Source organism: Miscanthus floridulus, chromosome 8, assembly GCF_019320115.1.
Source record: "Miscanthus floridulus cultivar M001 chromosome 8, ASM1932011v1, whole genome shotgun sequence".
Lineage (NCBI taxonomy): Eukaryota > Viridiplantae > Streptophyta > Magnoliopsida > Poales > Poaceae > Miscanthus > Miscanthus floridulus.
Window position 1 is genome coordinate 153,566,994 of NC_089587.1, and position 70,592 is coordinate 153,637,585.

At 48.7% G+C, this 70,592-nt stretch overlaps 4 protein-coding genes across 6 annotated transcripts; 3 read left to right on the top strand and 1 right to left on the bottom strand.

The window, feature by feature from the left end:
• Nucleotides 1-21,404: 21,404 nt before the first annotated feature.
• Nucleotides 21,405-24,296, top strand: LOC136473762 (NEDD8-conjugating enzyme Ubc12-like). Of its 3 annotated transcripts, XM_066471404.1 has the most exons (7): nucleotides 21,405-21,634; nucleotides 21,826-21,859; nucleotides 22,168-22,281; nucleotides 22,528-22,636; nucleotides 23,328-23,406; nucleotides 23,500-23,616; nucleotides 23,918-24,296. In XM_066471404.1, exons 2-7 carry the CDS (start codon nucleotides 21,829-21,831, stop codon nucleotides 24,053-24,055), a joined length of 588 nt encoding a protein of 195 aa, XP_066327501.1. In that variant the 5' UTR covers nucleotides 21,405-21,634; nucleotides 21,826-21,828; the 3' UTR covers nucleotides 24,056-24,296. The 3 variants fall into 3 exon arrangements, with proteins under 3 accessions (XP_066327501.1, XP_066327502.1, XP_066327500.1); XM_066471405.1 differs by lacking the exon at nucleotides 21,826-21,859 and having other exon boundaries at nucleotides 21,406-21,634; XM_066471403.1 differs by lacking the exon at nucleotides 21,405-21,634 and having other exon boundaries at nucleotides 21,772-21,859.
• A 1,976-nt stretch (nucleotides 24,297-26,272) lies between these two features.
• Nucleotides 26,273-27,680, top strand: LOC136473763 (heterodimeric geranylgeranyl pyrophosphate synthase small subunit, chloroplastic-like). Its single transcript, XM_066471406.1, has one exon. It carries the CDS (start codon nucleotides 26,350-26,352, stop codon nucleotides 27,373-27,375), a length of 1,026 nt encoding a protein of 341 aa, XP_066327503.1. The 5' UTR covers nucleotides 26,273-26,349; the 3' UTR covers nucleotides 27,376-27,680.
• Nucleotides 27,681-28,231: 551 nt separating this feature from the next.
• Nucleotides 28,232-32,388, bottom strand: LOC136473764 (mechanosensitive ion channel protein 6-like). Its single transcript, XM_066471407.1, has 5 exons — nucleotides 30,129-32,388; nucleotides 29,666-29,789; nucleotides 29,276-29,569; nucleotides 28,992-29,194; nucleotides 28,232-28,742 (listed from the first exon to the last, which is right to left on the bottom strand). The coding sequence occupies exons 1-5, from the start codon at nucleotides 32,165-32,167 to the stop codon at nucleotides 28,460-28,462; spliced, it is 2,943 nt and encodes a 980-aa protein (XP_066327504.1). The 5' UTR covers nucleotides 32,168-32,388; the 3' UTR covers nucleotides 28,232-28,459.
• A 9,063-nt stretch (nucleotides 32,389-41,451) lies between these two features.
• Nucleotides 41,452-46,026, top strand: LOC136473765 (uncharacterized). Its single transcript, XM_066471408.1, has 3 exons — nucleotides 41,452-42,146; nucleotides 42,726-42,911; nucleotides 45,115-46,026. The coding sequence occupies exons 1-3, from the start codon at nucleotides 41,604-41,606 to the stop codon at nucleotides 45,421-45,423; spliced, it is 1,038 nt and encodes a 345-aa protein (XP_066327505.1). The 5' UTR covers nucleotides 41,452-41,603; the 3' UTR covers nucleotides 45,424-46,026.
• Nucleotides 46,027-70,592: the final 24,566 nt, after the last annotated feature.

Below are 70,592 nucleotides of genomic sequence, written 5' to 3' on the forward strand. Positions count from 1 at the left end.
AATGGCATTATATATGGTGTTGAGAGCCATTGTATTGCATTGCTTGTTGGTCTTATCTTGGTTGGTGGGGTCATCGGGATCAATGATAGCATAGTCATTCTCGATCATCTCCCATACTTGATCATTGATTGAACCAAGATACATCCTCATCTTTCTCTTTTAATAATCATAGCATGTGCCATCAAAGAATGGTGGTTTGCCCCCCACATGGTTGAACATAACTTGAGCCATAATTTGACACCGAGGTTGTTAAGCCTTCAATCAAACGGTGACCATGGCTCTGATACCACTTGAAAGGTCCTAATATGGCTAGAGGGGGGTGAATAGCCTATTTAAAAATCTACAAATCAACTAGAGCAATTTGATTAGTATGATAAATAGCAAAATGCAAACTTACTCTAGCTCTACAAGGGTTGCAAGCCACCTATCCAACAATTCTAGTTGCAATGATTACTAGGCACACAGCTTGCAATGTTACTACTCACTAAGAGCTCTCAATCTTGCTACTCTAAAGAGCTCTACTAGATGAACTTAAAATAACAAAGCAAGCTCTCAATTCTAATTACACTAAAGAGCTTGTCATAACTAGTTTGCAAGAATATAAATGAGTGAGTAGGGTGATTATACTGCCGTGTAGAGGAGTGAACCAATTACAAGATGAATACTAAATCAATCACTGGGAGAATACCAAAGGGCAAGAGACAATCAAATTTTCTCCCGAGGTTCACGTGCTTGCCGACACTCTAGTCCCCATTGTGTCGACCAACACTTGGTGGTTTGGTGGCTAAGAGGTGTTGCACAAACCTCGTCCACGCAATTGGACACCGTAAGAACCTACCCATAAGAGAGGTAACTCAATGACATGAGCAATCCACTAGAGTTACCTTTCGGCTCTCCACTGGGGAAGGCACAAGACCCCTCACAATCACCACGATCAGAGCCGGAGACAATCACCAACCTTCGCTCAACGATTCTCGCTGCTCCAAACCGTCTAGGTGGCGGCAACCACCGAGAGTAACAAGTGAATCCCATAGGAAAACATGAATGCCAAGTGCCACTAGATGCAATCACTCAAGCAATGTGTTGGTGTTTTGTACGAACACTGGCAAGTAAATTTATTGTAATGCGTGTTAGGCTCGGATGGTGCACTAAAGGACATAAGATTTATACTGATTCAGGCCGAATGTCCCTACGTCCAGTTGGTTGCTGCTCGTGTTATTAGCACCATGAACGGTTTGTAGTAGGGGGTACAAACGATCAAGAGAGGGACTGGTCCCAAGTCTCTGATGGAAGGGTTGAAAGGAGGTCAAGAGCTTGGTAGCAGCTTGACTGTGTGTGTGTCTTGTATTGTTCGGTCAAAAGTCCGTCCCTTTGATGGAGGAAGTGCATCCCCTTTTATAGAGGAAGGGGCTGGCTTTTACAAGGGTGAGGGCTTCAAGACGCGTACTCTACTTAGTCTTGTGGCTCATGTCTACCTGGCCTGGTTCTTTATTCTGATAAGTACAAAGGAAGATAAGCGCCTACAATACTATCGATGTCTCTGTAGAATGTCAGGTTGATTACAGAATGCTGCCCTGCGTAGGGTATGGGCTATAGTATAGTGGTTTTGACTTATTAGCCTCTCCTAGCCTTACTCAGCACGCCTTCTAGTTCCTATGAGTCTTCATCAGAGGGATGAGGGGTCGGGGTCCAGAGTAATGTCGTGGTCAAGGTCTTCTGACTTGGTGGACCTGAGGGGTCGGGAAGCGGGTGCCGCTTCCTTGGGTCCATGGCGTGGTGACAGAATATCCGTCGTTTGTGGATATAGCAAATCCTTTTCTGAAGCATAGCGGTTGTCGTATATCTTCGTCGGGTTCCGTGTCCTAGGGCTGAAGGCGGCGCCTACAACTCTACAGGGCGAGGGGTTCGCACCTGTAATACCTTTCAGGCTCTATGGCGCCCGGAAGGGTCTAAAGCACCTGTCCCGCCGTTCCCTGGCAGCACTTTTCCTGCCAGGGCACAGGGTATGATCCTTGGAGCCATGGTTGACCCGAACGTCTTGTCTTGCCCTGTACCTATCATCTTGAGGGAATGGGGAGAAGTTGTCAGGTAAGATGAAACCAGTATTAGATATCAAGTAGGGCGAGGCTCGTTCCTTGTCGTCGGGCGAAACGGAGACCAATCCCTATCTCTTAGGTGAGACCAACCCTTCCCCTCCAGGGTCGGGTGAGGTGGAATCTATCCCTCAGCCCTTGGGCGAGACCGAACCCACCAAAAAGGTGTCGGGTGAGACAGAGACTAGTCCTGAGCCCTCGGGCGAGGCAGAGCTATCCTCAAAGGCATGGGGCGAGGCAGAGTCTATCCCTCGGCCCTCGGGCGAGACCAAGCCCGCTCCAAAGGCGTCGGGCGAGACGGAGACTAACCCTGAGCCCTCGGGCGAGGCAGAGCTATCTCAAAAGGCGTCGGGCGAGGCGGAACCAAACTCTTGTCATTCGAATAAGGGACAAAATGATGCCCTTATGTGTCCGAAAGTTTTTAACATTCGGTGGTTATTGGTTCCACCTTCTAGGGTACCCCGGTATTAGGTCCCTGATAGTAGCCCCCGAGCCTCTAGGTGATTCGAGTAGAACCGCCTAGAGGGTGTTTTTTGATTTTGTCAAAGTTACTTTGCTAGAGGGTGCACGCGAGCGCACCCGATGGGTGTAGCCCCCGAGCCCTCGGGTGTTTCGAGTAGAGTCGCCCGGGGGGTTGTATCGGATCCTTTACGGGTAAGGCTGAAGGACTTAGTTTTTTGTCAACTGGATATTTTTTGAGGGGGTCGTGGTATCCCATTCGTGGGGATTTCATTCAGGGCTGACCTAGCCGGGGCTCAACCATGGATCAAGACCTCAGTAATGCTTGCACCCTTGTTTTTGGATTGTTTGTGGACCCATCCCTAGTTGGGCTAGTCGCCGAGCTTTTGGGCCTTAGGTGGGCCAAAGAGAGAAAAAATCTCCATGACCTGCGTTTCCCAGATGGGTAGAGAGTCCGGATTCGCCTGGGGAAGGCGAACCGTCCACCGCGATTTTTTGGTGGGAGAGGATAGGGACTATGAGCGCGTGTCCCACACCGTGATGCAGCGGGGCATGTGGTAGGCCCAGAGATCGAGGCGGACGGTTGCCCTTCTTGCGTCTGTCGCCCCTATAAAACCACAGGGTTCGTCCCCATGGTTCCGTATTTCGCTCCCTTGCCTCTGCGTCTCAAAACACCCACCGCCAATCACCCCAGCCTCCTATGCCCACGCTGCCACCGTTAGCCAGCTTGCATCCGTGTTGCAACCACCGTCAAGCTTGCGCCTGCCCTATAGCCGCCGTCGAGCTCGTGCCCACCTTTCTCCCCAATTGCTTTGATGGAGTTGTGGGGCAGATCTAGCATCACCCCACGGCATTTGGAGGGCCTCGTCCACTGTGGCCTTCTCCACCCGCTGTTCGCTATCCAAGAGTGGTTGCTACCTAGCAACGAGGGTGAGCCTGTGCCACCCGAAGGGTATGTCGTTTCTTTCACCATCTTCCATGAGCGGGGATTTGCGGTACCCGTGCATAGATTCCTTCGGGGGCTGCTGGATTATTGTGAGGTGGAGCTGCAGCATGTAACTCCCAACGAGGTTCAACATATGGCGGCATTTGTTGCCCTGTGTGAGGGTTTCCTAGGGATCAATCCCTATTTTGATCTGTGGCGGTATTTCTTTAACATTAGTTTGTCGAAGAGGAAGATTGGGGGGAAAGATGTGAACGAGCCAATGGGATGTGCCAGCATTCATCTGCGCCATACCTGGTCGAGGGGTTATCCATACATGTGTCTGATGACATCCAACAAGGGATGGCACTCGTAGTGGTTTTATGTTAGGGATGATGTGAGTGCCACCCTACTGAGGTACATTGGACGCCTTATTGAAGAGGCTCCGGAGTCATGGAGCTAGGGCGTCTAGTCCAAAGACAAGAAACACCTCTCTGACCTTCTTTCCATCCTTCAAGCCTCGAAGGATCGGGGCATAAAGGGGACAGGAATTATCGGCGCCTATCATGCGAGGAGGGTGGCGCCGCTGATGGTGCGCGTGCTTCCCCTGCATCGGATGATGCCTAGAATGCCGTTCGAGGGGACGGTGCTTGTTGATGAGGCACTCCCTTTTTCAGAAGTGGTGCAGCACATTAAGGAGGCGATAGAGCCGACGAAGGATTCCAAAGGCAGCGTCCTCAACATTGTGTATTCGGTGCCCGGACATCCCCCAATGCGGCCATAACCTGGGTTCCTCGAATTCGTAAGCCCTCTTCTCCCATGTTCTTTTCTTTTTCCTGAATCTCCATTTTTTAATACTTGCTTTTGTGATGTTGGGACCAGCCGAGGGGGCTAGTCTTCAAAGATAGTCCAGTTCCGCTACCGAAGGACAAGGCCATGGTGGCGGCAAATCGACTCGCGGCCGAGTGGGACAAGAAAGCAAGGGAGTAGATGAAGAAGGCGAAACGACTAAAGCAGGAGGCACGGGATCAGGGAGAGGACATGAGCAGTGAGGATGACAATGACGACGATGATGATGATGACAAGGTAGCCATCGGCGTGGATTGGGACATCCTAGAGGACGAGGACACGCTGACAAGTGGCCACCCGTCCATGCAGGGACCCTTCCCGTTCCACGCGGAGGGAAGTGAATCAGTGAGGTCAGTGGAGGCCAGCGAGTCCGCCGCTTCGCACGGCATGCCGGCCGAGGACCGATGGATGGAGGAAAGTGGGCCTACCGCTGCCGACCCCAAGGTGATGGTGGAGGGGAGTGGCTCTGGTGCCATGCCCCACGAGACGGGGGAGGGAGTGGCTCTGGTGCCACACCCCATGAGATGATGGAGGGGAGCGGCTCTGGTGCCGCGCCCCATGAGGTGAGCCCCCTTGCCCCAGAGCAGGGGGTAGGCTCAAAACGGTCCCGCCCAGATGAGTCGGGGCAGGGATCTAGGGATTCATCCCCAAAATGCTTCCATCGGCCGAGGACGTCAACATGAGCTGCTAATTCCCCTGTTTTCATCCTTTTTCTATTTCTATTTTGATCTAATGGCTATTACCTTTGTGTAGGTTCTTGCGGATGGGTCACCCCCTAGGGCTGGCGCCCAAGAAGAGTCTCGCCATTCAAGTGGGACAGATGGCGTCGAGTGGTGTCACCCCTGTTTTGGGCAAGAGTGGTGCCGACATTGGATCTGCGTTGGCCAACCCGACGGCGTCTGTGGTGGCACCCATGCCCACGGAGGTTACCGAGCAGGCAGCTTCCTCCATGGTGGACGTGGTACAGCCGGCCGAGGGCCACATACCACCGGTAGAGGTGGTTGTGACCGTGCCAAGCCAGGATCAGCCGGGCATGACCGTGGTGGCACTCGAGGGCGTAGTGCAATCCGCGCCATCGGGGGCCCAGGTGGATCCGCCCGTGGCACTCAAAGCGGCCCAGATGGAGGAGGGTCCAGTCGGAGGGTCCTCGAGCGTGGCGGTGGTGCCGCATAGGGTCAGGAGGGAGCCGCCCCTGGCCCCTTTGTCAGGAGGAAGCCGCTCCCCGATGCGGGGGGAGCCGCCGCTTCAGTGGATGGCTGCTTAGGACCCGACGTCGGCTCTTTTCTTGCTCGATGATCATTCCGAGAGCATGGAGCGGGAGGGTCTTGACATCAGAATTTCGACCATGCTGGAGGCCCTGGACCAAGCTAGAGGAGCCCTACGTGAAATCGTTGTTCCTACTACCCAGGTATTCGCTTGATTTTATTCTTTCTTCGCATGTTTTTGTGTTTTTGCATTTCTGATACCAGTCTTCTTCCTCTTCAGGTTCTTCTTGCTCGTAGCCAGAATAAATCCCAATTCCTCCATGAGCAGAAGGTAGAGGGGGATCGCCTCTCCGATGAGGCCCGACTGTGAGCAGACATGGCCGCACAGCTTGCTGCCGCCCAGGAGCGGGAGGCCTAGGCACGTCAGGACACGGAGGAGGCCCACGGGATGTTCGAGGATTTGTCGGTGAGGTCCAAGCTAGATGGGGAGGAGATCGCCAGGCTCCAAAAGGAGCAAGACAAGCTACTGCAGAGGAATGTCGCGGCTAATGAGAAGGCCGGCGAGGTCCTGAAGGAGTTGGAGATGGAGCGGGACCTCCGGCTAAAGGCCAAGAGTAGGGCCATGGCCCTTCAGTAGAAGGTGGACGAGGACGTCGAGGTGGTCTGCTCTCTCTAGGTGGATCTTGGTGACGTGGTGAGCCAAAGGTTGAGCGCCGAGAACGTCTCTGCCAAGCTGGAAAAAGAGGTTGCCCATGCACGAAGGACCCTTTAGGTTGAGAGCTATGAGCACATTCTTTAGCAAGCTATGGTCGGGGTGGTCCTTGATTCCCTGAAGGTGGTGGAGCTGGTGGAGACCAGCCCGCTCGTGGCTCGTGCCGCAGGTATCATGGCTCGGGTGGGCCAGCTTGAGGAGAGTGCTTTTCACGCCGGGATCACCCAGGCCTTCACCATCGCCCATGCCCATTACGAGAAGGAAATCAACCTGAAGGTGATGAGCGAAGGTTTCCCATCCACCTATGAGGATGATGAGCTGGAGGCAATGGAGAAGATGGTTGCTCCCCTTGTGAAAAACCTGGCGGATAATCTGAAAGAGATGGTTCTCCCTTCGTGGGAGTAGTTAGTCGAATAATTTTGAGAACAACTTATATGTAATTTCTGGACAAGTGTCGGTATTTTTGAGTCTGGACGCGGTTTCGTAATTTTGCTTCGTAATTTTGTTTTGTTTGATTTTTTGCGATCTTACCAATCTGTTCCCCTGAATCTTGCCGCTGATCTTGATGTGAGGAGATTGTTTTGAAAGAAAGAAAGGAGGTAGTTGTACCTTAACCAGCCCCTGAGTAAGGTCTGACCCCCTGCATTTGCTGGGGTCAGGGGTTACTAGAGACCAGAACCATGGTTTTGGTGACAGGGTTGACGAAGTCCTTGGATGGCATTGCAATATTCCCCACCCTATCTTCCAATAGAAATCCCCAACCAGGGACTCTATGGGCTCGGCAAGGTAGGGCCTTCAAACCTGTGTCCCTCTATTGATTGGCTCAAGCCCCTAGGCCTTGTTAGGGTCTAATAGGGGTCGGCCATAATTTGCGTGTTACACCGTCCTCGATTTTCGCAATCGGAGGGGCTAAGTAAACGACACTTGCCTCGATAGCTCGAGTATCATGCTCAATGAGCTCACTAACGGGTATATTCGTGTGGAATCTGGGTCCATCATTTGCTGATGGGGTCGGCAGAGCCCTCTGGTAGCACTCCACAACTTCTTAACCCGCCTCCCGGCAGATGCCTGAGCCGTTCGATAGGCTCAGGCGGCCCAATGGCCTCTGCTCGATGGAAATTCTATGGGTTTGGCTTGGGGTTAGAATCGAATGAGAAAAGGTTGAGACGTCCCTGTCCGCTTCTGAGCGGGGTCGGGCAGGGCCACTGGGGCTTGTCTCAGTTATTTCTCCCTGGCTCTTTTTGGCACGAGGCGGCCTCGAGCCCTTCACGGGTCGGCCTTCGAACCTCGGCCTGTGGCCGCCTATATCGAATGAGGCGACGACCATTTCGTGATGCGACATGAAGTGTTGGGATGTTTTGCATATGTATAATATAATCGAAATGAAGGCGGGGTCGGTAACGTTACCTTGGCGGTATGAGTGATGAAAAGCTCCTACCAGATGTGTCCGTGTGGGGTTCGGGCCCTGATGTTCACGATGAGGTTGGAGTAACCTGCATAAGAATCACTATTCTTTGTTTTTCATGACGGTCTGAGCCGTTTAATTAACTTGGGCAACCTGACAGCTTCTCCTTTGGGGGAGATTCTATAGGTGGACCCCTCAAACCCTTCTTGAGAAGGTAGACGTCGAAGCTGGAGATGCGAGGGGCGTTGAGCATGATTTTTCTAGTGAACAGAAACACCATAGCTACCGAGGCATAGGGTCTGCTAGTTCATCTAGTTTTACTCAAAGTTTTATGCCTGTATTTCATGCCCTTAGTTTCAAGCGTACGAGGGGGTCGGGTGAGGAGGATGTCTAGACTGGTAGACATCCTCAGCAGCCCCCGAGTGATGTTCGTGTCCCCACTGTTTGACGAGGTCGAAAGCTCGAGAATGAATTTTAACGCGTAAAGTAAGAAGGCAGAGATGCTTATCTTTCTTTGGACATTCATTCATCGTCTCTTCTGGGCCGAATGGCTAGCCTAGGAGATCCGTTGGGGCTCCGCTTCATAGAGGTCCTATCGTCGGATCGTCTCGTGGTCCTGCATGGGGAGGCGAAGGGTTGTCTACCTATGTGGGCACCTTAATTGCCGCATCTAGAGCGGGTTAGTGGCGGGCCATACCCAGGCAATGTCTAGTTTAACCAGAGGGGACGCCTCGTTGACCGGGGTGTGTCCCGTTAGTTCCGGCGCATCCCCTCAAGTATCTATCGGCATTAATTTCGTATTTAAGGAGGGGAAGAGAGAGGGTTTTTTGTCCAACCTTTCGCCTTTCCTTAGCTACAACGCCTCCTCTTTAAATAGGGAGGGGGACAGGAGTTCTCATCCCACCTCCTCTTCTACCTCTGAGCCGCTATCTCTCCTTCTTCTTCCTTTCCACCGAATGCGTCCGTGCGTCGCGGCGGTTCGTGAATGAGGAAGAGTAATGCCAGAGAGAGAGAAAACTCACAAATTCACTCGTGAATCTGGAGCATGATGTCAAGCCGGAGGTTATCCAGCATAGATGAGATGGTGCATGCCGCCCTTGCTGAGGAGTCGCTGCTGCCGAAGGAGAAGAGGCACCGGTGGGCGCCGTACATCGTCGACTGCGCCGTCGTTCGCTGTGCACCTCCTTTGGCGGGAGGCATTTCCTGCCCTTACGCCATTATTAGGGTTGTGGCTGGTGACGATGGCATAGTCCTCGGATGCCCTGGTGGAGGCGTTGCAGATGACGGCGCCTTCGAGGATCCCATGAAGCGGCGGGATATCACCGATGGAGAGCGTGGCGCTGTGACCGTAGTAGACGAGCTGGCCCGTGTACACGCCTCGGGCGTCGCCGATGGAGAGCGTGGCGCGACGACTGCAGTAGACGAGCTAGCCCATGTACACGCCCCAGGCATCGCCGATGGAGAGCGTGGCGCGGCGACCGTAGTAGACGAGCTAGCCCATGTACACGCCCCGGACGTCGCCGATGGAGAGCGTGGCACGGCGACCGCAGTAGACGAGCTGGCCCGTGTACATGCCCCGGACGTCACCGATGGAGAGCATGGCGCGGTGACTGTAGTAGATGAGCTAGCCTGTGTACACGCCCCGGGCGTCGCTGATGGAGAGCATGGCACGGCGACCGTAGCAGTACTTGTAGTAAAGCTAAGCAGAGACTGTAATTGAATAACTTTGTGGGGAAGCCCCCGAGTAAACAGTCCTCTGAATTTACAAGTATATTATTCCTTTTTATAATGAAATCACATTATAAGTGACAAATTTGTGCAAAAAATGAACAAATTTACATCTTTTGCTTATGGCAAGCAATTTTTTATCTTTCTCCTTTTTGTAGAAATAATTTTAGTGCTTTCCGACCCTTCTCACAGTCTAAGTCATAAGAAATTAGGAACGTGGGCGAACTAATTCTGATTGAGCTAGTGAGCAAAGAGGTTGCAGACACTGGGGCGTGGGTGTCCCGTAGTTCTACCAGTTGTATTCAGAATTGGTTCCCAAAATCCTAGCCCTTAGGACTCGTTTATGAGACAAATGGAAAACTTAGAGAATGTTTGTAAATACAACACAGGTGGTTTTTGCAAGTGTAATACTTGTATTACATATGTCACATGTTATGATCACATGCCAGCCCCCGAGTGAGGTCTGACCCCTCGTGATTTGCAGGGGTCGGAAGTCACTAAGGATCGGGGTTTTGTTATGACAAAAACTGATAAGGAAGAGTGTATGCTTATTTTAAGGATAAAAACGACATAGTTGCTCAATGTTCCAGGCATTGGTGAAGACCTCGCCGTTGATGGTTTTCAACCGGTAGGCGCCTAGGCGAAGTACTTCCGCGACGACGTAGGGCCCTTCCTAGGGCGGGGAGAGTTTGTGGTGGTCCTTGTTGCTCTGCACAAGATGGAGGACGAGGTCTCCGACGTTGAAGGCTCGACCCCGCACCCATCAGCTATGGTACCATCGCAACGCTTGCTGGTACTTAGCCGAACGGAGGAGGGCAACGTCGCGGGCTTCTTCTAGTTGGTCCATGGCATCTTGGTGGGAAGCCTCGGCCCCCTGTTCGTCGTATGCTCTAATTCTTGGTGCTCCATAGTCAAGGTCCGTTGGAAGAATGGCCTCGGAACCATAGACCATGAAGAAGGGTGTGTAGCCGGTGGCCCGGCTAGGAGTTGTCCTTAGGCTCTAGAGCACGGCCGGGAGCTCAGCGAGCCAGTGCGTGCCGAACTTGTTCAACCGGTTGAAAATTCTAGGTTTGAGGCCTTGAAGGAGCATGCCGTTTGCGCGCTCGACCTACCCGTTTGTCCAGGGGTGTGCGACGGCTGCCCAATCGATTCGGATGTGTTGTTCATCATAGAATCGAATGAATTTCCTGCCGGTGAAATGCATGTCGTTGTCTATGATGATGGAGTTCGGTACTCCAAAGCGATGGGTGATGTCGAGGAAGAACAGCACCGCTTGCTCGGATTTGATCGTGGATATTGGTCGAGCTTCAATCCATTTTGTAAACTTGTCTATGGTGACAAGCAGGTGGGTGAAGCCCCTAGACGCTTTTTTGAGTGGCCCAACTAGGTCGAGCCCCCAGACCGTGAAGGGCCACGTGATGGGGATCATCTAGAGAGCCTAGGCCGGGAGGTGTGTTTGCCGAGCATAGTACTGGCACCCTTCGCAGGTGCGTACAATTTGCTCGGCATCGGCTACTACGGTGGGCCAGTAGAAACCTTGTCGGAATGCATTCCCAACCAAGGTTCTTGGTGTGGCATGATGACCATAGACTCCACCGTGGATGTCGCCCAGCAGGAGTTTTCCCTGTTCACCAGGGATACAGAGTTGTAGAATCCCGATGTGACTCCATTTATAGAGTTTGCCCTCTACAAGAATGAAGGACTTGGCACATCGTGTGAGCCATCGGGCTTCCATCTTGTCTGTCGGTAGTATGTCATGGAGGAGGTAGTCGAGGTAAAGCGTTCTCCAGTCATCAGGAGGGTCGAACTCCATTGCTAGGTCCTCTTCAAGCTCCATGACCTCGAGGTCGGGCGGAGCAGTTGGCGGATCGGCCCCTGGGGTTGGACTAGATGGGCCATCATCGGCTCGTTCCGACCCTGCGTAGCGTACCGAGGGTTTGTGTTGATCACTGGTAAAGACGCCTGTCGAGACTAGCTCTCGGCCGGATGATGCTTTTGCAAGCGTGTTGGCTGCTTCGTTGAGACGCCTTGGGATGTGATTGAGTTTGAGACCATCGAATTTGTCCTCCAGCCGTTGGACCTCTTGACAGTATGCCTCCATCTTGGCGTCGTGGCAGCATGACTCTTTCATGACCTGGTTGACGACCAGCTAAGAGTCGCCCCTGACGTCGAGGCATCGGATGCCTAGCTCGATGGTGATTCATAGGTCGTTGACAAGCGCTTCATATTCTACAGTATTGTTTGATGAGGGGAAATGGAGCCGAACCATGTACCTCATGTGGACCCCGAGGGGAGATACAAAAACTAGTCCTGCTCTAGCGCCCTTCTTCATCAGTGATCCGTCGAAGTACATTGTCCAGTACTCTTGATCGACGGCTGCTGGTGGCATCTGGACCTCGGTCCACTCCGCGATGAAGTCAGCCAGTACCTGAGATTTGATCGCTGTTCGGGGGGCATAAGAAATGCCCTAATCCATTAGCTTGAGTGCCCACTTTGTGGTTCTTCCCATAGCGTCATGGCTACGGATGACCTCACCGAGGGGGAACGATGTCACTACTGTCACAGGGTGTGACTTGAAGTAGTGGCGTAGCTTCCTTTTGGTGATGAGGACGGTGTAGAGGAGTTTCTGGATTTGGGAGTAGTGGGTTTTAGAGTCGGATAACACCTCGCTGATGAAATATATAGGGTGCTACACCTTGAAGGCATGCCCCTCTTCTTCTCGCTCTACTACTAAGGTGGAGCTAACCACTTGGGTGGTGGCCAATATATACAGTAGGAGGGATTCTCCGTTGCATGGAGGCACTAGGACTAGAGGTTTAGTTAAAAATCATTTAACCGTGTCAAGTGCTTCCTGAGCCTCGGCTGTCCACTCAAAGCGGTCAGATTTCTTCAGGAGTCGATAAAGGGGGAGTCCTCGTTCGCCGAGGTGCAAAATGAATCGGCTGAGGGCGGCAAGGCACCCTATGATCCGCTGAACCCCCTTTATGTTTTGGATCGGGCCCATCCTTGTGATGGCTGATATTTTCTCTGGGTTGGCTTCGATACCACGCTTGGAGACGATGAAGCCGAGCAGCATGCCCCTCAGGACCCCAAAAACATATTTTTTGGGATTGAGTTTGATGCCGTTTGCCCGGAGTTTCACAAAGGTTTGTTCAAGGTCGACAACAAGGTGGTCAGCACGCTTGGATTTGACTACGATGTCATCGACAAAGGCCTCAATGGTTCACCCGATGAGGTCTCCGAAGCAATTGAGCATACAGCACTGGTATGTTGCCCTAGCATTCTTCAGACCGAACATCATTGAAATGTAGCAAAACGATCCGAAGGGGGTGATAAAAGATGTCGCGAGCTGGTCGGACTCTTTCATCGCGATTTGGTGGTAACCGGAGTATGCGTCAAGGAAGCAGAGGGTTTCACACCCTAAGGTGGAGTCGACTATCTAGTCAATTTGTGGTAAAAGAAACGGATCCTTTGGACACGCTTTGTTGAGGCCTGTGTAATCGACACACATTCTCCATTTCCCGCTCTTTTTTCGCACAAGAACAGGATTTGCTAACCACTCTAAGTGGTATACTTCCTTAATGAATCCTGCGGCCAATAGTTTGGCTATCTCCTCACTGATGGCCCTGTGTTTCTCCTCGTCGAAGCGGCGTAGGCGTTGCTTCACTGGCTTGGAGCCCGGGTGAATTTTTAAGGTATGCCCGGTGACCTCCCTCGGGATGCCTGGCATATCCGAGGGTTTTCACGCAAAGATGTCTTTGTTCTCGTGGAGGAAGTCGACGAGCGTGCTTTCCTATTCGGAGGAGAGAGCGGTCCTGATACGGACTTTTTTCCCACAGAGTTGCTGGGGTCTAAGAGGACCTCCCTGGAGCCTTCTGCTAATTCGAACAACCCGGATGACCTCTTCGTGTCGGGCGCCTCTTCGACGACCTTCTCCCTGAGGGTCGCGAGCTCTTCGGAGGCAATGACTACGGATGCGTGTCCGCAGCATTCAACCTCGCACTCGTAAGCATGCTGGAAGGAGGTGCTGATGGTGATGACCCCGTGGGGGCCTGGCATCTTCAGCTTAAGGTACATATAATTGGGGATGGCCATGAACTTCACGTAGCACGGTCATCCCAGAATGGCATGGAAAGTCCCCAGGAACCCTACTACATCGAAGGTGAGGGTCTTAGTCTGGTAATTAGACCGATCCCCAAAAGTGACAGGCAGATCGATCTGCCCCAGTGGCACAGCTTGCCTACTAGGCACGACACCATGGAAAGGCGCTCGGATGGGATGAAGGTTCGTTCAGCCGACGCCCATCTCATCGAGCGTCTTGGCATACATGATGTTGAGGCCGCTGCCTCCGTTCATCAGTACTTTCATGAGCCGCTTTGGGCCAATGATCGGATCGACGACAAGCGGGTACCTTCCCGGGTGTGGGATGACATCTGGATGGTTGGTCTGGTTGAAGGTTATGGCAGATTCCGACCACCGAAGGAAGGCAGGCGTGACTGGTCCGGCTGTGTAGACCTCGTGGCGCGCGACCTTCTAGCGGCGCTTGGAGTCGTAGGCCGTTGATCCTCCAAAGATCATGAGGGTGTCGGTCGGAATTGGGAAGGCGTCGTCCTTCTCCTCGACGTCGTCTATAGCGGGAACAGGTTCCTTCCCCTGCTCCCCTCTGTTAAGGCCCCCGGCCAAGTATTTGCGCATGAGGCCGCAATCCTTGTATAGATGCTTGGTCAGGAAGGCGTGGTTTGGGCATGGCCCCTCGAGTATTTTCTCGAAGTGGTTCGGAGTGCCCTCCGTGGGCTTCTAGCCACCTTTGCGGTCGGCCGCGGCCATGAGCGAGTTGTCGCGCCGTTGCTTCTTATTTTTCCTTTTGGTAGGACGGTTGGAGGCGACTTCACCGGCATCCTCATCCCGCCTCATCTTTCCATCAGAGCGATCAAAGATGGCTCCGACCACCTCTTCTCTAGAGGCATGACTGGTGGTGATGTCCAGGAGTTCCTTGGTAGTCCACGGGCCCCTACGTCCTAGCTTGTGGACCAGGGATTCGCAGGTTGTCCTAGACAGAAAAGCTCCTATCATGTCGGCGTCGGCGACGTTAGAGAGCTCATTGCACTGCTGAGAGAAGCGCTGGATGTACCCGCGAAGGGTTTCATTGGCCTTCTGGCGGCAGTTCTTAAGGTCCCATGGGTTTCCAGGGCGTTTGTACATGCCCTGGAAGTTGCCCACGAAGATCTCCGTCAGATCCACCCAACTCTAAATGGCATTGGACGGTAGGTGCTCCAGCCATGCTCGCGCCGAATCAGCCAAGAACAGCGGGAGATTGTGAATAATGAAATCATCATCACTCGCACCACCGGTCTAACATGCAAGCCGATAGTCTTCGAGCCAAAGCCCAGGATTTGTTTCGCCAGAATATTTAGGGATGTTGGTAGGCGGTCGATACCTTAGGAGGAACATGGCGTTGAGGATGTGCCGACCGAAGGCCTGAGGACCTGGCAGGCCAGGGCTTGGGCTTCGGTCCTCGTTGCTGTCGTAGCGTCCACCATGTCGAGGATGGTAGCCATGGCATGCTGCTTCTCCATCATTGCCATGGGTGTGTTTCCGAGCGTCGATGATGTTGCGTATGTCGTGGCCATGGCCGAGGCATTGATGTACTGGGATAGCGGAGGGCTACCTGCTGGCTGGCGGTGTTTGGTGAACGGACACATCCCTAGTGGGACGCACTGAGGGCGTGCACTGGTTGGTGTCGAGTTCCCGTCGTTGAGACAATGAACTTTCCGCCTGCTGCGCTGCCGCACGCTCAAGCAACGTGCGAATCTCCCTGTGGGCCCAGCGATCTTCAGACGTCGTGGCCTTTGGGAGGCCATGAAGCAAGGCCATTGTGGCGGCGATGTTCTAGCTTGCTCGAGTGAAGTGAGGGAAAGTCCCGTCATCGGTGAGGATCCTTCGATGCACATCACGGGCCGAGGCACGTGCGTGCCCACCGTCTCTGCGACGCTTGATCTCCTCCTCGATGTTTTGGTACTCCCGAACAAGCTGTTGTCCGGCGTAATCGATCTCTAGCTTTCGTGCTCTTAGTTGCTCCATCCTTACATGGTATGGAGCCACCGTCTCCGCCTTGATCCTGGCGTTGGGGTTGCCTGTTGGGGTTGTCTCCTCTCCGGAGACGCTTTGGACATGCCCCTCGGGGGTTTGCGTCATGAAGCATTCCTAGGAAGGGTGATGGCTCCCCTTGCTAGATTCAGAGCTGGAGGATGACTCTGGTTCCTCCACGAGGAGCTCATAGAGTGTCTCTGGATCATGTTCGATTACCCCCACGAACTCGCTGTCCGTAGGCGGCTGAACCATGCATAGTGCTAGAAGGTGGCCAGCGGTCGCCGCGGCGTTGCGGAGACCGAACGGAAATGCTGTTGGGGCGCTCCATATAGGACCTTCCAAACACAGAGTGACGTCGTGCGAGGCCTCCCTTGATGACTGGGGTCTAAAGGAGTTGCCCGGCGGGCCCTCAAGCCTAAGATGGCTAAGGTCGATGGTAGGGAGAGATGGGGCGGCTGTGTGTGTCAGCGCCAGCTCTCCTCCTAGTGTGATGATGAAATCTAGGTCGCCGAAACACACGGGTGCGCTCGGGGCCCAGCTGATTGCGTGGGTGGCCATCCAAGGCCTGATTTGGAATGCGCAAGTACCCCTACCTAGCGCGCCAACTATCGGTGTTTCATATGAACACCAGTAAGTAAATTTATTGTAATGCATGTTAGGCTTGAATGATGCACTAAAGGACACAAGATTTATACTGGTTCGGGCTGAATGTCCCTATGTCCAGTTGGTTGCTGCTCGTGTTATTAGCACCATGAACGGTTGTAGTAGGGGGTACAAACGGTTGAGAGAGGGACTGGTCCCAAGTCTCTGATGGAAGGGTTGAAAGGAGGTCAAGAGCTTGGTAGCAGCTTGACTGTGTGTGTGTCTTGTATTGTTCGGTCAAAAGTCCATCCCTTTGATGGAGGAAGCGCATCCCCTTTTATAGAGGAAGGGGATGGCTTTTACAAGGGTGAGGGCTTCAGGACGCGTACTCTACTTAGTCTTGTGGCTCACGTCTACCTGGCCTGGTTCTTCATTCTAATGAGTACGAAGGAAGATAAGCGCCTACAATACTGTCGATGTCTTTGTAGAATGTCAGGTTGATTAAAGAATGCTGCCCTGCGTAGGGTATGGGCTGTAGTACAGTGGTTTTGACTTATTAGCCTCTCCTAGCCTTGCTCCACACACCTTCTGGTTCCTGTGAGTCTTCGTCGGAGGGACGAGGGGTCAGGGTTCAGAGTAACATCGTGGTCAAGGTCTTCTAACTTGGTGGACCTGAGGGGTTGGGAAGCGGGCGCCGCTTCCTCGGGTCCATGGCATGGTGACGGAATATCCGTCGTTCGTGGATATAGCCATTCCTTTTCTGGAGCGTAGCGGTTGTCGTATATCTTCATTGGGTTCCGTGTCCCAGGGCTGAAGGCGGTGCCTACAACTCTATAGGGCGAGGAGTTCGCACCTGTAATACCTTTCGGGCTCTGTGGCACCCGAAAGGGTCTAAAGCACCTGTCCCGTTGTTCCCTAGTAGCACTTTTCCTACCAGGGCGCAGGGTATGGTCCTTGGAGCCATGGTTGACCCAAACGTCTTGTCTTACCATGTACTCATCATCTTGAGGGAATGGGGAGAAGTTGTCAGGTAAGATGAAACTAGTATTAGATATCGAGCAGGGCGAGACTCGTTCCTTGCCGTTGGGCGAAACAGAGACCAATCCCTATCTCTTGGGCGAGACCGACCCTACCCCTCTGGGGTTAGGTGAGGCAGAATCTATCCCTCAGCCCTCGGGCGAGACCAAACCCGCCAAAAAGGCATCAGACGAGACAGAGACTAGTCCTGAGCCCTCGGGCGAGGCCTATCCCTCAGCCCTCGAGCAAGACCGAGCCCGCCCCAAAGGTGTCGGGCGAGACAGAGACTAACCCTGAGCCCTCGGGTGAGGCAGAGCTATCTCAAAAGGCGTCGGGCGAGGCGGAACCAAACTCCTGTCATTCGAACAAGGGACGAAATGGCACCCTTATGCGTCTAGAAGTTTTTAACGTTCGGTGGTTATTGGTTCCACCTTCTGGGGTACCCCGGTATTAGGTCCCTGATACAATGCACTTAGATTCTCTCCCAATCTCACAATGATGATGAAACAATGATGGAGATGAGTGGGAGGGCTTTGGCTAAGCTCACAAGGTTGCTATGTCAATGCAAATATCTAAGAGAGTGAGCTTGAACCGGCCATGGGGCTTAAATAGAAGCCCCCATGAAATAGAGTCGTTGTACCCCTTCATTGGGCACAGCGTAGGGTGACCGGACGCTCCGGTCCGATCGACCAGACGCTGGCCCTCAGCGTCCGGTCATGTGATACACGCCACATGTCCCCTACTTCAAATACTGTTTGTTAGATTTCAATGGTCATCTGTTGACCAGACGCAGCGCACAAACTGACTGGACGCTCAACCTCGAGCGTCCGGTCGTTTCCAGTAAGGTTCTAGAAATGAATTTCTTCAACCGGACGTGTTCGATCATGCTTGACCCGACCCTGCCAGCGTTCGGTCTCACAGTGACTTTCTTCTGTGTAGCCCGACAACAGGACCGGATGTTGGACCGCAGCTTCCGGTTAGTTCAAGACCCAGCGTTTGGTCGATGACCGACGCTGGCATCTACGCTGCCACATTTGACCGGACGCGCCGGTCCCTCTGAGACTAGCGTCCGGTCACTCAGTGACTAACAAGACTAACTTCTTTTCACCTCTAACTTCTTCACCCTTGCTTAAATGTGCCAACCATCAAGTGTATCACCTTGTGCACACATGTTAGCATATTTTTACAAGTATTTTCAAGGGTGTTAGCACTCCACTAGATCCTAAATGCATATGCAATGAGTTAGAGCATCTAGTGGCACTTTGATAACCGCATTTCAATACTAGTTTTACCCCTCTTAATAGTACGGCTATCCAACCTAAATATGATCACACTCGCTAAGTGTCTTGATCACCGAAACAAAATGGCTCCTACTATTTATACCTTTGCCTTGAGTCTTTTGTTTTTCTCTTTCTTCTTTTCAAGTTCAAGCATTTGATGATCAACATGCCATCACCATTGTCATGATCTTCGCCATTGCTTCATCACTTGGAGTAGTGTTACCTATCTCATAATCATTTTAATAAACTAGGTTAGCACTTAGGGTTTCATCAATTAACCAAAACCAAACTAGAGCTTTTAACCCGCGGGTGCGCTCGCGCGCACCTGCTGACGAAACAAAAACATCCCCCACTAGCAACATGAAAAATCCCCCAGACGATTCTGCCCGAATCACCTAGGGGCTCGGGGGCTACACCCGCGGATGCGCTCGCGTGCACCCGCCGTCAAGAAAAAAAATCCCCCAGACGATTCTGCCCGGGGGCTCAAGGGCTCCTGTCGGGTTCATAAACCCGGGGTCCCTCGTGGACCGGCTTCCTAAACAAAGGCTTAGCCCAAGCAGACAACGCGCGACTCATGGGACGGCCTAAGTATCTGAACAACAGACTAGAAGAGCGATCCAATCACCGATCGGAGGTTTGGCCGAGGAGGAGCAACGCTCGTTTTTCAACTCTGGCCCACCTCTCCGACTAGAGGGCTCACTTCGGTCTCCAGCCCGCCTTCGGACGGCCTCTCCGACCGAAAGGCCTGGCCAAAAACACTACTTCCGACTTTGACCCCACGTCTTCGACTAGAGTACGTAAAAACCCTGCTCACTGCTCGTCTCCGACTAGCGCGATCAGAACCGATTGGGACCAACCGACCGGGGACACCCGCTTGGAAAAGGGCCAGGGAACGAACGGAGAAAGCAAGGTAGAGCGCACAAGTCAAACCATGATACCAGGGACCGTACCCTATATACCTATAGAAATAGTATTCTGTAACCTCCCTGACACGAACAGTGTTGTAGGGGCCATCATTTTCCTCTACAGTATTGTGGGCACCATTGACTCCCATATAGTATGGCCCCCCACATGCCCTTGGGCATCAATAGTGTTGTGGGCACCGGCTTTTGCCGTACTAGACGAACATGGTAAAAAACCCTTGCCTACCTCAGGTATCAACAGTATGGCAGGCGTCGACGTCTGCCATGCCCGAACTAGGCGACGTAACCCCCCACGTGCATTCGACATCCAACAGTATTGTGGCCGTCTACCATCATCCTGTACCCGCCGGCGTGGGCAACAAGACTTAGAAGTATACGTACTTTCTTCCTCTCATTTGTAAGGCCATCCTCTTCATCTATAAAAGGGAATGATCTCTCTCCCAACATTCAAGTGGATCCAGGTTGATCAAAGTGATTCCAGATTCGTTAGATCGACCAAGTTCACCAGCACACAACCATAGAACCGCCAGGTTCGAACCACAAGCACACGCTTGGACACTTAGCTCATAGCGGAGCTCCTGTCGCTCTCGGCCCTTCCGATCGGAGCCCAGCCAGACCTCTTGTACCTCCCATCTTTCTCCTTCTCGTTTGTAACCCCACTGCAAACTTCGAGCACCTAGGCTCAGGAATAAAGTCACCGACCGACTCAAACTGGACGTAGGGCACGTTGCCTGAATCAGTATAAACCCTGTGTCATTGAGTGCTAGGCCACCTCCGATCACAACGTGCGGCAAAACTACAAATATTTACTTGTTGGTCACTTTCTGCACCGACAATTTATGATATCAAATAAATATCATTAGATTAATTACAAAATGTATTTTTATAATAAATTATTTTGGAAGCATAAATATAAATAGTATTTACTAGAAATTTGGTTAAACGTGAATTATTTTTGTTGGCACGCAATACGTAGTTGCATTCTTTTCTGGACGGAGGGATTGCATTATGAGAATATGATTCTTCCCTATGATCTAGGCTGCTCCTATTCAGGGCCCTTTACTTCCCTGCTGAGCCTATATAGGCGACCCCAACGCCTCCCATTCACCTCCCCCTACGCCCCCACGGTCTTTCCCACTTGTTGTTTGTAACCAAGAAAAATATTCTACTTTAAAGGGGTAAAAATATTTTACCTGTAGGAAAAAACAGCTTGTTCCATAAAGGACAGCTAGTCTCATGTAAGAGTGGCAACATTCCTAGTTTTCTTAACTATGCATTATTGTTATTTTACAATATTTCCTAAATACATAATTGTATCTATGGTCAGACTATATCTACTCGTATCATATCACGTCAAGCCTTCATTTGCTCTTGCCTCATAACAAGGTCTGTATTTTCAACTTGTATACCTTTATTTTCGGTTGGTTTTCCTATGGGCTTGTCACTATATGCCTCTACTTTCTTTTGTGCCTCGCGGATGATAAAAACACCACACCTAGCCAAAATCATTTAAGGTAAACAAAGTGCGGCTATTGTAGTTTTAACCCTACCGCAACATAAAAATCCTTAGAAAGTAAATTGTAGAATGCAAAAAGAGTGCTAGGAAGATCCAACTTTTTCACGAGATATTAAAGTGTCGGTACTCTTTATTAGTTCTCGTTGGAGTATGAAAAACATTTTTTAATAAGTTCGTATCATTTTTTTTATTGAGGACAGCAATGTTCCTGGTTCACAGAACCATTGTTCTATGCTTTGCACACAAAAATTCATGTTCACTTGGAAAATTGTTAAGAAAGAAAATTATCCCTATTTTAGGAAAATGTTGTTATAAATGTTATTGGTTTGTGAAATTGTTATATGTTCTTGTGAAAATGGCAATAGAAAAATGTTCAGCCTTAATAAAATATAAAAAGTTTCATTTACTTAATTACAATGTTCTGTATACTCATAAATATCACTATTATTTCTATTATTTAAAATAGATGTTGTACTAGCCATTGGTAGTGTCTCATGAAGACGAGAGATATGAAATCAAGAAAAAAAATAATAAGGGAGAGAAAGAAAATAATAATAATAAAGAAATTTCCAAAGAAATGTGTGATTAGAAACACGCGCAGAAGAAGGCCCGTGCGGGTGCGCTCTCGTTGCGTGCCCGCGTCCAACACCCACCACCCCGAGTCCCCCGACTGGGCCGGCCGTCACGGCATCCCCTACCGCCCGCCGACCACCCCTTCCGCCCGTGTTGTCTGTCTCTCTCGCCCGGTCGCCGCCTCTCCCTCTCCGACGACTGGTGGGCCGCCGCCGCCGCCGCCCTAAGCCAGGTGCTGAGGCTTTCGTCGGTCTCTTCACCGGCGACGATCACCCACCAGGTACACCCACCCCTTCTCTTCCCTTCATGCCGTGCGAAGAGGAGCACCGAAACCCTAACCTAAAGCTATTTAGCTATTTGATGACAAGCCTCCTAACTTCGAAGTTTTTGCAAAAATTACTGGGTGTACATGTGTACACCCATGTCCCTTTAATGGATCCGCCCCTGCTGCCTGAGCTGCTTCGGAATCAGGCGATGATTGTTTCTGCAGCGCCATATAGAAATAGTATGCTTCTGTTGAATAACTCTTACATGCCGTTCTGTTTTTTTTTTTCCACTTTTCTCAGGTTCCATGTGAGTTCATATATCAATTCCAACTTTAGATGAAGCTATCTGGTTATTGCTTTGCATCGGAAAATGATAAGAAGGAAATAATTCAAGATCATGCTATGCTAATCTTGAAACTGCTTACATGGCCATGGCTTATAGGCAAATTGGATTATGATCCATGGCTACTATTGGCAAATTCAGATGAAGCTGAGCCATTCTTATTTATATCAGTTGACTATGCTAACTGATTAGTTTCTTGCATAGGGAAAATGATAAACCTTTTTAAGATAAAGGATCAGAAGAAGGGTGATGCTGCGAATACAAATGGAAAGCCTGCTGCTAAGAAGCAAAGTCCAGGGGAGTTGCGTCTCCACAAAGGTTTGTCATTTTCAAAGTCATGTTGTTCTAAACTTCATTGTATGTCTGATTCACTGTTGGCCCATCACGATGGCAATGTGGTGTTGTTTAGTGGCTTACTGAATGCTTTCTTGTTTTTCGCCATTATTTTTTAGTTCTTCTTAACTTGCATTGACACTTCTGTATATCTTAAGACTAGTTCTTTCTTGTGTTGCACATTTGTTGTTTTAGGTGGTTATTTACTGTCACTACACTTTTTTTTGGCAGATATAGCTGAACTTAACCTTCCCAAGACAACTAAGATTACTTTTCCGAATGGCAAGGATGATCTGATGAACTTTGAGTGCACTATTAAGCCTGATGAAGGATACTACATGTAAGTGGTCCTGAGGAGAATGGCATAATTTCTCATGCAATTCATCACGTAGATATTCATCATGCACTTTACCCATTTTATCCTAATTTTGCATGTAGATATCCCATTGTGCATCTACTCCATATAGATTTAAAATGGAATTGAATGGTTTCCAGATAGAGTTTTGAGCATGGAGGGGCATACTCTTGTTAGGGCGGCCTTTCTTAGGAATTTTGATATATTTCCTCTTGGGCCAAATAGAATGATATGCTTTGCTGGATATTATTAGGTTTTGTGGCATCTTATTGTGTCAGCGCGCATGCTTGGACACCTAGGCTCTGCCTGGGTGATGACTACTCAACACCATTAACAATACTTTTCTTGCTTATCATACCACAACATTCCTAATTGCCTGCTGAAGCAAACTGAGGAGATTTGCCCTTTTGACTTTTGGTGGTTTGCTTTTTTAGTTGGATTGGTGAACGTTTGATCCTTAGGTATTGCTTTTACTCAATTAGAAGCAGAACTTTGGGATTTTTTTTTTTCACCACGGACGAACTGGAATTCATTATTCAGAAGTTACGAAGTTACTTAGAAGTTCGGGATATGAACTCAGAATTACTTTTATTGAATTTTAATTTTTTTTCCCCTGTTTCAATATACATGCCTTATTACTAACCTTGTTTTCTAATGTGCAAATGCCTATTATTAGGGGTGGAAATTTTGTTTTTACCTTCCAAGTTCCTCCAGCTTACCCGCATGAACCTCCTAAAGTCAAGTGCAAGACTAAGGTAACTAGGAAGAATTCCATCTGTAAAATAACTCAACTCTCGATTGTAACCTGTCATTCTGTGTACTGATGTTCAGTTTTTGTAACATGCAAGGTTTACCATCCCAATATTGACTTGGATGGAAATGTCTGCCTGAACATTCTGCGTGAAGATTGGAAGCCAGTCCTGAACATCAACACCATTGTGTATGGTTTGAATCTTCTTTTCTCGGTGAGTTGCTGAGATAGCTACTATATATAGGAATAGAAATATAACAATATCATTATGAAAGCAGATTTGTGTTCAGTTCCGGTAGATAGCTGCTATGTATAGGAATAGAAATACAACAATACATCATTATGGAAGCAGATCTGTGTTTAGTTCTGGTAGAAGATTTATCTTGACTTTATTTCACTGTTTTTGACATTGTTTCACTTACATTTGTGTTATGGAGCAGAAGCTACTTATACAATGTTTGTTTCATCATTTGGCATCTTACAGTTGCTAATCATATTCAAATATCATGTTGCAGCAACCTAATGACGAGGACCCCCTGAACCATGATGCAGCAGCTGTTCTCCGCGATGACCCGAAGAAGTTTGAGAAAAATGTTCAGAGGGCGATGGCTGGAGGCTACGTTGGTGAAACCCACTTCCCTCGGTGTATATAAGGCCTGAAGATGGTGACCGGTATCTGACACATGGGAAACTGTTTCTGATCATAGCAGTGTGTGCTATGTGAAACATAAGATGGCAAGGAAAAAAACGCTAGATTGAAGATTGAAGTATCCCGGTAATGTAATATAAGTTGGTGTGACAGTCGCTGAACACATGCTACCATCTGGCCCTGCAGGGTTCATTGGGATTGGTAATGACGCAGATGATGCTTTTGTCTGCTTTGGGCAGGATCACCATGCTACCGCGCATTCTATGCTAGCTAGATCTGTTCTTTCTTGCTTTGCAAAGCTTTTAAAAAAATCCTGAAAATATTTTTAAAACGATGAGGCCTTCTTGAAAAGCCCTTCATACCCTTTTGAGTGCAATGACCAAGGAGGTGCCACACTCTTCACGTCTCGAGTCAGTTTATAATACAACATCAAGTCAGTTTATAATCTATTGAAAAAAACTTTTCATGTCTCGAGTCAGTTTATGATCTATTGGGGGAAAAAAAAGGTTAAAGGAAGCATCCAGCTGTGGAATCGGACAAATTTCATGGATATAGGAGTAGTGGAATAATGTCAGTGCTGATGCCTATTCAGAATAGGGTTAGAACATATGCTTATTGCTCCTCCCTTTTTTTTTGTTCTTTATATACGTGTTTATGATTGTGTCATTCTTCCATTGTCCAATAATATCATTCTCTTATTACGCAGTGGCTCTAAAATAGGTTCATAATGCTTTATTGAAGTGGATTAAGACACTTGACCGCCCTCTGTAATATAAAACACTATGAATGCCCCGTTCGGCTTACCCCATATTCGGCTTTGTTCGGCTTGTTTTTTTTTTTCAGCTGGAACAGTGTTTTCCTCTTACACAGCCGAAACAGTGTTTTTCAGTCAAGATTCAGACCAGCGAACGGGGCCGAAGCCTCAAATCATATGAACCTCACAGCCATGGACACTAGGAGCCTTTTCCTTGACTCCTTGTAAAAGCCAGAACAAAGGTATCTTGAGTTTTGTCCAAAATATGATACTAGTCAAACTATTTTAAATCTAGTCAATTTTGTAAAAAAAAAATTAAATTTACCCAATTTTGTAAAAAGTGATATTCACATTTATGATCTAAAATAGATATAATATAAAAGTATATCCCATGACGAATCTAATGATAATTGTTTAGTATAATAAATTAATATTTTTATTTAAACTAGTAAATGCGCTCTTATGTTTCATTGACACAAAGTTTGTTGAACGGCTGACCTACCCGTACCAATAATAATGAGCTAGTTATTTTTGTTGGATTTAATTGAACTTGGTCTAACCATATTTCAACTAAATCAAGTAAATTTCAAGGCACACGATCAATGTTAGGTGCAATAACAGGCCAATTCGGCGAAGAAGATAGACTGGAGCTTCACTCAACTTAAATGAGTGGCTATTTTATGTGCCTGTTGTGAGGTTAACAAAAATGGGAGGCGGCTTGGATGGACAATCCATGACTTAGGAGGTGTGGCGCTATAGAAGGTTTTGTAGTTCCAAACTATAATCAATGTTGTGTTGGAGTAGGATACAATCTACCTCTAATGGCCAAAGTAAGGACATAACAAGAGAGGTGTGAAAGGCCCTAGTTTGGTTTTGTTAATAGACTAACAACCTTAGGTGGATTTGAAAGGATCCATGTAAAGCCTAGAGGTGGATGAATAGACCTACAAAACTTAGACTCGAAAATAGCGGTTAGCAGACTGCGGAACTTCTATGGATTCGCACGAAACTTTAGCGTGTGGTCACGGAAGTCTCGTGCAAATCCGTGAAAGTTCCATGCAGAAGGCTGAAGACGCCTAAATTATATACACCATGAGATACATTTTAATAAGGAATTTATTTATTTTGTATACGTTAATATTTTATGATAAACTTATTTAAATATTTAAAGTTCAATAAGACATAAATAAAACGAAAATTTAAAGCGGAGTGAGTACTTGACAAGCATCCATTTATCTGGGTTCTACCTTGATTGGACGAAAGCTAAACATGAAATTTTTGGAATTGTGCCATTATCAAAGATGGGTTTCGGTGATAGAGTCTCGCAAGAATTTTAATTATGAAACAAGAATGGGCCTGGCTGAATGTAATTTTGGCCCAACATTTCCTTGCGGGGCTGACTGCTGAGGCCTCGATATTGATACTGGGGATGAGCGGAGAAAAAACCAATCCAACGACTGACGACATCGCACTATCGCAGTCACCACGCACCCAAGTTCAGGAAACCACATCCGAACCCCAATCCTCCCAAATTCTCCATCGCCATGGCTCTCTCCTCCCTCTTCATCACCCTCCCCATCCCCAAGTTCCTTTCCTCCAACTCCCGCCGCTTGCTCACCGCCCGTGCGTCCTCCGCCGCTCCCGCCGCCTCTGCTTCCTTCGACCTGCGCCGCTACTGGACCTCTCTGATCGCCGATGTGGAGTCCGAACTCGACGCCGCGATGCCCATGCAGCCTCCGGAGAGCATCCACTCCGCCATGCGTTACGCGGTGCTCCCGGGCGCCGTCAAGGAGGGAGCCGCCAAGCGGGCGCCCCCCGTGCTCTGCGTCGCCGCGTGCGAGCTCCTCGGCGGCCCGCGCGCGGCCGCGCTCCCGGCCGCCGCGGCGCTGGAGATGCTCCACGCGGCGTCGCTCGTGCACGACGACCTGCCCTGCTTCGACGCAGCCCCGACGCGACGCGGGCGCCCGTCCACGCACGCGGCGTACGGCACCGACATGGCCGTCCTCGCGGGGGACGCTCTCTTCCCGCTCGCCTACACCCACGTCATCTCCCACACCCCGTCCCCGGACCCGGTCCCGCACGCCGTCCTCCTGCGCGTCCTCGCGGAGCTCGCGCGCGCCGTCGGATCCACCGGCATGGCGGCCGGCCAGTTCCTCGATCTGGCCGGCGCCACCGCCCTTGGCGAGGCCGAGGTCATGCAGGTCCTGACGAAGAAGTTCGGCGAGATGGCCGAGTGCTCCGCCGCCTGTGGCGCCATGCTCGGTGGGGCCGGGCCCGACGAGGAGGCCGCGCTGCGGCGATACGGCCGCACCATCGGCGTCCTGTACGAGCTCGTCGACGACGTCCGGAGCGCGTCGGGGAACGGCAAGATGAGGAGCAACGCCAGCGTCCTGCGCTCCCTGGGGATGGACCGCGCGCTCGGCATTGTGGAGGAGCTCACGGCTCAGGCCAAGACAGAGGCTGACAGGCTCGGGGACAAGTATGGCGATCGGGTGCTGCCCTTGTACAGTTTCGTGGACTACGCGGTGGAGAGAGGGTTTGAGCTCCAGGGTGCGGCGGCAACTCCATAGAGTGGACGATCGCAGCTGCTACTGAACATTGGAGGCCTCGAGCTAGTGAGATGTATATGGTCCAGGAGTTTGGTGAGAGCTTTATCTGCCATAGATCTAATCCTTCTTTTATCTAGATGTTCTGAAGCTCGTAGTTCGGGGGCTGGTTCATATGGAGAATTGTTATCCCAGTCCCAGCATTAGATGTTTAGAACTCGAAACTGGGTGTGATGTTTGTAGTAAGTTTTTTTTTTTGGGTAAGATGTTTGTAGTAAGTTAATAAAACAAAATGGTAAATGAATGGAAGGTCTCACTCACTCCATGCTCATGCAACCACTCGGTTCTTCTGCTGTTTAAGTTTGGATGAATTAACCACCATGGTAGATAGATAGATTAAGCTCTTAAATGAAACTGAAAAACATCCGTTTTTGTGTAAAATCTTAAGTTATCGAATGAGAAATGTGAGGTTCACCTCGCCAAACCTAATATTCTAAATTTGGATTCTGCAAGAAGTTCAGTATACAAGGTATTTCGTCACAACGCAGCTAGAACAGAGCACTACATTGCCAATTCGAATTCTGCAAGAAGTTCAGACTTTTGTATACAAGGTATTCGTCACAACTCACAGATAGAAGTAGAACAGAGCACTACATTGCCATCTCTCCACCATCCCGCAATGCGCACCCAAGTAAAGCATCTTCTTCGTTGCCGCTGTCGCATCCGGCATGCTCGTTCCAGCCATTCTGCTTTGCCGGGCCGAGCATCTTCACAACGGTCAGCGGTGATGGCAACCGGGAATCAGGCAGGTTACATTTGCGTACACAATACCATGCCATCTTGAATTACTTCTCTTTCCAAGCCGTCATTTTCCATCAAATGTACAGAAAATTATCATCACGCAAGAGAGAGTGCTGTAATTACAAGGTGCACAAGTGACGACTGCAGGCACAGCTAACAGCTCTCTACATGCTAATACGCTATTCTCTACCTCTATTTGCTACCAAGCACCTGCAGCTTAAACCACTTGCGCTGCCACCAAGATCCATGAAGATAGCAAGTCCTCATCTGCAATGTCATGGCCAAATGGTCCGGTCCTGTCACCGCTTCACGAATAACTCCATGTTGTAGGCATCCTTGTGGACTGAATTGCAGGTGCATTCCGAACATTCACATCAAGTGGCAGCATCCGATACTCAATCTCGAGGTCCTTCAGGACTTTGATCATCTCCTGGAGCACTAGCTCTCGCCTCACGAACCGCATACCCATATCCTGCCAGTTGAGCGTGTGCCGCAGCCATATTGATACTTTCAGTTTGTTGGTGTCATCGACGTCCCGGAGTACAACCATCGCACCCGGGTACCAGTGTTCCTTCTTGTTATCAATGTAGCTGGAAATACAAACGGAACTGATAATTAGTTGAGTGTAGTAAAATAGATTAGGAGGTATGAATCTATATACTCTAGTTGCAAATTATTTGTTGGCTTCATACTGATATTTTTCAAAACATGTTTACTTTGAAAGGTTTTCAGATAAAAGCCCTCTTTAAACTGAGCCAGGGCCTAGGGCTGGCATCTCTACTGTTGACTCTCTTGGGAAATCTGATTGAACAAAACAACTGATGAAGATGGATACATACCGCAGTAGTCGTTCCTTCATGAGGGCCAGTTTCTCAACAGGAGTTGCAACATGAATGGAGAAGTCAATTGCTTCTCCCATGTCAGGACTTCTGTAGTAATTCATAATTGGTTTCGTTGCAAGTACACTGTTTGGATAATATATCTTCAGGTTATCATATCGGAGAAACACCGTTGTCATGATATTCATTTCCTCAACCACCACCTGAAATCAAGGTAGTGAAAACTTAAGCCAACGAGTGCAATGAAATATTTGGTGGACAAAGAGCAAAGAGATTTTAAATACCTGAACACCTTCAATTTCGCAACGGTCACCAACATCAAAGGGATGCATCACGAACAAGAAGACAATTGCCTCAAAAACTGTCTTCAATGTGTTCCCAAATACAAAAACTGCCAGGAGAAACTGTGAACTGAGGAAGACAAAGAAATGTGTTGTTGCTATTCCCAGAATAAGAAGCCAAAGAGCAAACACAATGATCCCCACAACGACATTGGCCATCTGGTTCAGCTTGTTTACTGCAGTTTTTGTATCGTTAAGTGTAAGGGCAAGAGCTTTGCGCTCTCTAAATGCATTCACCTACAGAAAATCCATACGACAATGTTAAGAAAGTCACATGGAGATTGTTATGACCCCATACAGCCATACTGTGAAGTGCAGTGATAAGATCATTACCACCCAGTTCTTGAGAGACCTCTTGCTGACCCTGTTGTGCTCCTGTGCTCCTTCAAAAAGATTCATTGCTTTAACAGCCTCGTCCTGCCTCATGAATCTCATCAGGTCTGACAAGTATATGTACCTGCATGTTTCACACATTCAAAGTCAATAATCTGAATGAGAGCAACATGCTGTTACACTATGAACTTCAACATTTGGACTATTGAAGCAGGAGCATTTTGGTTAATAACTCTTTTGAACTTCTGCAGTTCATATTTGCATGTAACATTAGACAACAGCAGAGTACTATAACGGTAACTGGAACAGTATATTTAACAAATAATTGCATCACTGGTTTATATAACAACCTGATTTCTCTACATCCATAAAACTTTATTTGTTGATATGCATCATGACTAAACAAAAGACTTGCAATAATGGAACCTGCAACATCTAACTAAGATAACAAAGAAAGACTTACTTGGAACCTGGCTTTGCTACATTGTGAAAGATCTTCTTGGCAGCTACCTTTGCCTCATATTCACTTCGTATCTGTGTCGCTGATTCATCCCCCTGACCTGCTGCCTGTTGTATCTGCTCATCCATAGTCGTTAATGTTCCAAATCGAACAATCCTCATCAGCCTCTTCATGTTCCAAGCTGAGATGTTTTTCTGGTTGAGCTTATGAAGCGCGTCGATAGAGATCCCCTCCCCTTTCTCCTTCGACAGCTGCTTGCTACCTTCTCCCTTAGGCATGACCCCTGATAACTGAATGTTCCTCTGCCCAGACACATGTTTGGTTGGTACTGCATCACGCAGCTCCTTTGGTATAGTTGCACCTGCACGTTGCAGCTCATGAACCTCCTCAAGCACATGGTTTTCATCCACTAGTGGCGGCCCAGAGAGTGTCTCGATGACGTATTGGCTGAACAATGCCTCTTGAATCCGATCAAAATATGTGGAGACATGGAAGGACGAGGCCAGTACCTTGAGCAGCAATGTCTTGACAAGGCGGATGAGCGTGGCAACAAGGAAGCAGAATAGTATCTTCGTCACATAGGGCAGTACTGGAGAGTTCGTCTCCTGCTGGACGTTCTTGTCAAACAAGAAGTGCCAAGATGCGAGCACCAGGCCGAGCCAGAGAGCGTTCTGCACGGCGCTGCGCACGCCATACACGAAGTAGAGCACACGCTTCCTCAGCAAGAAGTTGCGTTCGACACCGAAGACGGCAATCTTGATGACCCATCCGGAGACGAGACGGCCACAGATGAGCACGAACACGAGGAGCTCCCACTTCCAGAGGTGCAAACCCAGCACTTTCTTCGTGGACAAGATCTTTATTCTGAGACTGCAAGCCAAGGCCGCGATGATGAGGAACAAGCCGAGCCACTGCAAGACGGTCCAAGCGTCCAGCTTCCCACGCTTGAAGTCATCGGGGATGTCCTCGTCCACGAATGGGTCGTCCTCCTCCTCGTCCATGGGACCTGACTTGCCACCAATGGGGCCGGACTTGTTGCCGGACATAAGCCCCGAGAAGAGGCGGCCCGACTTTGTAGGAGTCCGCACGCCTGAAGATTTCCGGTCCTCGTCGAAGGCAGGAGACGCGGCAGGTGCCGATGCCGGCGCCGGCGCCGGCGCGGTCTGCCACTGCGGCGGCGGGTCCATTAGCCGGGAGCGCGTCTGGAGTCGCAGCAACGGACCCGCTCCCGCAGCAGTAGAGGAGGACGTGCACCGAACGACCTCGCCGTCGTCGCCGCGGCGCTTCCGGCCGTCGTCGGTGTCGGAATCGGAGGAGCAGGACGACGTGGAGTGCCGCTTCTGGGGTTCCTGGAACGAGACGCGCCCGTCCCTTTCGAGCGAGGTGGAGAAGGACGGGTGCGCGCGCAGCTGCGCCGTCCTCCCGAGCTCCTCCATCTCCAGGTCGAGGTCCAGCGACATCTCCCCGCCGGACGCCGCCTGCTTCCGGAGGAAGTTGCCGATGAGCCGCGTGGGCGGGTCCACGCCGCCGCCGCCCTCCGCCTGCTGCTGCTGCTGCTGCTGCGGCGACATCGAAGGCGACGACGCCTGCGGCGCCTGCGGCGCCTGCGGCTTATGGTTCTTGAAGCTGAACGCCTCGGTGGCGGCGGGGCGCCCGTTGGCGCCGCCACCATCATTGTTCCAGAACTCGTAGCTCCCCTCCCGCCACACCTTGGCCGGTGACCGAGGCGAGCTGGTCTCGCTCGACCTCGGCCTGCTCTCGGTCCGCGGCGTGGTCGCCGTGGAGTTCGTGCCGGAGGTCGCATTCCCCGCCTTCCCCCCGCCACCGTCGCCGCCTGCGTCCGCGCCATGGAATGAGAACGGCGCGCGCCCGTTCCCGTTCCCATCGATCTTCAAGACGACTTCCCGGCGGTCGCCGCCGCCGCGGTCGGCCAGTATCGGTTGGTCCTCCGGGGATCCCAGCGTCCCCGACCCCGGCCGCGAGGAGGCCTTGCCGCCGGACCCGTGCGACCGCAGGCCGCTCTTGCTTCGCGCCTGGTCCATTGCCTCGCCCTCGCCGCCGCCGGCAACCCCAAACGCTAAACTCGAAAATAGATGGACACCGCCGCTACTCCGCTCGACCCCCTTTCCGTTCCGCGCCTGCCTGCTATACTTGACTCGCAGTGACGGCTTGTGGGCTGGATTAATAGCGCGTCGCCGGTTTATGCTGGCGGTGCTGCTCGCGGGAGCGGGACGGCGGAGCGGAAAGTTCCGGAACAACGTGGAGCAGCCGCATGCCTCCAACGCTCGCCTGCCTTTATGCCTGTCCGTCTCCGTCGTCCTGCCCTCGCAACTCGCATCGAGCCGGGCGCCGGGACCGTGTGGTCAGCGTGTGCGTGTGTGTGTGTTGTGGGGGGGGGGGGAGGGGGCGGGGGTCGCGCGCACTGCCGCACTGGCGCCTGCGACCGAGCGCCGCGCCCAGCCAGCCGGGCGGACCGCAACCGCGCAGGCCAAAGGTTGGGTGGCCACGTCGCGTACGTGGCAGGGGTTCGGTACGAGGTGCGATTAGAGAACTGGGTTACACTGTGTCCAACCACCATCACCCAAAATATAAGACTCATCCATCTTTTAGGCAGCGCTTCGGATAAAAAGTTTAATAACTATTTTTGTATTTTTCAACAACCTAACCTAAAAAAACAACTCTTTCTATAAATAGGTCTTCAGAAGAGAGAATACTCAGATTTAGGTTATGTCTCTTCTAACATCCAAAATAAGTTTTTTATATATACTCTGTTGAAGACTATAAGTATTCTCCTAGAGATCATTTTAGATTTGGGTACCAACAGATCTCCTGTTGCAGGCTTAGTGGGCATCAAAAAGATTTGGGAGCGTGAGCGTGCCGCCGTGCGCGAGACTGGCGGCGCGGATCGCGGAAGCGGGGAATGCGTGTCCCAGTTAGCGAGTGGCAGTCCTTACAAAAATATCAACGGTGGTGGAGAAGACAGTCGTCGTTGTGGTGGATCGGCATTCCGGCGGTGGGGGCGTTGTCATTGCTCGTTACGCTGCGGGTAATGGTAGTGTTTCTCTTCCCGGCAAGGATTTCGAAGCCATCGTGGTTATCATTCTCACAGCGGCGGTTAGAGGTAATTGCCAGGATTTCGCATTATCGCCGGTCCCGGGCAAAAGGGAGCGAAAGTGGAAACCCACGCGCTACATGTGATCTCTGCTTTCGGCTTCGTGTGATCGTGTCACCCGGTGCACCACTGGCACGTCCGTTTCTCGGCTACTGTCACGGTCTCGTGACCCTCACTGGCCACGATATTCATACAGTGGCAGTGCATGAGTTGGGTTTGGACTGCACTGCTACTGGAGTAGTACGCGGTTTTAGCCCTTGTTTTGTTTGGCAGGAAACGGACGGACGAAATCATGGTGCAGTAGTAGCCACTGGCCAGTAGCGATCGATTAGCTATCGTGCGTGTCTGAACTTGACCAGACATGAACGGGTACCAGCTACTGGAGTACAGCAGGCAGCGTGTGATCTCCAAAATTCTCCAAAGAAGCAAGGGAAGAGGTGATGGGGCCTTCGTCTTTGGAGGCGGCGCGACGTGTAGGAATCGAATATCTAGACTAGGCTATGCAACATACTAGTGGATTTGTTTATAAACGTTCATGGGGTCGCGATTAAGTAAGTTTACGTCCTACATGCAGGACACGCGTCCACCCCTCCGTAACTCTCGCGTCATCTGTCCCCCCTCGTCCCTTTTTAACGAGTGACGACGTCGCATTCGATCCAGCGATAAGGTTCTTCTTATCTTGCCCCCGGTCCATGATACCGGCAAAAAGAAAATGCCTTCGCCTTCCACACGACGGAGAAGGAGTGCCACTACGTGTACGGACGAAACCTCGCGACAACGACAGTGCGTTCATACGCAAGAGGAGTACTATGTGCTTGCCTAGCTAGTAAAAATGTATGTGTTCCTGTTGTGCCAGTTAAACGCGCACGGTCTGCGCTGTCCGGCTGTCCCGTAGCAAGTATAACAACCACAGCACTACTAGTATTCAACTAAGCACTGTTTGCCAAAACGGCCGTTTAGTCCGTTTAAACACCGTGTAAACGCTACATGGTGGTGCGTCGTTTTCGTTTAATCATCCGTTTATTTCATTTAATTAGCTATTTAGCCCGTTTAATAAGATGTTTTGGTCGAATAATGGTTAAACGGTAGGTGAACTATTTACCATTTAGAAACACTGCTACTGAGCACCCTGCGTTAGTGGATTTTACAAACGATCGATGCCAGCTTGCCAGCTTGCCAGCTACGCCACACCTCGGCCACGGCCCACGGCCGCGGACGCAGGGCAAGGCAGCTGGGCAGGGCCCTGCAAAATTGTGCGCGGCAGAATGGCAAGCTGGGCGGGCACTCGACGCTTCGAGGGGGACGGTGCGGGTGCCTGTGCCTGGCCAGAAAGGCATCGGCCTGGCCCGTTTCACACCGGCCGACGGACGCGGCGGCCCCTATTGCATTGGACATTTGGACTGTTGGCCACGCCTTCTTCCCGTCTTCCGCCGACATGATTGCGCGCGGCCGGGCGGAACAGTTGTATGGGCGAGAAGCGGCTCGTCCCGTGTGGCTGTGGCCTGTCCCGGTGCAAATTCTAGAGTGATTTTCCTGTGGCGCGGCGTCTTCCGGTCTTCGGTTGACGGGGACGTGCCCATGCATCACGCGCCGTGCTCTCGATCTCCTATCGCTTTCAGCTGGAGGAAGGCGTCACGCTTGGGCTTTTCGGTCGTCGTGGCGTCGTCGTCTTGCTGCGACGTACGTACGTGTGCATGAAGTGGTTGCGGGTTGTTAGCGTCGGGTGAAGCAGTTTTGTTTTCGTGCGGCTGAAGCTGAACCAGGGATTAACATGAGTTACGAGGTGGTTATGAGCACGTCAAAAGGAGGATCATCGGCTACGACTTCTGCGGTGGTTCCCGTTTTGGATCGTGGTGAACTTCTTGAGCTTATTTAACCGTCTGCTGATCGGCCGATTGCCAACGCATGGGCCATGGCCATCCATGTATCATTTGGTTTCCGGGCTTGGTAGCGCCTGGACGTCCGGACGGACAGGGCGTCCTACGCCTACAATAATTTTTCTGCGTCGTTTGGCACGCCCACATGAAGGCCGCACCGCCCTGAACGTTACCAGCATCAATGGAGGGAGGAGGCGGCACATGCCTAGCTAGTGTCGCGAGGAGCAGGAGACACCGAGGCAAGGCAGCAGAAGGTGAGGAGGAAGACGCAACACCCGATCTACTATTGAAACATTCAAATGCAACACTTACAATATACGTCTAAAGGCAGATGAAACACTTGATACATGCACCTGAAACACTTACAAAAACACTTGAAACCGTTGCAAAAACATACGCAACATCCAAATAAAACACTTGCTAACATATGTTTGAAACATATGCAACATCCAGATAAACACACTTACAACATACGTCTGAAAAAACAGATGAAACATTGGGAACAAAAACTCACAACATACGTGTACAACCCTCACAACATATGAAGCATCTCGATCTACTTTTGCAACATCCATATGAAACACTTGTAATATGCTTTGCTTTCTACCATATGTATGCATACATTTAGGGGGGGGGGGCTTAGTCTATATAATGTGAGAGTCAAATTTTGTGATCCATTTCACTCTATACACAAAGGATCACGAAATTTGACCCTCCCTTGTGCTACTAATGTCTTCTTTTTCGGTGTTTGATGCCAAAGGGGGAGAATTTGAAGGACCAAAGGCAAGCATAAAGTTGATGTCTATAAGTGGTAATGGTCCGAGAAAGGGAGGAAAGTGGATTATGGATTAGTCTAAGCAATGGTAAAATTCGTAGGAATCCATAATGCCACATGGGGATTTTTGCAAGGGCAAGATAACCTTTCATTTAGTTTTAATTGGTATCTTACAATTGATTTCAATTGGTATCCCTTAATATCAAATATGATTTCAATTGGTATCTTTAACTATCAAATAAACTTGCCCTTTGCATTGCATCCTAGCAAGTAGGTAGTTTTTAACTTTCAAATTCTTATTATTTGCTTACTTTGGTCGTGTTGGCATCAATCACCAAAAAGAGGGAGATTGTAAGGAAAATGGACCCTTGGCCCATTTACTTTGGATTTTGGTGCTTGATGACTAACACAACCAAATTGGACTAATGAATTTGCAAGTGTTTGTTTTGTAGTTCAATAGGGTGCAAGACGTAACTTGGACAAAGGCAACGTGATGATCCGATGATCAACACCTCAAGCAAGACCTTAGGAGCACAAGAGAAGACCCAAGAGATCAAGCAAAGTCTAAGCATGAAGATTGGAACCAAGCCGTACGCAAGATCGCGAAGAAACGAGCTCGCAGAGGCGACCGGACGCTGGACTAGACGCTGATGGCTCGGCAGTCGAGACGACCGGACGCTGGTGGCTCGGTAGTCGGGACGACCGGACGCTGGTGGCTCGGCAGTCGGGACGACCGGACGCTGGACCGGTGGCTCTGTAGTCGGGACGACCGCTGCAGTCGTGACGACCAGACGTGGGCGGCGAAACCGACCGAACGCAGGGAAGCAGTGTCCGATCGAGTACAGTAAGGTTCCAGAGCGGCAAATCTATGACCGGACGCATCCGTGGCAGGCGACCGGACGCTGGCCAGCATCCGATCAGTATATTGCCGGCTCAACGGTCGGGACGACCGGACGCGTCCGGTCAGGACGATTCAGCGTCCGGTCAGTAGCAGTTTCGTGGAATTCAACCCCAACGGCTACTTTCTCAGTGGAGCTTATAAATACAACCCCCAACCAGCCATTTGAGGAGTGTGGAGCTGAGGAAACATACCAAGGGTGTTGATACACCATTTTAGTAATCTTCCACTTGCATAGTGCTTAGTGATTCATCATGTGATTAGCATAGGTACTTTGCGAAGTGCCTAGGTTGATTAGATCACCGCTTATGCGCTTGCTCTAAGTTTAGGTCTAGTGTTTAGTGAGGTTTGCATACCTCTTACCACTCGGTGCTTGCGAGCACCATTGTTGTACATCGGAGGGGCTTAAAGTCTTGCGAGATCACAACAACCGCGTTTGTGGTATGACCGCCACCGTGTACCGGAGGGAACAAGGCCCGCGGCGTTTCGGCCAAAAGCTTGATAGTGAAGACGGCGGGGAGCATCCGGGGGAGGCTTGCCGGAAGGCACGTCGGAGACCCACTTGCGCGTGGGGAAGGCCCGAGGCTATCCACGGAGTTACCCGACTAGGAGCTTGGCCCTTGCGAGGGATTCCTTGCGAGGGGCTCCAACGAGGATTAGGGGGATGCTTGCGCGCTTCTCGATACATCGGTAAAAATACCGGAGTCATCGACGGGAGTTTGTATATCTCTACCTTGCTCTTTAGCTTCCGCGTTTACATTGTTTACCTTACTTGTTTTACGGTAGAGATAGCAATTCACTAGCAAAACTGTAGTTGCACATTGAGATAGTTCATCTATTGCATAGGTTTTGCTAGAGTTAGAAAAAGAGACCATAGTTAAGAGTTATATTTTTTAAGTTGCCTAATTCACCTCTCCCTCTTAGACGTCACGGTCCCTTCAGCTACAATCGGAGGCACGAGTACGGGCGGGGGCGGCGCGAGGAGGGTGAGATCTGTCCCACGAGCAGAGGTGCGCAACGCGCAGATGCCGCGGAGCTAGCGGGCGATGTGGACGGAGACGCCGCAGGCGGGCCCCGTTCCGCAAGCGGGCGACTCGGGCGGGGTCTGTCCGGACGGACAACTGAACAGGAACATTACCCTTTGGACTTTGGCACAATTACTTCTTAGTGTGTAGACACTAGACATAAACTTTTTTTTTCATTTTTCTTAGTTGACTTAGATTTTAATTAGGCATGCCCTTGGAACACAACGGAGAGGTCCACCAATGTCACCATGTCCACTGTCCATCAATGAATATGAGAAATCTTATGGGACAAACTCTCCGATTTTACCAAGGGCAGTAAGGGCCTGTTAGTTTGATGCTCAAACTTACCGCGCTGAACTTTTGGCAAACTGTGGCAAGCAAAAAAGCCACACTTGTGGCATGTTTTCGAAAGAAAATGAGTATGACGTGTGGGACATGATGCTAAAAAAGTATAGTATTACCATAGTTACAACACTGAACCAAACATATGCCTAAAAGACTATAGCACGCCCGACCTAAGGCATGGCAAATGTGCATAACCACTAGTCTACTGCACATATATTCATGTTGTTTCTATTGTTGCCGTGTGGTCTATGTTGATGGTGCTTCATCCATATGAATATATGATGATTATAGTGGAGTAAATTAAACTTAAACTATTATACCATTTTGATCCAGGTCTCCAAATTACTAGAATACTAATAGAGATCCCTAAACTACATATGGAGTAATAAACTACATAATACTATTCCTGCTATAAAGTACCGACGCCATAACTCATTAGCTGACGTGGCACTTCCGCATGAAGTTACATGCTTGCAGTTCATAATTATGCAAGTGATTCCTAAATTATAAACTATCTCTGTTGGGTGTAACGCAACTCAAACTTTTCTCCCCGTAGCCAACCTGATCGAGACTGTTTTTTTTCTTACACGAATATTTTTCACTCTTTTACCACCAAGCTCAAGTATGTTATGACGTGCCGTGCTTTCGCTGAGGGCGTGTTTGGTGCGGCTCCCGCACAGCTCCGGCTCTGGCTCCAGCAACAGAGCTGCACCAAACGGTACAGGCCGGAGGAACCCTTCTGCCATGAAATGAGAGAGCAGATTTGGCGTACAGCAGGTGAAGCCTGAATTTGAGGCTCCGGCACCCCGGCTCCGGTTCTCGCACAAAAACAGGCCGAGCGGAGCCTGGCCAAACACGGCCTGAATCACTAGATGGAATCCGAGCGGACAAGCAAAAGTCATCCGACTGGCTGCTTTAGATTTTAGACAGTCCAAAAGGAAAACCAACCACCGGGGGATACTAGTGTTTCTGATGGGTCCATTAGATGCCCAGTTAGTCAAGTTGGGCCAACTAGTTTATATTCCGGAGTGGGCCTCTCTTCTCGTATGACCAGCTGCTGAAATCGAGCCTGAACTGAAGGCCTCAAATAGCTCGTACAACAAGCCGTGGGCTTATAAACATAGAATTGCTCAGAACTAGAGAGTAACTAGGGCCTGTTTGGATGGGCTTACATCTAAAAATACTCCAGTTGTTTCTCAAACAAAAATTCTAAAATACTCCAGTTTATATACAGCTACAAGCTAATAGTCCGCGCGTTGCTACGTTCATACAAAATTTGAATAAAATAACAATCATTCCAAAGAAAACATATCTAACAATGATGAACAGGTCACGGTAGACACAAACACAAAAGCAAAGTGTTATCTAATAAGACTAAATTTGTGCATGACAAAAACAAAGTCCAACTCACAAAAGATGTACTCCCTCCGTCCCAAATTAAGTGTCATTCTCGCTTTTTGAGTAGTCAAACCCTTTTAACTTTGACCAGATATATAAGAAAATATTAATATTTATAGTACAAATTAGTATCATTAGATAGATCATTGAATCTACTACTTTCATAATAAACTTAATTGGAGATAAAAAAATGTTAGTAATATTTTCAATAAACTTAGCAAAACATAACAAAATTTGACCGCCACGGGTATATACCATAGCGACACTTATTTTGGGATGAAGGAAGTACTCCCTCCATCCCATAATAACTGCACATCCTGTTTTTAAGGAGTCCAACTTTGTCTTATTCCTTGCACCCCTTTTGTCTCCAAGTGTTCTAGTAGTGCCATTCTCTTACCTAGATATTCGGTTGAAGCTCTAGCCCACACGTTTGTCGTTCGCTGCTTTTGCCTCCTTGCTCGTTGCCCCAAGATTCGTATCCGCACACCCCAACCCTAGATCTACTTTTGGATTGGATGCAATTCATCGTAAAGGACTCCGTCAGCACATCATAATCTACCAGCTGGTTTCTCACAATGGTACGGTGGAGTAGACGCAATCGAGCATCACTGAGGGCAGGTGCCAGGTCCTGGAGCAGATGAGATACATGTAGGGGAAGGAAGCCGATTAGATGGCGCCGTAGCCTTGCAGCGACAGGATGGCGCTAACTGCAAACACCACAAAATGTCGTGGTATTCACACCCTTCCTTCAAGTGTGGGTTTAAGGTCCACACTCACCATTTCTTTCGAGTTTTGCTTCACTATTACAATCTCAAGTTGCAGCACCGGAATCCAAATGTCATCCTGCCTATTCTACCCCCCAAGCATGTGCATGTGTTGCTTCACGCGTTAGTATTAAAAAAGACATAGAATTCCATCTATTCTAATGTAATCCAACTTTGTGGGTGTAGGTGTGGGTACAAAATATTGCTCGCGGCTACGAGCTAGTGTGGATATAAAAATTTACTCGATATACATGTAATATGTTGCGAACAATTATTTACTTGACCTGCCGCCATCCCTAATTGTAGGATGTGCATCGATGCTATCAGTGACTAAAAACAACTGAAGTTATAGTCTACAAAGAATAACCATTAGATTGTGATCCAACACTTCACATGTCATCTTCAATACTATCTCGTTACTATGTATATTATCGTGGGCTCTTGATATTTGTTATTGCTAGCGAGTTTAGTTTTACGCTCGTAGACACTGGCACCATCCACACCACCCGTTGGCGACCCGTGGTATCAGCTCTGCTACCATTGCCTCCCACTAATCCCTCGGCCTAACCATGGGGTCGTTCGGCTGATGATTTCTATAGTTATGGTTATGGCTGCCGTAGCTTTTGGTATAATATTTTATACCTGTCTGCTGCCGCCGCCATAGCCAGAAGAATACCTGCCGTTGCTTTTGCTACAATATTTTATATCAAGCCAGAGCCAAATCAACTGGAGGGACGGAGAGCGTGGAGTAAAAGAATTGGAAAAATAAATAAATGTATGGCAAAGCATGTTTTCACACGCGCAAGTTCAAATAGATGGTAACCCAGCTGGGTTGTGACACGAGCATTCCCAAATGGCCAAAATCTCAAATCGGGCAGGCCATGGCGGCTGAGCCTGTTCAAAATCTCAAATCGGGCAGGCCATGGCGGCTGAGCTGTTCAAGAGGCCGTAAATGATCGTGGATTATTTACTGTTGATTAGTTTGGTATAAGAGAAAAATACTATTTTTGATTGGAAGCGAGCCAACGTGCTAGCGCTACCTGGCGGTGATCAACAACTTCCCAGGTCGTCCTGTATCTGCATGGACAGGCTCACATCCCACTGGCACAGCCGCAAACCGCGCGCTCCCGTCTCAAAAGCAAAAAACACCCCTCGCGTGCCCCTTCAAACCTTCATCAAACACCCGTTGCGCAGCCCCCTCCCTCTCCTCACCTCCTCGGCTCCTCTCCCGCAGTCCCACTCCCACGCGCATTCCGCCGCGCGGCTCCCGAGAGAGAGAGAGAGATGGCCAGGCACGCCAAGACGGACTCCGACGTGACGAGCCTGGCGGCGTCCACGCCGCCGCGGTCCCCGCGCGGCCGCCCGGCCTACTACGTCCTCAGCCCCGCCGCCTCCCACCCGGACGTTCACCTGGGCGCCTCCGGCGGCGTCGCGGGGACCACCCCGGCCGAGTCTCCGCTCCACTACCACTTCCACCACCACCACCGTGGCTCGAGTGGCGGCGTCGGCGGCGGCGCCGGCGCCGGCATGCACCACTCGCGGGAGTCCTCCACGGGGCGGCTCCTCTTCTCCGACCAGCTCCGCTCCGGCGGCGACGTCGCCGCGGTGGTGAGCGTCCCCTGGCGCCGGCTCGGGCACGGCAGCGGCGCCGGCAGCGTCGGGGACGACGACGACGAGGACGCGTCCCTGATGCGCGGCGGCGGCTTCGCGGAGTCGCCGTGGCGGTGCTACGCGCTCGGCGCGTTCGCGTTCGTCGCCGTGTTCGCCTTCTTCCTGCTCGTGCTGTGGGGCGCCAGCAGGTCGTACAAGCCTCACGTCGTCGTCAAGGTCCGTCCCTCGTCACTCCCTCTTACTATGGCACTAGCCTCGGTTTGCTCTGTGTTCACTGAGAAACAAAAACTATCTGGTGTGCGAGTATAATACAATGCATCGTCTTCGAGTTCTTCGATTTGTCTTCATTTTCAAAACAAACTCTAAATTTATTAGACTGATTCTCTAGCAGCAACAGTACTATGTTCAGCTCTTCAATCCAGGGCAGTACTGTAATGTGCTCTACTACCTTTGTACACATGAGAAACATGTAGTACTTCCGAGCGTACAATGCCTCTCCATTCCATCCAAGAAAATAGCATTCCAAGACATTGCATTTTAACTGACCAGCAGTCTAGCATTTGCATCCAATCCAAGGAAACATTTTGGGTACCGAAACGTTTTGGAATTTGGAAGCTAGTCTGGCCAAGAAAAACAGCTGGCCGCCGCCGCGAAACCTGCATTCCTTATTTGTTGCAATTTATGGGCGACGGCGGCGCGCACAGATCGCGGCCGATTTTGCTTAGTACTCATCACGTCCGTTTGTGCGTGCCTTTGCTGACAATGGCTCTCCCGGTGCACTCACTGTCACTGCAGAGCGTGGTGTTCGAGTCGTACCACATCCAGGGCGGCACGGACCGGACGGGCGTCCCGACGAAGATGATGTCCGTGAACGCGACGGTGCGGCTGCGCTTCCGCAACCGGGGCACCTTCTTCAGCCTGCACGTCACGGCCACGCCGTTCCTCCTCTTCTACGGCGACCTCACCGTCGCCTCCGGAGACGTACGTACTACTCTACTCTACCATATCTATCTGATCTGCCCTCTTGAATGAATTGATTGTGAGAATCATTGCGATTTGCGTCGGGGGTGGGCGGTGTGCCTGGATTGGATCGGAAGGAGATGTGGACGGCCGCCGCTCAGATTAGGCAAGTGAATCCCCTGTGATTATTGCTATTGCTACTGCTAGTAACGGCCGGATGTGGCCAGCCTTTCAATTAGAAGATGGCGCGCTCATGTGAGGCGGCAATGGTTCGGGTTGCCTGTTCGTGTTTGGTTTCTGGATCGCTTTGGGCTGGATGGCGCTGGTTCGTTGTGAGAGGAAAACACCGTTGGCTGGTTGATTTGGACCGGTCGAAACCAACACGCGCTGGTCTCGTGTGCACCAGAACAGGTCGAATAAAAATTAAAAAGGGGTACTTTGTGTGCTAACGTATGAAACAGAGAGATAAATGGAGAGAATGCAGACAGATACTTCTAGACTCTAGAGAAATACGTACTACTAGGGAGGAGGTTACACAGAAATAGAATGGCTTCGTCGTAGTCGATCAGCAGAGATGGTATGTAAAGCTATGCCGAGGCCATGTGATTGGGGTTTTATTAGGTGGTCTTCTTGACTGGCTTTATGGGGGGCAGCCAAATGGAACTTCATTATCCTGGCCGTAATCCCACGCGCCGTGGAATTTTTGCCGGCGCTTCAGCGTTCCCACGAACATTTCGGCAGTGCCGTGCCCTAGGCCTAGCAGCAGCCTAGGGTGCCGCTGGTATGCGGTGGTAGTACTATATCCTATGACCTACTCCGGAGTAGGTAATGGAGCAAGCGAACCTGTTCTCCATTGTTTTTGAACTTTTACAGTGGTAACTTGCGCCGTTCGTACAACCTGTTTGAAAAACCGGCGTCCAATCTTGTCACGTTCGACCAGAGTGGCGTCGCCCATTGTCAATCGTTGGTTCCTCGATCCAGAGACCAGGCCGTCAGATGATTTCTGACTTGGCGGCCTAGACATGAATTGGCCCATGAGTGCGCATTCACGTACAAACATCACGCACGCACGAAATGCCCCTAGAGAAAACTCGTGATTCAGAAGGGAACAAAATCATCTGTCAGTTCACCGCCAAAAACAAAGGACATCCTTAAATCACTTGCCTAGTTGCCTCACATGTGTGCAATATTTGCATGCAGATGTAGGGAAAAAATCGGGGTTTTTCATAATGGACTAGAGCACCGTGCCAATTGTACAAGCCGGTTATCCGTTGGTCTTGCATACCCAATTGTGAGTGAAACTGGGAATGCAATAACACACGCGGACTCAGGCCTCGTTTAGTTTGCAAAAAGTTTTTCGAAAAAGTGCCACAGTTCACATCGCCATCACATCGAATATTGTGATACTGTGTATGAAGCATTAAATGTAGATGAAAAAAAAATTAATTGCACAGTTGGTTGTAAATCGCAAGACGAACCTTTTGAGCCTAATTAGTTCATAATTAAATCCTAATTCTCAACTAAAAACGAAAGTATCGTAGCCACAGCACCAATGACATGACAGTGGTCTTATCCGCGGGTGGCCATGGCGTCCACGTGACTCGAGCCAGAGAGGTCGCCCCGCCATTAACGACTTTTCCCTCCTCCAGTGTCCAATCCAAGGAAGGACCGGCCGGTACCCGGTACGGCAGCCAGTGTCACTGTGGTGATTGTCAGTACAGAGTAGCCAATAGTCTTTGCTGCAGCCCACTGCCGCAGCATGGTCCGTGCAGCAGGAGCTCCTGCGCCGCACTGCCACAGCCCGGTGTGATGTCGCAGTCGCTGTGTGCAGGCATTTGTGTCGGACCTTTCAACGCCAAAAAGGACGCGCCTTTATCACTGTTTTCCTGGGTTTCAGACGTCATGGCTTTTACGCTTTTGCTGCTCCCTGTGAGAATCCTATGGTGGACAGGATGATGGCCCCCAGTGCGCAGCGACCCAGCGCCATCATGGGCTCTGATATGGCTTTTGCCTTTAAGTTACTGTTCATTTCCCTACAATTTTATCTTCTGGTTTTGGATCACACGGCCAAAAGCGTCATTACCTTTTTTTTCACAGTAGATAGCTCCTCCTGTTTGCCAGCAGTTAATCGTGTTCATAAATCATAGATGATGCATGCTTTGAGTCAATGTGAACTGAACTGACGTGTTGTGACTGACGCTCATGGCGTCATGCACTCATGCAGATGGCGGAGTTCTACCAGCCGCGGAAGAGCGGGCGGATGGTGACGGTGTCCGTGGTGGGCAAGCAGGTCCCGCTCTACGGCGCGGGCGCCAGCCTGCACAGCAAGCCCAACAACGGCCGCCTCGGCCCCGCGGTGGTGCCCGTCCGGCTCGGCTTCGTGCTGCGCGCGCGCGCCCACATCCTCGGCCTCCTCGTCAAGTCCAAGTTCTACCGCCGCGTGCACTGCCGCCTCGACATCCGGGAGGCGCACCTCGGCAGGCCCGCCCGCGGCGTCGCCTCCGGCTGCGAGTACCACGACGGGCTCCGATGATCGATTGTTCCTGCCGTCGTTGGGTCGGGTCGCCGGGTCGGGCAGGGTTTGTTGAACTGGGACCTGCGTTGTGGACGAACTGATAATCGATTCGTGACAGGAAAAACGAACCGTTCTAATGTAACGGGGGCGTCGACAGAACACAGATTGTGGGCGCACCTTGGCTAATGCGACGAGTATTGCATAGATTCCTCTGCTGAAACTATGAAGAACCTAGCAGTGACAAGGGCCAAGGGCCAGCGCAGTGCCGGTCAGAGGTCAAAGCGAGGATTAGACAGTGGAGCGGGTAAGGCCGATCAGATTAGGGGGTGTTTGCTTCTTTAGCTTGCTTCTAAAATTCAGGTCTCATCGAATGTTTAGATATTAATAAGGAGTATTAAATAATGATTAATTACAAAATCAATTTTATAGATGTAGGCTAATTTACGAGACGAATTTTTGAAGCCTAATTAGTCCGTCATTAGCATATGTTTACTGTAGCACCAAGTTGTCAAATTATCGACTAATTAGGCTTAAAAGATTCATCTCGTAAATTAGTCGTAAGTTGTGTAATTAGTTTCGTAATTAGTTTATATTTAATGCTTTATGCATGTGTCCAAACATTCGATGTGACAGGAATTTTAGGAGGTCCTGTTGAAACTAAATAGACCCTTGTTATAGGATTCAAGGTCGAAAGCATTTGATATAAAGAGGGGGAAAATCCATTTTACCTCGATTAACTAACTTGCTGTGGTCTAATTTTGAAGGCGGATATATTATCTCCTAGACTCTAAAAATAGTTCAAATTTCCTCCCTAGTTTTGAAGACGGTTTTATCTTGTTTTTTTAGTTGCAAAGTTTGTAAACCACAAAAATGGAAAGTTTTTAAATTTTTTGATAAAAAATCATTGAGATAGATTGGGATATGAAGGATGGAAATAAAATATTTTGATCTTGTGAAAATGCCTCAAGAAGTCTTGAAAAATTGATTTAACACTAGGAAATTTCAAAAAAAAATTCTAAAAATCTAGAAAATTAAAAAAACATTATAAGTGATATCTAAACATGTTTTAAAAACTTTGCACATCAAAAGTACGAGATGCAACTAACATGAATGGGACCGGTGCATACATTAATTCAAAAGCATTCTATGCATGTGGGATGGTTGCATCTTATGTTTTTTTTATTGTGGAGAACTTTCAAACATACTCAAGCACCAATAAGAATGTTTTGGAAAAGTCATGGATTTTTAGGATATTTTTCTATTTTCCTAAAGCTAAATCTAATTTTTGAACCAATTACATATATTCTCGGAAGCTCTAAATATTTTATGTATATTCCATGTATCCCAATCTATCTCTATGATTTTTAGTAGAATTTTCTAAAGCTTAGAAACATTCTATGTGGTTTAATAAGCTTTTATCAAGTACTAGTAGACATACACGTGCGGCACACACGTGTCCATAAAAATATCTTTTTAAAAATAATAAAAGTAAAATTCAATTTTTAGTTTGTTTTTGTAACAATGCAAACCATCAAGGCAAGAATATTGTCATCATACTATAACTGGATTGAAATTATCAATTTTCATTGAAATCAGACCTTTTCTCACCATTCAACGTGTCTTCTATAATAATATTTAGATGCCTTTTCTCAGAACCAATTTTAACTCCTCTTTTAAGTTGTCTATAATAATTTCTTGAATAATCAACCACTAATTTCAAAAGTAAATTAACAAACCAACTTCAGCAAGATATATGAAATGATAAGGCGATAATAACACAAAGAAACAATAAATTCTCAACCGACATCAGTCCAATATAATATGGATAAGAAAACATTAACATGACGTAATAAACATCTAGAGTGGCAGAAGATAAAATTTATTGGGGGCATACAGGTGCTCTCATTTGCATCAGTAGATGTACTCAAATTGGAGTTGAAATCAACTTGATCTTATGTCTATCCATTGGAGTTGTGGTTGTAGTTGGAATATGCTTGATCTGATGCTTATTATCCATTGAAGTTGGAGTTGGAGTCGGCCTGATCTGATGTTTATCCATCACTCTTGAAGTTGGTACTGGCTTGATAACTGGACCCATGGAGCATGGGACTTTTTTCTTAAATATCTTTGTCATTTGCTATAGAACTGCAAATGTTTCTTATAGTCAGACATGACAGGAAAGTGATGGTATTGAGATATAAATAAATTGATATAGTCCATTGAATGACAGAAAGAAACTTCATTTGTCATGTGCCTTTCAACAGATTTTGAGCAACACCGAACTGGTGCCACCATATTATGATATTATGGGAAGGAAGTTTGGCGTCATGAAATTTGGCAGCTAAGTATAGCGATCCAACAGCTATGCAGTGTGGTTTGAACTGCACAACTAAAGTAGCCAGAAGCCTGCATGTATAAGTGTCGAACCAGCTCAGAGGGGGGTAAAAAGAGCCTGCCAATTTCAAGAAGAATATTTAACAGAGTAGCTCAAGTATACGTCCTTCTGGACGATCCCCAGATTCTTCAGAGCAGGTTTTAGAGGTTCATAAATGGTTGAAAGAATCCCCACTCATCTTATTAAGCCTTTTTCTTAGCCCGCTTAGCTTCCGTGCCCAGATAGACTTTTACTATACTATAAAAGAGAGCTAGATGATCTGTTATCAAGTGAGAAGAAAGGCAGGTCCAGAATGCCGTTGATAGGCCTAAGTCCCTCACCTAGAGTCATCGTCGGAGGAAAATCGGTAACCTAACCTACAGGAGTAGAAAATGAAGTAGGTCCAGGTATGATCAAGCTCTGTCGTGAGCCGGTGCTTGATCCGTGGTTGAGGATGCCGATGCCTCTCAAATTAGCGAAAAGGCCTCCCGAACGATAAAAAACAGGCTAGGCTTGCGAGCCCGCCTTCCCTAATGAGAAAGAAAAGTAGAACTATTATAGCATTTACTATAAGCTGGGAACTCTTTCTGACTAAAGAAAAAAAGGAAGCAAAGCTATATTTTGATCCAAGCCCTAGGTTTGGCTCACGCCCAGAAACCTATAGTACAAGGGTCGGTGGAGGGGACCCTGAGACCTATGGGATGAGATTCTGAGGACTGAGAAGGCAAGATGGATATCAAAGGATTCTCTTCGGTCAGGGCTTGTATAGGCTCTTCAAGACGAATGGTATCGATGCACTGCTCTCAGGCGAGATTGAACACGAAAAAGGTGCATCAAGGCGTGAATAAGGAAGAAGTCACCTTTGTCGGTTTTCAAATTGAGGACCAACTGTGCTCCGAAAGTGAGAGAAGAGATCTGACTCGCCGACATCCACATCAAGAGAAATAGACGAAGCAGCTCAAGCAGAGCTAGAAACAGAAGCCGAAGCAGCATCTTCTTCCTTTTTCCATACAGAGAAAGGTGCCTTCGCTTATAAGGCCTTTCTTTTCTTTCTTTTATTTGATTCCTTAGAAGAAATTGGAAGAAAACCGTAGCGAAATGGTTGAACCTTATCGAAGTATTTTTGGTTCATTACAACCTGATCCTATTGAGAATCAGAGAATAGGAACAATAGGAACGAAGTAGCTCGCCTAAAGAGGAACTACAATGATTCTTTACTTCGATCAAGAAAGAGCTTTCTCAATAGAGTTGCTTACTACGAAAAGAAAGATGCCCCACTAGTCCGATTAGATGAATCACTAGCCCTTATTCTCAGTCACTGATTCAAGAACGAATACCGAGACGGCCGTTCCCTTGCCGGTCTACTGCCTGATGGCTTTACATCGCTAAAGAATCTGTAATGGACAGCAAGGACTTTGAATCAAGAAAAGTACCAATTCGATTGGAAATGTACGTTCCTGTGGGAGTCGAACCCACCGCATAGGTGCCTTGTTCTACCGAGAGATGAACTAAGGAGTGGCAACCCCTACATCTGTTCTTTGTACCACCCAGAAGGGCACGAGAGAAAAAACAAAACCAATAAAAGATCAGACGAGACAGAATTGGTAACGTGAATGTCTTTTTGTCTTCTTGCCTGAGTTTCATATAAAAAACCTGGCTTTCCAAAAAAAGTACTGATTGAGACAGGCTTCCCCTTTTCTGATGGATATCCCTAGTCTCTTACTTACAGAATTTCTTGTCTACTGGCTGGAAACTTGAAAGGATTACCATTGGATCGAAGGCAGAAGAACTTTTAGGATTGGCTAGAGGGGAACTATGAACTACTCCCCCAATCCCATTGGCTGCAGGGGAACCCTATGTTATTAGAAAGTCTTCATTCATTCAGAATCTTTTAGAATATCGCTTATTACAGGTATCTTTCAAATTCCATTTACTATATATATACGTATCTTTCCCTATGAGCTATTCCCTTTGCTTTCAATATGTCTTGTGCCACTCCAGCTTTCACTCAAGCCATTCTTTGCCTGTCGACCCTCACTCTTCCTCTTGCTTCCTTAGTCTCGAGCATAAAGAAGGCACCGAAAAACTGGTGGCAAAGGAAAGGTATACTTTTCACAGCCGACAAGCTTTCATTTAAGCCCTAAAGAACTAGCTTCTTGGCGAACTTACTTACTCGATCATCGGCTTTTAGAGGATTCCCCCACTTAAGAATAAAGGGGCATAGACTACGCAAGGGCTACGTTCACTTGATGGACCGTAGACCTTCTCGGTAAAACAGAGCAAAGGTAATCACGCTACTCTGACTCTCGATTGTTGAGAAGGAAGCGATGGCTCCTCGCACCATCAGTGGACTTGCCCGCGAAATGGCCCACAGCGGCCACATCCGCCATGAAAACTACGAGTTCACCGGTGTTGTAACACCCTCAGTGTTACACTGTACAATCTTTTGCTAAAACACTGCATGTGCATCATGTTTATGTGATAATGTATGAATTATAGAATGTAAATAAATTCTTGTCACTCAAAACGTTCATCGGAAACGTGAAACGAATGTTATGTTTCATGTCGCGTTATATCGCTTAGAGTTCTAAACAAATTTTTATTGAACGAAAATGCTATAGAACGCATACCCGGTACTTTAATAAAGTTTGTAGTACGAACTTCGTAGGTGGCGGTGAAATACTTGCGATCGAGAAAGGGATTCCCTAGCTAGCATGGTTGGTAGCTTGGAAATCGAAGTTGGCACAAATCCGAGCGAGCCATAATCAAATTTCTTAAGTTAGAAAACAGTGTGACGAGGCTACGTTTGGGAATTTTTATAGGAGAATTGGGTTAAGCAGTGGCATGGTCTTAGGGTTTGTTTTAGTAGCTTGACATACCATCTCGAGCATTAAATAGTTGGTTTAGCAATTGGATCATTGAGTTGGATTTTTTAGCAGCTTTAAAAGTCGTGCATGGCACGTTCCGGCCTGTGTCAGCGTCTAGACACGGTCAGTTCGGCTCAGCGTCGTGGCTCTAGATTGCCCTGGCGCGCGCACCCGCCCCACTATTGCCGTGCCCTGGCGCGCACACCCACTCCACCACTGTCGCGCTCATGCACGCGCTCGCACACACATGTGCACGCTGCGCCCGGTGACCTGGCCACTTGGCCACCACCGCCATCGTCGCGGGCCCACTGCTCTGGCTCGGTCACTGCTGCCGCTTCGTCGTGTCGTTGACCCCGTGGGTCATGTCACTGAGCTACTGCTAGCCGCGACCACTTGCACGAAGTCACCGGCGTGCGCTCTACCACCACCGTCGCGTCCGCCTGCTGCTCTGCCGCCTCGCGCTCGCCTGTGTGGTGCCATATGCGCATGGCCACACTTGGCCCTACCACACATCGCCTTGCCGCACGTGGGCTTGCCCTATCTGCCTTGCCATCACATCGGTGCTCGACGACGCTGCGCTGCTACCTTCTTAGACCAGTGCCATCCACTACGGCGCGCCGAGCCAAGCCACCATCGTCGGCTTGCGGTTTATGGCCGTGCGGCCCACCATCCTGAGCGCGTTGGCCGTTTCCCCCATTGCCCTATAGTCGTACGCGATTGTGCATTGATTGACAGCCATGTCCCACCATGACAACGACGAGCCAAGCCTTGCCTGTCTTCCCTTGTTCCTCTGTCGCCGTCGTCGCTGGACCCGCTCCTCCCAATTCAGGTCAATGGAGTCACCTCGGTCCAATTAATCTTACCCGCTACTCCGTCGTGTAGCCAACCAACCACCCAACCCTAGCTTGTAGTGAGCATTGCTGTGCCATGCCCCAATTTAGGGTTTTCCTCTCATCGGGTCGTTAAGACCACCGTGGCACGCATCGAAGGCGAAGCTCCCAATTCCTGTGCTGCTCACGTTAATTCATTGCACCGCCAACTTCGCCTCTACCTACTCATCACCCTGCGCACCTTTGCCTGATCACTACCACTGCCTAGCCACTCTTGACATAGCCTTGCCACCGCCGTGTGCCACCGCATCGTCTGTGCGCACGCGGCCAGCTCGGCTCAGGCTGCCTCCGATCGAACCACCACCTTGTCTGTGTCCGTGGTGAGTTCCTGGAGCTCACTAGCTACCCTAATTTCTCTAGCGTTGTTGTAGCTCACCGGAACGTCGCTGTTTTCAGTGCAGGAGCTGCGCCACCGTGGTCCGGCCCTGCTATGGTGTCCCAGCTCATGCTTCCTTCGCCCAGTGCTTCGCGTTCACGTCTAGACAGGTATTGGCTCCGTAGATAGGGCGGGGAAGGGCTGGCCTGGCCAGCGTAGCCACCCGGTGCCAGCGTCGCCGTGCCGGTGCGTGCATGGGGGCCCATGGGTATGGCCGTGGTAAAGATAGAAAGAGGAAGGGGCGTAGTTGTAAGAGAGCAGACTAGCAGAATAGTGATCTTAGTGCTCGCGTGATTATCGGGTAGGCCAAGGGTGTTTTCATGAAATGACCGGTGCACATGGGTCTCCCCGCGTTGGTGTGCTACGCGTGCGCACGCAGAGCACCGGGGTGGGCTGGGCTGCTCGCTCGCGAGCCGTGCTGAGGAATTCGGTTTCTCCATGTTCAGTGAATTAATAAATGTTTAATCAATTTAGCTGGGAGTTGATCTTTGTAAAATTATAGAAAAATTTGTAGGTGTCCAAAAATAGTGAAACAAAATTTGTTAGGTTCACAAAAATACTATCTATCTGTTGGTATAGTTAGTGTACAGTTAGCTATGATAATGATAGGTTCATAAATTCAATTTAGAAAGTTTAGTATTAGTTAGCTTAATATTTGTAGGAATTTTTGTGGCAAATCGGTGATAGCTTTAGCCATAAATTTTTTATAGTAGGCTCATTAGATTATTATGTACTCACTGTAAATTTTGTAGCCCTAGAGTAGGTTGATAAATAGAGTAGCTAGTACTCCCTGTTGAATCATATATAGAGTAAATCGGTATTAAAAGTAAGGATACCTTTAGTTGCTAAGATAATATATGCTATGCTTCATACTTGTTAGTGGTAACAGTAGGTAACTTAGCATCTTAGTCGGTAGAGCTAGTTCCATAGCTTGATAGATGTATTTTTATTTTAAGAGTTGTTGTTGCCGTATTACTAAGTGTTGCATCATCATTTCATGCATGTAGATCACGAGTTGGTAGAGTTTGTGCCTATGAATGAATAGGACTATGAGGTGGTCATTGAGGAGTATGAGGAGAAGATTCTCGTATAAGAGGGAGCCCCGAAGCCGATCGATGCTGACTTTGTTGACCCGCTGTCTGCCCAAGGCAAGCCTCGGTGCATAACCCCTATTTTGAATGATCAATGAATATACATATAATGTGCATTTACGTTACAGGCATTTTATAGAAACTGCATGCATAAAAATATCTACCTATGAGTCCTACTAGTGTAGGTCAAGTAGCTGCTATGCTCAGGATTTCGGTATCGTGAGTAACCTGTCGTTACTCACAATAGGTGATAATTATGATCACTCATGATAAAATGGTGAAAAGGAAACCGGTGATCGGGCAGGGATGTGGTTTGGGTATCGGTGGGTGTAGGAGGTTGTGTCCTGCGGCCAACAGGGCATAGCTTGGTTACACTTTTTTCCTGTTTGTATCGGTTAAGGACCGGCCATTACATAAGTCTCAGGACAAGTCATAGATTTATTATCCCAAGCACATACTTGGATATGGGCGTAGGGAAGACTTGTTGCTCTCTTGTCGTGGGTTTTGGCTCTTTCTAGACCGACTGATTGGAGATGGGGATGGTGGAGGTCCTTGCACCGCACTAAGTCCGAGACTTAGGAGCGGGGGCTTAGAGTTCAAGTTTGGATGGGAACCTGGACCCCATGATAGGAGGGTGATGGGTTGGTCTTGCTTATGCCTGGGGTACAAGCGGGGCGTGTGTTTTCGGGGTAATCAGCTGGGGGCATTGATTCATGAATCACCATGCAATTCGGTACGACTTATTTGGGGTCTAGCACCATAGTAAGAACTGAAAGATGGAAGGTGATAAAATGGAACTGATTGCTCAACTCTTGCTTGAAAGTAGAACATGTGCTTACATAGAATGGCTAGATAATAAATTAATCATAGCTGCTAATAATAACATAAATAAGGACTCACTATTAGTATTGCTTTCTGCAAAAAGAAACCCAGCAAACCATAAAGCTTTGCATATCCCTTGGAGTCAGGAAATTATTTCCACTAGTTGGATAAGTCTTGCGAGTACATTGTGTACTCAGGGTTTATTTACCCCTGTTGCAGGTTAAACTTGAGGAGTACCCATTGTGTGAAGGATTCTTCTAGTGGGCATAGACGGATCCTTGTTCATTGTCGCTAGATGTTTATTATCATTCCGCTGTTTAATATTCTGCACTCTGAATTTGGCAATATAATAATGAATTTCTAAGAACTCGGGATGTATGAAATGGATTAAGTATTGTAACTCATTCTCATTATTGGATCCTTGGGGAAAAATGTGGATCTTTCAGGCTCTCCCTTGGGGTGTGCCCGATGGAACCCGCTTGTTGTAGCTTGCTTTCGAGGTGCTTAGTGTCTGGTGGAAGATGAGTGCCTCCGTAAGCGAGTTATTTTGGGCAGTTATGCCATAGGTGTCAAAGGGCCAGCGCCCGTGTCTGCCTATAGCCGTGGCCCAAACCTCCACCATGGAGATCTAGGTCCTGTGGCCCATGGTGAACACACTCTTAGATCTTCCCTTAGCGGCAGCATCCCTAGGTTCACCTACATAGGGGGCCAATACCCTCTCTCGTCACCAGTCATGGCTAAGTCCTCCACCCAAGAGGTCGGAAGTCCATGGCTCGTGATGAACTCACCCAGGGAATGGCCTCAACCGGCCACATCCTTTTGGGAAAACCACAAGGTTATCCACACTGGTGGGTCAGCGCCTCACCAGCTTCTACCCTATCCGGGTCAACCACGTGAAAAGCCTGGATCTTGTAGTGGAATCATGCCCCAAGCAGCATCTCTATAACTAGCGGAGCATAGTGTGTTAGGGCGTGCACGAACAACGAAATCACCTACCCTCCCGCGGCATTGTCGCAAGTGATTAGGTGGCTGCTCGGCACCATGCCTCACAAGGTGAAGTCCGAAGCCAGGGCTCAATCCTACATGATGGACAAGCCACCCGTCACATCTCATCGAACTGTCAGCTGCAACTCAGAGGCGCGTGCATCCGAGGAAGCAGGCTCCCTGAGCGCACCGCATGTCGCACCGAGCGGACCAAACCACGCTACCCTCAGAACCTACTTTTACAGCGACAATATACACCAGCTCCTCGTTGAGAGCAACAACCGTGTCAAGAAGCAAAGGTGCGATGACCGCGGCGTTGACACACCATGAAGGCTCAAGCATCGGACTATGTGGGCCCTCTCGACCAGAAACCAAGGCAAGACGGACACAAAGAAGCCATCCCTAGGACTCACGAGCTTGCCAGGGATGTCGAACCGGCAAGGGCCAGCCCCGGAAGCCCGGGAGGACAATCCACACCAGCTACGACCCCTACGAGCGGTAAAGAAGCGTCATCACCAGCCCGAAGCCCAGGAGCCATGACAACCCTACCACAAGCGAGCGCTCAGGAGTTCGCCTCAGCACGAGCAGCAGCAACAGGGTGAGTGTCCGCTCCTTGAACAAGCATCAGTGATATCAATCCTGTCCCTATCTTTGTTATTTGATCGCATTCACATACGTGCGTAGATGCTACAACGAACCCGACTGATTAAAATGAAGCATAGAATAAGCTTAGGGACACAAAACCCATGCGTTTCATCTCGAAGGCATTTCACCTTCAAAGCATCTCGACCCGCCCCTCACGAGTCACGAGCGGCCAATTATCACAGCTCATGGGGGGAGCTTACGGGAGGCCTCCCACCAGCGCGCACTCTCATCGCCTACACCATATTACAGCGCTGTAGAGACATAGCTCGACACGCAACCCCTAACCAGCGTCCACATGCTGTAAGTAATCAATCTGCAGTAGAGAATACAGGCTCGCTTGCGCCAAGCTATGACAAAAGTAATGTAAAAGCAACAAGGGCGAGGCAACAGCATGAGCAAACAAGAAGTAAAAACTATCGATAAATCACATGCACAGATAGTTTAAGCGTTACAACTTCGCTCGCCGATGAAGCACACGGGCCTGGGATGAGTGGTGCCGAAAGGACCCCTCGATCTCCGATGCCATTGCCCGAGAAATGATCCTGAACACACCCACAATTAACAACAAACACAGTCAAATCCGAACAGCAACGCGAAATCACCTACCCTTGTTCTCAAAGGAAGACAAAAGAAGCGACGGTAGCCCGTTGACCTCGGGTGACTCCTCGCAAAGGCGCTTTGTAACACCCAAAATTTTTACCACAAATTAGCAATTAATTCTTAGCATTTATTACATTTTCTAGGTATTTTTAACTTAGGCCAAATAATAAATATTGAATAAATAAAATAAACTATAAGTTTAGAAACTTGTTTGTTGCATTCATGCCGAGTCATATGGGTTTTGATTGAGTGTAGGGCTAGAAGATTTGAAATTTGTATTCAAAACTTATTTGAATTTGGCTTAAAAATGAAAATGAAGAAAATAGAATTTGATAAACTTTTGATTTGAAAAAAAAGGGAGAAAGACACCTTCTGGCCCAGCTAGCCCGGCCCTCTTCCCCCTCCTCCTCCCGCTGGCCTGTCCCGGCGGCCTGCCCGCGACTGCACCGCGCGGCCTGCTCACTTGGGCCCGCTATTTCTTTCCCGCGCCGGCCCGCACCGCACGCGGCCCAGCTAGCCACCCGCGCGCGCGCACGCTTCGCTGCGGCCCGCTTCGCGCGACGGCACGCCGCTGCGGCCTGCTTGGCTTCACCCGCGTCGCTCGCCCTCTCCCTTTCTCTCTCACTGCGCTCCGGCCCCACCGGTCAGCGCCCTTTCCTCTTTCCTTTCTTCTTCCCCGAGCTTCCTTCTTTTGCCCGGCCATGGCGCGTCCCCGATGGAAAGTCACCGGCGCCGTTTGGAAGGTGCCGAGCCCCTCCCTGCTTCCCTTCCTTATTTCCGCACACACCCAGCCTATAAAACCCCGAGCCGACCCTGCCTTCTCTCCCCACCTTTGCCCGCTACCGAGAGCCACCGCCGCCGGTGAGAGCCTCCCCCTTCCGAGCACGAACGCTGATGCCAAGGCCACCCGAAGCTTCGCCGGATCTTCCCGCGCCCGTAGGTACATCCCATTTCGCATTTTGGCGCTGTTTTGCCCGGCTACGCCCTCACCCACGCTCTCTTTCTCTCTCCAGAGCCCCGCCGCCGTCGACACCGCATCTGGAGCTCGTCCCGAACGCCGCGTTCCCCTCCCGGCGACTCATAGTGAGCCCCTCCACCTTCCCGTGCCCTCAGCTTTCGTTTTGGCGCCCTAGGAAGCCGTAGCCCAAGGTCCCGACGCACCGGCCATGGCGCCGCCGGCCTCTCTTTCTTCCCCGGCGAGCCACCGCTCGGATCTCACCCTGCGCCGTCCGATCATCAAGGAACGGTCCAGATTAGCTAGTACCGGTTCGGTCCACAGCGGACCGTGGACTCAGTCCACCGTGGCCGCGTCAGCGCCCACGTCAGCGCGCCCACGCCCGCGTGGTGCACCGCGCCCATTGAACAGCCACCACGTGTCGACCCGTCAGCATCCCCAGTCAACCCGCAGTCAACATCCGGTCAGCCATGCACGTTTTGCAGAAAAGCCCCCGCTTTTTCCAGAAATCAACCCGCGGTCCAATCCAGTTCAAACTAATTTTTATTTAGTCCTGTTTTTATTCATTCAAGTCCCTGAAGTTTCCAGAAATAGTAAGCCCAGTCCAGATTTCATTTAAATTTAGATTTTTAATTATTTTAATTCGAAAATAGGTTAGTTTATTTACAGAATTGCCATTACATCTTATTTCATGCATAACTTTCACGTTTTAAGTCCAATTTGAGTGATTCTTTCGCTCATGTGTTCGTAGAAATGTGTAGAACAGATCTATAAGCTTTTCAACATATGTTTTCACTGTTTGGTGTACTGTTCTAATAGAGTTCTATCTTGTATGCATGTAATGATTGGAATGATGCTTGATTGATGATTGGATCACGATTAGAGGGTGAGCCATTCGAGGTGACTGAGGACCCCCAGTAGGATCAGCAGTACTCCCAGGACGACTTTGAGGAAGGCAAGTGTACCAAAGGCCCCTTGTTACCTATGAACTACTACCACTTACATTCATGCATGAGTTTAATTTGAATTGCCTTTAAGGACTTTACCTAGATGATTCATTGTACCACATATCCTTGATACCTGGGTTTATTGGGTAGGCATTTTGGATAGATGCTACAACACTTAACATGAAGTAATTGTTAAACATATTTAAATACTATATGCAATGTGTTAAAATGGAGCTTTTTAGCAACAGATAGGGGGCTGGAGTACGGGGTTGAGTACTCTAGTGCCTCTCCATAAGGACTTTATCCTGAAGCGGCAACCCAGGAGGGACCGTACAACCCCGAGTATCAAATGGCTCTGACTTTAATTTATTATCTAGTTTGTACTAGCTCGTCTGTAGCTCCAGTAAGGGGTAAGAGGGTATCTTTCCTTTTTCTGTTAGGGTGTGCACTGTGCTGCGATGCCCACGTGTGCCATTCCTTTGTAGCTACGACTTGTTAGTGCAACTAGCTAAGGGTTTTATAGTGAAACTCTGCCACACTTCCTGGGAAGAGGTGTAGTGGGTCTCGCGAACCCCGGCATTGGGAATCACGGCTCGGTGGGTAAAGATGTACAATTTTTGCAGAACTAATTAACCTATTATAATAGCCGTGCTTACGGATACGAGCGATCTGGATCCTTCGAGATTAGTGGTTACTGTGGATGAAGGATGGTTGGGAATTGAGACAAAGCTGGATGATACTTTAATGCCACTTGGGAATTGGGACTGTTCATTAAAGTAGTAATTCAGGTTGCTAAAAATTGATCAACTAAAATTGCGAACCGCAGTCAAACAGTGTCAAGCCTATTTGAGCCTCATAGATCCCTTTGTTATACTTTCTAAGCATGGTGAGCTTACACTTGCTTTACATCAAATGAAAATCCTGGATGGGTAACAGATAATGGATATGAAGAGTTTCCGGAGGATGTCCAGGACTACTAGGAAGACGTTCACCAGTTGGAGTCCCTGTGGCAGTTGGGCTAGTTTTTCCGCTGTGTTTGTAATAATATTGCCTTCGAGCAAACTTTGTATTTAACTTTATGATGAGATATGCGATGTAATAAGTACTTTACTTTGATACTACTGCAATTTGTGATATATGTGTGTGTTTGGACATCCTGGGCGCACATATATGAGTACTTGGTTTTGCTTTGCAAAATTGGGTACGACAAATTGGTATCAAAGCTATAACTGACTGTAGGACGAACAACCTAGTTAGAAATAGACGTTTCTAGGATCACATTATCTTTATTTTACTACTTTAATTTGCTATAAAATTTTTGCTTATATTCTGTTCTTTATCTATTGTCAAAAATTATTTTGTTCTAATACTCAACCTTTTCATTCTTATAGATGGCCCGTACCAAGCTGACCGCGCGCAAGAGGACCATTCCGATGCCCACCAGGAGGACCAGGTTCACTTTGGGCAAGCGTGTCCCGGCACATCTGGTGGAAGCTATGAGGAACCAGGAGGAGGAACCACCTGTGGAGGTGCCCATGGGGGAACCTCTGGAGGACTTGCTGGAGGATCCAATGGATGAAGAAACAGAAGAGGTGCCTATGTTCGAGGAGCCCATCGAGATCGAGGATTCTGAGGAGGATCCTATGGAGGAGCATGAACAAGGTGGCCAGGAGGGAGCTGGTGACCTCGACGATGGAGATGGTTCTGATGATTCTGATGCTGATGGAGGTGATGATGGTAATGGTGGAGACGATGGAGACGGTGGAGACGATGGGGATGATGACAATGATGATGATCACAATGCACCGTTGGCTCAGGGATGGACTGCGGAGATCCACTACGACTTGGAGGGTGATGGCTACTACCACCCTAGGCTTCTCGCACTTGTGCATCGCTACCACCCTGGAGGCACTGTTCAGTACAGGACGGAGCATTGGACCCACCCTGACTACACCGGCTTTTGGGAGACAGAAGTGTACATCCGAGAGGGGACTCGGGTGCGCTACATCCACCGCGCCACCACTGCACGGCTCACATGTGTGGCCATCATTAGGGATGCAGCTTGACAGGCGTTGATGGTCAACTGCGACCGTCACTTCGACGACATTGCCTGGGAGGATGACCGCTATCTTCCCCGCCGTCAGAGCGGATAGTCTACGTGCAACATCGCTACACCACTTGGAGAGGCGAACCTAAGGCTGAGGCCTACCCTATTGTGCTTGGCTGAGACCCACACTAACTTGGATCAGGCCCTGGATGAGCTCGATGTCATGGGGAGGGCCTACATGCAACTGGCTCGTGAGAACGCTACACTGAAGCAGCAGCTAGGAGGTCCAGATGTGGAAGACTCAGGAGTACCCACTCAGTCACCCCCAAGGACTAGAGGAGAGTCTGGAGACCCCAGCACCAGCACCACCATCGACCCATACCCATAGGAGAGTCTTAAAAATATGTAATAAGCACGCGTAGCTACGCGAGAGAGTATTTAGTTTCTTTCTTTTAATGGTTGGACAAGTGTTAGTTGCATGGTTGGATGTTTATCATTATGAATAATGTTTGATTTGGATCTTTGATTTGATTGTGATGACTTGTGGGCACGTCCACGGTCATTTAGTTAAGGTTAAGGTTTAGGGATATTATGAATAAATAGTTGGGTTTCGTTTTATCATGCTGTCCATTCTGTATCTTTCAGAACAGTCTGTCTTTATCAGTTCACATCTCATAATCTAGATACTCAAAGGTCATGAAATTTTTATGGAGATAAGTAGACTTCAACATCTTTCTTCTGGCTCTAGAATCACCTCAATAGCTATTATAAATTGTGAGATACAACTGTTGTAAGTCGAGGTTTCTGTGCTGTCAGGATTCCGGAACAGTATTTCTTATCGTCTGAATTTGACTAAGTAAACGTTGGAATCTGAAAAAGTATTCTAAACGAAAGTTGTAGAGAATTTCATAATCTTTCCAGAAAGGTATGCTACGCAATCATATGATAAACAGAGACTGAGATATGCTCGTTTTACAGCACTGCTGCTATCCAACTCGCTGGAAAAATTCAGAACAAATATCTTCTTGCATACCCTACATATATCTCTTGTCTACACCTACTCTTGTTACACCAGTATCTTGTAAGAGTTATATGCTTGGACATGTGAGACTTATATGATGCCTCTATAGATGGTGAACTCCAGGAGGAACAACCAGGGAGGCGAGGAACCGCCACCACCACCTCCAGTCTCCATGGAGCAGCTGATGATGATGCAGACCCAGTTGCTTCAGCAGATGGCCCAGAACATGCATAACATGGGGCAAGGGAATGGAAATGCACCCCCTCATGTCAGGGATAAGAGGGGAGAGTTTCTGAAAGGACACCCACCTATATTCAAGCACTCTGCCGATCCACTCCAAGCTGATGACTGGCTACGTGCCATAGAGAGGCAACTGGAGATTGCCCAATGTGATGATAGGGAGAAAGTTTTATATGCTTCTGGACAGTTGCAGGGAGCTACACAGGATTGGTGGGACTTATTCCGCTTTGGCCGCACCGAAGCTAATCCCATCACTTGGGCTGAGTTCCGCAGTGCCTTTCGCACTCATCACGTGCCTACAGGACTGATGAAGCTGAAGAAGAAGGAGTTCTTGGCCCTCAAGCAGGGGGGCATGACTGTTGCTGAATATCGTGACAAGTTTATACAATTGTCACGGTATGCACCTACTGAGATAGACGAGGATGGAAAGAGGCAGGAGCTGTTTATGGAGGGCTTGAATGATGGTCTCCAGTACCAGCTGTTGTCCCATACCTTTGCTAGCTTCCAGCAGCTGGTGGACAAAGCTTTAGTGATTGAGAACAAGCACCGCTAGATGGAGGACAAGAAGAGAAAATTTCAAGGACAGCAATCTGGGAGCAACTCTCGCTTCCGTACCAACCCTCAACAAACTCAACCTCAGCAGCGCTATCAAGGTCAGACAGGTCTCAACTGCAACCAGCAGTAGCAGCATGCACAGCAGCAGCAACAGTAGTACAAGGCACCAGCTCAGCGCCAGCAGCAACCCAACAATGTACCAGTGAGGAATAATGCCCCCAATGCTCCGCAGAGGAATGGCGCACCAAAAGCGCCAAATGCAGTTAATGACAACAAGTGCTTCAATTGTGGAGAGCCGGGACATTACTCTAATAGATGCCCCAAGAAGACTAACTCACAGCAGAACTACGTTCGGGGAAAGGTGAACCATGTTACTGCTGAAACAGCTCAGGAGGCACCGGATGTGGTGATCGGTACGTTTCCGGTCAACTCAAACTCAGCTACAGTACTTTTTGATTCTGGTGCTTCGCATTCCTTCATAACATATACATTCATAAAGAAGCATGGTATTCTAGTAAGTGTTATGAAGAAACACATGTTAGTAAGCTCACCTGGAGGGGTAATGAAAGCAGAGTGGATATGCTTAGCTGCTAGTCTCAGCATAAGGGGGGTAGAATTTCAAGAAAATCTTGTAGTCATAAATTCCACCGGTATCGATGTCATCTTAGGTATGGATTGGCTAAGGTTGCAGAAAGCAGTTATTAATTGTGGTAATAGCTCGGTGAATCTTATCACTTCAACTGGAGAAGAAGTGGTGTTTGTGGCAACTCAGTCTGCTACAGAAATCTGTCGGGTTAATCAGTTGGAGGGCACAACCTTAGAAGATATAAGGATAGCAAATGAGTACCCGGATGTCTTTCCCGAGGAATTGCCAGGTATGCCACCTGACCGAGACATCGAGTTTATAATTGAACTTTTACCTGGAACTGCACCCATAGCTAAGAGACCCTATAGAATGGGAGTGAATGAATTAGCAGAACTTAAGAAACAACTAAGGGAATTGCTAGATAAGGGTTATGTTCAACCTAGTTCATCACCATGGGGTGCACCAGTACTGTTTGTAGAAAAGAAGGATGGTACACAAAGGATGTGCATAGACTACAGGTCACTTAATGAGGTCACAATTAAGAACAAGTACCCATTGCCTAGAATTGATGACCTATTTGACCAATTGAAAGGGGCTTGTGTGTTTTCCAAGATTGATCTTTGATCTGAATACCATCAGTTGAGGATAAGGCGTACTGACATCCCCAAGACCGCCTTTGTGACCCGCTATGGACTGTATGAGTTCACAGTCATGTCTTTTGGTCTGACTAATGCACCTACCTACTTCATGTATTTGATGAACAAAGTATTCATGGAGTACCTTGATAAGTTTGTCATCGTGTTCATTGATGACATACTAGTGTATTCTAAGAATGAAGAAGAACATGAAGGGCATTTGAGATTGGTGTTGCAAAAGCTTAGAGAACATCAACTCTATGCCAAGTTCAGCAAATGTGAGTTCTAGTTAAAAGAAGTATCTTTCCTTTGTCACATAATCTCTAATGGAGGAGTAGCAGTAGATCCCAAGAAGGTTAGAGATGTGTTGAGTTGGAAGCCACCTAAGGATGTTAGTGAGATTCGGAGTTTTCTAGGTATGGCTGGGTATTATAGGAGGTTCATCGAGGGATTCTCTAAGTTAGCCAAGCCCATGACTGCGTTGTTGGAGAAGAATGCCAAATTTGTATGGACTAAACAATGCCAGGACAGTTTTGAAGAGTTGAAGAAGAGACTGACTTCTGCTCCAGTGCTCATCTTACCTGATCTCACCAAAAGTTTCTCTATCTACTGTGATGCCTCACGGCAAGGTCTAGGAGGTGTTCTTATACAAGAAGGCAGAGTTGTTGCCTACGCATCTAGACAGCTGAGAAAACATGAGCTAAATTATCCGACTCATGATCTAGAATTGGCAGCTGTGGTGCATGCTCTTAAGATATGGAGGCACTACCTGATTGGTCATAAGTGTGAGATTTATATGGACCATAAGAGTCTAAAGTATATATTCACACAGTCAGATCTGAATCTGAGGCAATGAAGATGGCTTGAGTTAATCAAGGATTATGACTTGGATATTCACTATCACCCGGGAAAGGCTAACGTTGTCGCAGATGCCTTGAGTAGAAGGAGTTATGTGAACATGGCCTATACAACTCAACTACCTGAAGAGTTGTGTGAGGAGTTCAAATACTTGAATTTGGGTATTGTGGCCAACACCATGGAGTTAGAGGTAGAATCCACTCTGGAACAAGAGATTCATAAAGGACAGATGGGTGATAAGAGGATCAAGGATATTGCAGAGCGTATAGTGATTGGTAAAGCCCCAGGATTCCATATGGATGATCAAGGGACAGTATGGTTCGGTAAAAGGATTTGTGTGCCAGAAGTAAAATCTATTAGGGAGTCTATCTTGAGGGAAGCTCGTGACTCGGCCTATTCCATACACCCAGGAAGTACTAAAATGTATCTTGATCTTAAAGAGAGGTACTGGTGGTATGGACTAAAGAGAGACGTAGCAGAACATGTGGCTATATGTGACATGTGCCAAAGAGTGAAAGCAAAACATCAGAGGCCAGCAGGTTTACTACAGCCTATGAAGATACCCGAATGGAAATGGGAAGAAGTTGGAATGGACTTCATAGTTGGATTACCCCGTACACAGAAAGGATTTGACTCTATCTGGGTGATTGTTGACCGATTGACAAAAGTGGCCCATTTCATTCCAGTCAAGGTAACTTATTCGAGTGCAAAGTTAGCAGAGTTGTATATGGAAAGGATTGTATGTTTACATGGTGTACCAAAGAAGATTGTTTCGGATAGGGGTACACAGTTCACATCACATTTTTGGCAGAAATTGCATGAGTCATTGGATACGAAGTTGAACTTCAGCTCAGCTTACCATCCTCAAACAGATGGACAGACCAAAAGGACAAATCAGATCTTAGAGGATATGCTAAGAGCTTGTGCTCTACAGTATGGGACAAGTTGGGATAAGAGTTTACCTTATGCCGAATTCTCCTACAATAATAGCTACCAAAAGAGTCTTAAAATGGCACCGTTTGAGGCATTGTATGGTAGAAAGTGCAGAACACCATTATTTTGGAATCAAACGGGGAAAGCCAAGTCTTTGGACCAGATGTTCTGCAACTGGCAGAAAAACAAGTGCAAACAATAAGGCAAAACCTAAAGGTTGCACAGTCCCGACAGAAAAGCTATGCGGACACAAGGAGAAGAGATTTGGCATTTGAAATTGGTGATTTTGTCTATCTCAAAGTTTCACCTATGAAAGGAGTAAAGAGATTCCATACCAAGGGAAAGTTGTCACCTAGGTATGTGGGACCATTCAAGATCATTAACAGGAGAGGAGAAGTTGCCTACCAGCTAGAATTACCAGAGCAGCTCTCAGGTGTTCATGATGTCTTCCATGTGTTGCAACTTAAGAAATGTTTGAGAGTACCTGAGGAACAACTACCTTTGGAAGAACTGGATATCCGAGGGGATCTATCATACCAAGAGTATCCAGTGAAAATCCTAGAAACAGCAGAGAGAATCACAAGGAGCAAAATAATAAGAATGTGCAAGGTTCAGTGGAGCAGACACTCAGTGGATGAGGCAACGTGGGAAAGAGAGGAAGATCTGAGAACTGACTATCCCAATCTCTTTGAACCATCCGAATCTCGAGGACGAGATTCATTCTAAGGGGGGTAGGTTTGTAACACCCAAAATTTTTACCACAAATTAGCAATTAATTCTTAGCATTTATTACATTTTCTAGGTATTTTTAACTTAGGCCAAATAATAAATATTGAATAAATAAAATAAACTATAAGTTTAGAAACTTGTTTGTTGCATTCATGCTGAGTCATATGGGTTTTGATTGAGTGTAGGGCTAGAAGATTTGAAATTTGTATTCAAAACTTATTTGAATTTGGCTTAAAAATGAAAATGGAGAAAATAGAATTTGATAAACTTTTGATTTGAAAAAAAGGGAGAAAGACACCTTCTGGCCCAGCTAGCCCGGCCCTCTTCCCCCTCCTCCTCCCGCTGGCCTGTCCCGGCGGCCTGCCCGCGACTGCACCGCGCGGCCTGCTCGCTTGGGCCCACTGTTTCTTTCCCGCGCCGGCCCGCACCGCACGCGGCCCAGCTGGCCACCCACGCGCGCGCACGCTTCGCTGCGGCTCGCTTCGCGCGACGGCACGCCGCTGCGGCCTGCTTGGCTTCACCCGCGTCGCTCTCCCTCTCCCTTTCTCTCTCGCTGCGCTTCAGCCCCACCGGTCAGCGCCCTTTCCTCTTTCCTTTCTTCTTCCCCGAGCTTCCTTCTTTTGCCCGGCCATGGCGCGTCCCCGATGGAAAGTCACCGGCGCCGTTTGGAAGGTGCCGAGCCCCTCCCTGCTTCCCTTCCTTATTTCCACGCACACCCAGCCTATAAAACCCCGAGCCGACCCCGCCTTCTCTCCCCACCTTTGCCCGCTACCGAGAGCCACCGCCACCGGTGAGAGCCTCCCCCTTCCGAGCACGAACGCTGACGCCAAGGCCACCCGAAGCTTCGCCGGATCTTCCCGCGCCCGTAGGTACATCCCATTTTGCATTTTGGCGCTGTTTTGCCCGGCTACGCCCTCACCCGCGCTCTCTTTCTCTCTCCAGAGCCCCGCTGCCGTCGACACCGCATCTGGAGCTCGTCCCGAACGCCGCGTTCCCCTCCCGGTGACTCACGGTGAGCCCCTCCACCTTCCCATGCCCTCAGCTTTTGTTTTGGCGCCCTAGGAAGCCATAGCCCATGGTCCCGGTGCACTGGCCATGGCACCGCCGGCCTCTCTTTCTTCCCCGGCAAGCCACCACCCGGATCTCACCCTGCGCCATCCGATCATCAAGGAACGGTCCAGATTAGCTGGTACCGGTTCGGTCCACAGCGGACCGTGGACTCAGTCCACCGTGGCCGCATCAGCGCCCACGTCAGCGCGCCCACGCCCGCGTGGTGCACCGCGCCCATTGAACAGCCGCCATGTGTCGACCCGTCAGCATCCCCAGTCAACCCGCAGTCAACATCCGGTCAGCCGTGCACGTTTTGCAGAAAAGCCCCCGCTTTTTCTAGAAATCAACCCGCGGTCCAGTCCAGTTCAAACTAATTTTTATTTAGTCCTGTTTTTATTCATTCAAGTCCCTGAAGTTTCCAAAAATAGTAAGCCCGGTCCAGATTTCATTTAAATTCAGATTTTTAATTATTTTAATTCGAAAATAGGTTAGTTTATTTACAGAATTGCCATTACATCTTATTTCATGCATAACTTTCACGTTTTAAGTCCGATTTGAGTGATTCTTTCGCTCATGTGTTCGTAGAAATGTGTAGAACAGATCTATAAGCTTTTCAACATATGTTTTCACTGTTTGGTGTACTGTTCTAATAGAGTTCTATCTTGTATGCATGTAATGATTGGAATGATGCTTGATTGATGATTGGATCACGATTAGAGGGTGAGCCATTCGAGGTGACTGAGGACCCCCAGCAGGATCAGCAGTACTCCCAGGACGACTTTGAGGAAGGCAAGTGTACCAAAGGCCCCTTGTTACCTATGAACTACTACCACTTACATTCATGCATGAGTTTAATTTGAATTGCCTTTAAGGACTTTACCTAGATGATTCATTGTACCACATATCCTTGATACCTGGGTTTATTGGGTAGGCATTTTGGATAGATGCTGTAGCACTTAACATGAAGTAATTGTTAAACATATTTAAAGACTATATGCAATGTGTTAAAATAGAGCTTTTTAGCAACAGATAGGGGGCTGGAGTACGGGGTTGAGTACTCTAGTGCCTCTCCATAAGGACTTTATCCTGAAGCGGCAACCCAGGAGGGACCGTACAACCCCGAGTGTCAAATGGCTCTGACTTTAACCTATTATCTAGTTTGTACTAGCTCGTCTGTAGCTCTAGTAAGGGGTAAGAGGGTATCTTTCCTTTTTCTGTTAGGGTGTGCACTGTGCTACGATGCCCACGTGTGCCATTCCTTTGTAGCTATGACTTGTTAGTGCAACTAGCTAAGGGTTTCATAGTAAAACTCTGCCACACTTCCTGGGAAGAGGTGTAGTGGGTCTCGCGAACCCCAGCATTGGGAATCACGGCTCGGTGGGTAAAGATGTACAATTTCTGCAGAAATAATTAACCTGTTATAACAGCCATGCTCACGGATATGAGCGGTTTGGATCCTTCGAGATTAGTGGTTACTATGGATGAAGGATGGTTGGGAATTGAGACAAAGCTGGATGATACTTTAATACCACTTGGGAATTGGGACTGTTCATTAAAGTAGTAATCCAGGTTGCTAAAAATTGATCAACTAAAATTGCGAACCGCAGTCAAACAATGTCAAGCCTATTTGAGCCTCATAGATCCCTTTGTTATACTTTCTAAGCATGGTGAGCTTACACTTGCTTTACATCAAATGAAAATCCCGGATGGGTAACAGATAATGGATATGAAGAGTTTCCGGAGGATGTCCAGGACTACTAGGAAGACGTTCACCAGTTGGAGTCCCTGTGGCAGTTGGGCTAGTTTTTCCACTGTGTTTGTAATAATATTGCCTTCGAGCAAACTTTGTATTTAACTTTATGATGAGATATGCGATGTAATAAGTACTTTACTTTGATACTACTGCAATTTGTGATATATGTGTGTGTTTGGACATCCTGGGCGCACATATATGAGTACTTGGTTTTGCTTTGCAAAATTGGGTGCGACACGCTTCCCGTGATCCATCATAAGAAGGAACAACTACAAGCATGCGAATAGGAAGAAAACGAAGGCAATGTGGACGATGGGAGAACGATACCTCCTATTGTGTATCACTCGAGCAGATTTATAGCCACAAAGATAACCTTGAAAATCAAACTAGGCCCACGACCACTACTAACCATTTTGATAATTCCATAGAGCAGGGGCAGCGACCGGGTAGAAGGTGGAGCGACGGCCTCCCACGCGATGACCCAAGCTAGGTAGGTTATGCTTGTTTTCATTTTTTCATATTGTTTCGGTTTACGCACCTTCGTTCAGAAGATGCCTTGCTGCTCGTGAATGGGCGCCATCAATGCAACACAATTGAGGAGGCCACGCATCCCTAAATCTGTGCATAAGAGCGACCCACTACAGATACGAGCCTGAGTCATACTTAAGAATTTTGTTCTTGGGCCGGTCCTCAAATGGGCTCGATACCACAAAGCGATAGGGGTAGGATGAGATTGGCCCCTATGTAGGGTCAAGATGGCAGACTAGGTGGGTGTGAATAGTCCTTTCTAAAATTAATCATGTTGGCTAACCGTTGCAAATACGGAAATAAAACTATCGGTCTAGCCAAGACTACACTCCTCTATCTAAGTTATCAAGCAACTTGAAAAGATCCTAAACAAGTAACTAAGGTGTCAGGCTAGCTAGAGCTCACCTAACCAATTCTAGGAGCAAGGTCACACAAACCTATGCCACTAGTACTTCAAGTACGGGGGATCTCCTACACAACTAGTAATCAAAAGCACAAAGTTTCTAAGCTCACTAGCAATGCTCAATAACAAGGCAGCTAATGCCAAATTAGAGAGCGCAAATTACTTAGCTACACAAACTAAGCAATGTGACTAACAAGGTTACTAAAACCAAATTAGCCATGCAAGGGAGCTACTTCTATGCTACACAAGCAAGAAGGGAACTAGCAAGCTAGACAAGCAAACTAATTACAAGAGCAACTACACAAGCGCAATGTATATGAAAGTAAATACAAGCTTGTGTAATGGAGATGCAAACCAATGGGAAGACAAGGATGACACAATAATTTTTCTCCTGAGGTTCACATGCTTGCCGACACGCTAGTGCCCGTTGTGTCAACCGCTCACTTGGTGGTTCGACGGCTAATTGGCATCACCCGCCAAGCCTGCACATCAAGCACCGCAAGAACCTACCCCAAAAGTGAGGGTAACTCAATAACACGCTATACTAGAGTTGCTCTTCGTGATCCCCATGGGGTGAGCACAATCTCCCTCACAAATCCACCTTTGGAGCACCGCACAATCTTCTCGCGTGCTTCAATGGAGTCATAACCCACCAAGCCATCTAGGAGGTGACAACCTCCAAGAGTAACAAGCACCACCGACTTACAACATGATCACCTAGTGCCACTCAATGCAACCTCACGATGCAATCGCACTAGAATCGCTCACTCAATCGGATGAACACTATCAAGCAAGAGTGAGTTAGAGGGCTCCCAAGCACCACCACACAAGCCTCCAAGGATCTAGTGTGCTCAGCAACTAACCCAAGGCCAGTCAATGCTTGGTTTTATAGCCCCCAAGAAAATAGAGCCGTTGTACTCCTTCACTGGGCACTTTTCGTACTGATCGGACTCGCTATTAAAAATGACCTGACCTGTTCGGTCACTGCAACGCTACCACATGTACTAGCTATTTGAATTTTGTCGTTGCCACCCAACAACTCCCAACATGCGTGCACAGTCAGCCACTGACCGGACGCATAGGTTAAACGACCGGACCCGCTAGCCACCAGCGTCCGATCCAACACAGAGACGATCCAAAGAGGATTTTAAATGACCGGACGCGTCAGGTCACATATGACTGGACGCGCCCCATAGTCTGGTCCCTCCTGGTCAAACTCCCGCGTGCCACAATGAAGTGATCGGACGTAGGAATAGTGACCGCCCAGCGTCTGGTCCTTCTCCACTGTCAGGGTTCGG

Coding starts and splice junctions, on each gene's coding strand:
- LOC136473762 (XM_066471403.1), top strand. CDS start 21,787: ATGGATCCGCCCCTGCTGCCTGAGCTGCTTCGGAATCAGGCGATGATT. Junction 22,282..22,527: donor GGAGTTGCGTCTCCACAAAG/GTTTGTCATTTT, acceptor TTTTTTTGGCAG/ATATAGCTGAACTTAACCTT. Junction 23,617..23,917: donor GTTTGAATCTTCTTTTCTCG/GTGAGTTGCTGA, acceptor ATCATGTTGCAG/CAACCTAATGACGAGGACCC.
- LOC136473763 (XM_066471406.1), top strand. CDS start 26,350: ATGGCTCTCTCCTCCCTCTTCATCACCCTCCCCATCCCCAAGTTCCTT.
- LOC136473764 (XM_066471407.1), bottom strand. CDS start 32,167: ATGGACCAGGCGCGAAGCAAGAGCGGCCTGCGGTCGCACGGGTCCGGC. Junction 29,790..30,128: donor GTAGCAAAGCCAGGTTCCAA/GTAAGTCTTTCT, acceptor TGAAACATGCAG/GTACATATACTTGTCAGACC. Junction 28,743..28,991: donor ATGAAGGAACGACTACTGCG/GTATGTATCCAT, acceptor TTGTATTTCCAG/CTACATTGATAACAAGAAGG.
- LOC136473765 (XM_066471408.1), top strand. CDS start 41,604: ATGGCCAGGCACGCCAAGACGGACTCCGACGTGACGAGCCTGGCGGCG. Junction 42,147..42,725: donor AGCCTCACGTCGTCGTCAAG/GTCCGTCCCTCG, acceptor CTGTCACTGCAG/AGCGTGGTGTTCGAGTCGTA. Junction 42,912..45,114: donor TCACCGTCGCCTCCGGAGAC/GTACGTACTACT, acceptor GCACTCATGCAG/ATGGCGGAGTTCTACCAGCC.